Genomic DNA, 70,786 nt, shown 5'->3' on the forward strand with positions numbered 1-70,786 from the left:
TGAGCAGCTTGCACGGCCTGGTAGACACGGCACCCGGAGTCAAGGCAGAAAACAGGTAACAAAGTACAGATGAACAGCTTGGTCGGCCTGGTAGACACGCCCGCCGGGTTGAAGGCAGAAGACAGGTAACAAAGAAGAGGTGAGAAGCTTGATTAGCCTGGTAGACACGCCCCCCGGGGTGAAGTCACACGACAGGAAACAAAGAACAGGAGAACCATTTGCTCGGCCTGGTAGACATTCCCCCCAAGGTAAAAAAAGATCACAGGGAACAAAGAATAGGTGAGCAGCTTGCTCAGCCTGGTAGACACACCTCCCAGGTTGAGAAAAGAAGACAGGGAACAAAGAACAGGTGAAAAGCTTGCTTAGCCTGGTAGACACGCACCGCAGGGTGAAGGCAGAAGGCAAGCAAAAAAGAACAAGTGAGAAGCTTGCTCGATCTGGTGGTCATGCCCCACGGGGTAAAGTCAGAAGACAGGTAACAAAGAACAGGTGAGCAGCTTACTCTGCATGGTAGACACACCTCCCGTGGTGAAGTAACAAGACAGGTAACAAAAAAGAGGTGAGCAACTTGCTCGACCTGGTAGACACACCCACCATGGTAAAGCTACAAGACAGGTAACAAAGAACAAGTGAGCAGCTTGCTTGGCCTGGGAGACACGCACCACGGGGTCAAGGCAGAAGACAGGGAACAAAATACAGGTGAACAGCTTTCTCGGCCTGGTAGACATGCCCCCTGGGGTGAAGGTAGAAGGCACGTAACAAAGAACCTATGAGCAGATTGCTCAGCCTGGTGGAGACGACCCGTGCGGTGAAGGCAGAAGACAAGTAACAAAGAACAGGTAAGCACCTTACTCGTCCTGTTAGACACGCCCCCTGGGGTGAAGGCAGAAGGCAGGTAACAAAGAACAGGTGAGAAACTTGCTCCGACTGGTGGACATGCCCCCCGGGGTGAAGGCAGAAGACAGGTAACAAAGAACAGGAGAACCCCTTGCTCGGCCTGGTAGACACGCTCCCCGGTTGAAGGGAGATGACAGGTAACAAAGAACAAGTGAGCAGCTTGCTCGGCCTGGTATACACGCCCCTGGGGGTGAAGAGAGAAGACAGGTAACAAAGAACAGGGGAATAGCTTTCTGGTCATGGTGGACGCGCCACCCGGGGAGAAGGCACAAGACAGGTAACGAAAAACGGGTAAGCAGCTTGCTCGGCCTGGTAGACATGCCCCCCCGGGTGATGGGAAAAGACAGGTAACAAAGAATAGGTGAGCAGCTTGCTCGGCCTGGTAGACATGCCCCCCGGTGTGAAGGCAAAAACAGGTAACAAAGAATAGGTGAGTGGCTTGCTTGTCGTGGTAGACACGCCCCCCGCGGTGAAGTAACAAGACAGGTAAAAAAGAACAGGTGAGCAGCTTCCACGGCGTGGTAGACACGTCCTTAGTGGTAAAGAGAGAAGACATGTAGCAAAGAACAGGAGAACAGCTTCCTCAGTCTGGCAAAGGAGCCGCCGAGGTGAAGGGAGAAGACAGGTAACAAAGAACAGGTTAACACCTTGCTCGGCCTGGTAGACACGCCCCCCAGGGTGAAGGCAGAAGACAGGTAACAAAGAACAGGTGAGCAGCTTGCTCTGCATGGTAGACACGCCTCATGTGGTGAAGTAACAAGGCAGGTTATAAAAAAGAGGTGAGAAACTTGCTCGGCCTGGTAGACACACCCACCGGGGTGAAGCTACAAGACAGGTAACAAAGAACAGGTGAGCAGCTTACACGGCCTAAGAGACATGCCCACTGGGGTGAAGGCTAAAGACAGGTAACAAAGAATAGGTGAGTGGCTTGCTTGGCCTGGTAGACACGTGCCCGGATGAAGGGAGAAGGCAGGTAACAAAGAACAGGTGAGCAGTTGCTTGGCCTTGTAGACACGCCACCGGGGTGAAGGCAGAAGACAGGGAACAAAGAACAGGTGAGCAGCTTGCTCGTGCTGTTAGACACGCTCCCCAGAAAGAAGGCATAAGACAGGTAACAAAGAGCAGAAGAACCGCATGCTCGGCTTGGCAGAAAGACCGCCGGTGTGAAGGGAGAAGACAGCTAATAAAGAACAGGTGAACAGCTTGGTTGGCTTGGTGGATGCGCCCCCCGGGTGTAGGCACAAGACAGGACACAAAGAACAATAAAACTGCTTGCTCGGCCTCGTGGACACGCACCCCAGCATGAAAAAAGAAGACAGGGAACAAAGAATAGGTTAGCAGCTTGCTTAGCCAGGTAGACACGCCCCCCGGGGTGAAGGCAGAAGGCAAGTAACAAAGAACAGGTGAGAACCTTGCTCGACCTGGTGGACATGCCCCACGGGGTGAAGGCAGAAGACAGGTAAAGAACAGGAGAGCCCCTTGCTCGGCCTGGTAGACATGCCCCCCGGGGTGAAGGGAAAAGACAGGTAACAAAGAACAGGTGAGCCGCCTGCTCATTCTGTTAGAAACGTCCCCTGGAAAGAAGGCATAAGACTGGTAACAAAGAGGAGAAGAACCGCTTGCTCGGCCTGACAGACGAGCCGCTGGGGTGAAGGGAGAAGACAGGTAACAAAGAACAGGTGAGGAGTTGCTCGGCCTTGTAGACATGCCCCCCAGGGTGAAAGCAGAAGACAGGGAACAAAGAACAGGTGAGCAGCTTGCTCTGCCTGGTAGACACGTCCCCCGGGGTGAAGGCAGAAGACAGGTAACAAAGAACAGGTGAGCAACTTGCTTCCCCTGTGAGACACGTCCCTCGGGATGAAGGCAGAAGACAGGTAACAAAGAAGAAATTAGCAGCTTGCTTGGCCTGGTACACACGCCCCTGGGGGTGAAGGGAGAAGACAGGGAACAAAGAACAGGTGAGCAGCTTGCTCTGCCTGGTAGACATGCCCTCCGGGGTGAAGGCACAGGACAGGTAACAAAGAACAGGTGAGCAGCTTGCTACCCCTGTGAGACACGTCCCTCGGGATGAAGGCAGAAGACAGGTAACAAAGAAGTGAGCAGCTTGCTTCGCCTCGTAGACATGCCCCACAGGGTGCAGGCCGAAAACAGGTAACAAAAAAGAAGTGAGCAACTTGCTCAGCATGGTAGACACGCCCTCCGGGATGAAGGAACAAGACAGGTAACAAAAAAGTGGTGAGCAACTTGCTCAGCTTTTTAGACACGGCCCCCGGGGTGAAGGTACAGGACAGGTAAGAAAGAACAGGTGAACACCTTGCACGCCCTGTTAGACAGGTCTCCCGTGGTGAAGGCATAAGACAGGTATCAAAGAACAGCTGAGCAGCTTCCACAGCCTGGTAGACACGTCCTTAGTGGTAAAGACAGAAGACGGGTAGCAAAGAACAGGAGAACCACCTCAGCCTGGCAAAGGAGCCGCCGTGTGGAAGGGAGAAGACAGGTAACAAAGAACAGGTGAACACCTTCGTCGGCCTTGTAGACACGCCTCCCGGGGTGAAGGCGGAAGACAGGTAACAAAGAACAGGTGAGCAGCTTGCTTCCCCTGTGAGACACGTCCCTCGGGGTGAAGGCATAAGACAGGTAACAAAGAACAGTAGAACCCCTTTCTGGGCCTGGTAGACACGCACCCTGGTTGAAGGGAGAAGACAGGTAACAAAGAACAAGTGAGCAGCTTGCTTGGCCTGGTATACACGCCCCTGGGAGTGAAGGGAGAAGACAGGTAACAAAGAACAGGTGAGCAGCACGCTCTGCCTGTTACACACGCCCCTGGGAAAGAAGGCATAAGACTGGTAACAAAGAGCAGAAAAACCACTTGCTCGGCCTGTCTGTCGGGCCGCCAGGGTGAAGGGAGACGACAGATAACAAAGAACAGGTGAACAGCTTGCTCGGCTTGGTGGACGTACCCTCAGGGTGAAGGCAGAAGACAGGTAACAAAGAACAGGTGAGCAGCTTGCTCGGCCTCCTTGACATGCCCCATAGGGTGCAGGCCAAAGACAGGTAACAAAAAAGAAGTGGGAAACTTGCTCTGCCTGGTAGACACGCCCCCCGGGGTGATAGCAGAAGGCAGGTAACAAAGAACCTGTGAGCAGCTTGCTAGGTGTGGTAGACACGCCCCCCGGGGGGAAGGAACAAGACAGGTAACAAAAAAGAGGTGAGCAACTTGCTCGGCCTTGTAGACATGGCCCCCGGAGTGAAGATACAGCACAGGTAAAAAAGAACAGGTGAGCACCTTGCACACCCTGGTAGACATGCCCCGCAAAGTGAAGGCAGAAGGCAGGTAACAAAGAACAGGTGAGTAGCTTGCTCTGCCAGGTAGACACTCCCACCGGGGTGAAGGCAGAAGACCAGGAACAAAGAACAGGTGAGCAGTTGCTCAGCCTTTTAGACATGCCCCCCGGGGTGAAAGCAGAAGACAGGGAACAAAGAACATGTGAGCATCTTGCTCGGCCTGGTAGACATGCCCCCAGGGGTGAAGTCACAGGACAGGTAAGTAAGTATAGGTGAGCAGCTTGCTCGGCCTAGTAGACACGCCCCCCTGGATGAAGGCACAAGACAGGTAACGAATAACAGGTGAGCAGCTTGCTTCCCCTGTGAGACACGTCCCTCGGGGTGAAGGCATAAGACAAGTAACAAAGAACAGAAGAACCCCTTTCTGGGACTGGTAGACATGCTCCCCGGTTGAAGGGAGAAAACAGGTAACAAAGAACAAGTGAGCAGTTTGCTTGGCCTGGTATACACGCCCCTGGGGGTGAAGGGAGAAGACAGGTAACAAAGAACAATTGAGCAACTGGCTCAGCCTGGTAGACATGCCCCCCGGGGTGAAGGCACAGGACAGGTAAGGAAGAACAGGTGAACAGCTTGCTCGGCTTGGAAGACACGCCCCCCAGCGTGATGGCCGAAGACAAGTAACAAAGAACAGATAAGCAGCTTCGTCGGCCTGGTAGACACGACCCCTGGTTGAAGGCAGAAAACAGGTAACAAAAACAGGTGAGCAGCTTCCATGGTCTGGTAGACACGCCCCCCCAGGGTGATGGCCTAAGACAGGAAACAAAGAACAAGAGAACCGCTTTCTCGGCATGGCCGATAGGCCACCGGGGTTAAGGGAGAAGACAGGTAACAAACGACAGGTGAGCAGCTTGCTTGACCTGGTAGACACGCACCCCGGGGTGAAGTCAGAAGACAGGAAACAAAGAATAAGAGAACCGCTTGCTCGGCCTGGTAGACACGCCCCCCAGGGTGAAAAAAGAAGACAGGGAACAAAGAATAGGTGAGCAGCTTGCTCAGCCTGGTAGACACGCCCCCTCGGGGTGAAGGCAGAAGGCAAGTAACAAAGAACAGGTGAGAAGCTGGCTAGACCTGGTGGACAGCCCACACGTGGTGAAGGCAGAAGACAGGTAACAAAGAACAGGTGAGCCGCCTGCTCTTCCTGTTAGAAACGCCCTCTGGAAAGAAGGCATAAGACTGGTAACAAAGAGCAGAAGAACCGCTTGCTCGGCCTGACAGACGGGCCGCTGGGGTGAAGGGAGAAAACAGGTAACAAAGAACAGGTGAGGAGTTCCTCGGCCTTGTAGACACGCCCCCCCGGGTGAAAGCAGAAGACAGGGAACAAAGAACAGGTGAGCAACTTGCTCTGCCAGGTAGACACTCCCACTGGGGTGAAGGCAGAAGACCGGGCACAAAGAACAGGTGGGCAGTTGCTCGGCCTTTTAGACACGCCCCGCGGGGTGAAGGCATAAGACAGGTAACAAAGAACAGAAGAACCCCTTTCTGGGCCTGATAGACACGCTCCCTGGTAACAAAGACAGGTAACAAAGAACAAGTGAGCAGCTTGCTTGGCCTGGTATACACGCCCCTGGGGGTGAAGGGAGAAGAAAGGTAACAAAGAACAATTGAGCAATTGGCTCAGCCTGGTATACATGCCCCCAGGGTGAAGGCACAGGATAGGTAAGGAAGAACAGGTGAACATCTTGCTCGGCTTGGAAGACACGCGCCCCGGCGTGATGGCGGAAGACAAGTAACAAAGAACAGATAAGCAGCTTCGTCGGCCTGGTAGACACGACCCCTGGATGAAGGCAGAAGACAGGTAACAAAAACAGGTGAGCAGCTTCCACGGCCTGGTAGACACGCCCCCCGGGGTGATGGCCTAAGACAGGAAACAAAGAACAGGAGAACTGCTTTCTCGGCATGGCCGATAGGCCACCGTGGTTAAGGGAGAAGACAGGTAACAAAGAACAGGTGAGCAGCTTGCTCTGCCTCGTAGACACGCCCCCCGGGTTGAAGGCAGAAGACAGGGATTAAAGAACATGTGAGCATCTTGCTCGGCCTGGTAGACATGCCCCCCGGGTGAAGGCACAAGACAGGTAATGAATAACAGGTGAGCAGCTTGCTCGGCCTGGTAGACACGCCCCTCGGGGTCAAGGAAGAAGACAGGTAACAAAGAACAAGTGAGCAGCTTGCTCGTCCTGTGAGACACGCCCCCCGGAAAGAAGGCATAAGAGAGGTACAAAGAGTAGAAGAATCGCTTGCTCCGACTGGCAGAAGGGCCTCCGTGGTGAAGGGAGAAGATAGTTAACAAAGAACACGTGAACAACTTGCTGGGCCTGGTTGACGCGCCACCCGTGGTGGAGGCACAAGACAGGTAACGAAGAACAGGTGAGCAGCTTGCTCAGCCTGGTAGACATGCCCCCCGGGTGATGGGAAAAGACAGGTAACAAAGAACAAGTGAGCAACTTGCTTGGCCTGGTAGACACGCCCCCCAGAGTCAAGGCAGAAGACAGGTATCAAAGAACAGGTGAACAGCTTTCTCGGCTTGGTAGGCATGCCCCCGTGGTGATGGCCGAAGACAGGTAACAAACAACAGGTGAGCAGCTTGCACGGCCTGGTAGACACGCCTCCCACTGTGAAGGCAGAAGACAGGAAGCAAAGAACAGGAGAACCGCTTTTTCGGCCTGGCCAATAGGTCACCGGGGTTAAGGGAGAAGACAGGTAACAAACAACAGGTGAGCAGCTTGCTTGGTCTTGTAGACACGCCCCCCCGGGTTGAAATCACAAGACAGGAAACAAAGAACAAGAGAACTGCTTGCTCGGCCTGGTAGACACGACCCCCAAGGTGAAAAAAGAACACAGGGAACAAAGAATAGGTGAGCAGTTTGCTCAGACTTGTAGACACGCCCCCCAGGGTAAAAGAAGAAGACAGGGAGCAAGGAATAGGTGAGCAGGTTGCTCAGCCTGTTAGACACACCCCCTGGGGTGAAGGCAGAAGGCAAGTAACAAAGAACAGGTGAGAAGCTTGCTCGACCTGGTGGACATGCCCCACGGGGTGAAGGCAGAAGACAGGTAACAAAAAACAGGTGAGCAGCTTGCTGACTTGTTAGACAGGTCCCCCGGGGTGAAGGCAGAAGACAGGTAACAAAGAACAGAAGAACCCCTTGCTCGGCCTGGTAGACACGCTCCCCGGTTGAAGGGAGAAGACAGGTAACAAAGAAAAGGTGGATACCTTGCTTGGCCTGGTAGACACGCCCCCCGGGATGAAGGCAGAAGACAGGTAACAAAGAACAGGTGAAAGTTGCTCAGCTTTGTAGACATGCCCCCAGGGTGAAGGCAGAAGACAGGTAACAAAACAGGTGAGCAGCTTACTCTGCATGGTAGACACGCCTTCCGTGGTGAAGGAACAAGGCAGGTAAGAAAAAAGAGGTGAGCAACTTGCTCGACCTGGTAGACACACCCACCATGGTAAAGCTACAAGACAGGTAACAAAGAACAGGTGAGCAGCTTGCTCGACCTGGGAGTCATGCCCCCCTGCGTGAAGGCCAAAGACAGGTTATAAAGAATAGGTGAGCGGCTTCCTTGGCCTGGTAGACACGTGCCCGGGTTAAGGGAGAAGGCAGGTAACAAAGAACAGGTTAGCATCTTGCTCGACCTGGTGGACATGCCCCACGGGGTGAAGGCAGAAGACAGGTAACAAGGAACAGGTAAGCAGCTTGCTTGTCCTGTTAGATAGGTCCCCCGGGGTGAAGTCATAAGATAGGTAACAAAGAACAGAAGAACCCCTTGCTCAGCCTGGTAGACATGCTCCCCCATTGAAGGGAGAAAACAGGTAACAAACAACAGGTTAGCAGCTTGCTCGGCCTGGTAGACACGCCCCCCGGCTTGAAGTCACAAGACAGGAAACAAAGAACAAGAGAACTGCTTGCTTGGCCTGGTAGACACGCCCCCCAGGGTGAAAAAAGAAGACAGGTAACAAAGAATAGGTTAGCAGCTTTCTGGGCCTCGTCGACACGCCCCCCCTGAGGTGAAGGCAGAAGACAGGTAACAAAGAACAGAAGAATCGCTTGCTACGCCTGGCAGAGGGGCCCCTCGATTGAAGGGAGAAGACAGGTAACAAACAACAGGTGAGCAACTTGCTGGGCCTGGTAAACATGCCCCCAGGGGTGAAGGCAGAAGAAAGGAAATAAAGAACAGGTGAACAGCTTGCTCGGCCTGGTAAACACATCCCCCGGATTGAAGGCAGAAGACAGGTAACAAAGAACAGGTGGGCAGCTTGCTCATTCTGTTAGACACGCCCCCCGGAAAAAAGGCATAAGACAGGTAACAAAAAATAGAAGAACCGCTGTGCCATTGTTGTTCTGCTTCATTGTATGCTTCAATGAACTTTCGAATTTGTACAATAGACAAAAGAGCAAAAACTGGTTTCAGGAACGCTAGATTCTTTTATGTAGCCTGCTACACGTGACACACTAAAGGAAATATATGTGACTTCACCGTTCACATTTGTTTCCTATTTTTTTTCTTTGTACCTCACTGTGAAACTCAGAAAATACCATGTTTTCAAAGAGGCCTAGGCTATAAATTCTATTTGGTAAAGAATCATTCTTTGAAACAGGAGAGAACATGAACATTTCAGTTCAGAGATTGCATTCTTCATTTCTTCCTGGTTCTTGTTGATAGTTCCTATGTCTTTTTTTATGCTCGTGTAGTTCTCTGCAAGTTCCCTGTAATTTTCTTGGAGCTGTTGTTAACTTCCTTGGAGGTTGTCATCGTTATTTTTGAAGTTTTCGAGCATATTGAGCTTCTTCACCACCATAGTTTTGAATTCCATGTCTGACATTTGGGCTATGTCTATACCATCTACCTCTCTTTCTGGGAATTCCTCTTTTCTTTTCATTGAAAGGTTGTTTGTGCGTCTTACCATGTTGGATTCTTCTTGTTTGTTTTTGTTATTTGGATTTGTCTGCTTTGCCTTCCCACCCTTGTGGTACGAGATTTTTTATGGTAGATCTGGGGGTTTCAGTGTTGCAGTCTCTTTGATGTCCTGAGTCTGATGTTCTTGGGGCATCTTTTATATCGTTTGTTTATGCTGACTGGTTATATTTCAGATGCTTTTTGTTAGGATCTTTGTTCTGGCTAGTTGATTGAGAGTCACTCTATCCACTTTATCTTGAATTCTTTTGTGGAGATGTCAGTTCAGCCTTTGTGGGTTGTCTTGCTTTTCTGTATCCACAGCTGGTCTAATGAGGTGGGTCAGAGATTCCTGTTCCTTGCAGCAGTGGGACCCCGCACTGCACGTTTCTTTGGTGTCTGTTGGAGCTACCCAAGGTGTCTTTGCAGGCACACCTGTGAGTGGGTAAGGTGGCCCGAGAGCCAACCTCAGGCTTGTGGCGAAGAGCTCCGGGAGTTTCCCGAGGTGGCCAGGGAGTTATCTTCAGGTCTGCCGCACTGTGCTCCAGGTGCCTGCCAGTGCTGGGCCCCGGACTCTGCTGTATAGTGGAAGTGAGCGATTGGTGCCTATTGATGTCAGCAAGGTATTTTGGCACTTGTGCACCCCGGCTTGCCCAAGGCAGCCGGGGATCTAGCCTCAGCGCAGTGCTCCGAGTGAGTGTCTGTGAGTCGCTGCTGCCTGCTGTTCCGGAGGCACTGCTGCCCACCTTTCCCGCACCCGCCTGGGCCAGTATGCACAGAGCCCCAGAGAATGCTCTGCGTTTTGACCTGGCACTCCGGCCTGGCTCTCACTGGAGCTGGCCAGGGGCAACTGCGCACAGTCTTCTGTGTATCCAGAGGTCCCTCCCTGCGCCCCTTTGGGCACTGATCATATGTCTGTTGGGGTGTGTCCGAGGGGCCCCTGCACTCTCGGCCCTGCGCACCTGGGCCAGTGAATGATGGCACTTCTCTATGTGCCCCCGCGACCCAAGGGGAGGGTTGAGGAGTGAGCATGCGCACCTCTGCACCTGCGCTCCCCAAGAATGTACTTTCACCCCCAAACTTTCCCCCCCTCTCCGTAGTTCACAAGAGAAAAATATAAAGAAAAAAATTACGATTTCACTTGCTCAGCAGCACTCTGTTTCCCGTCTTTCAGCGCCTATGCCACCTGGCCGAGTCCTGTCTCTGCCAGCCGGTAGAGATCCCCTTTCCTCCTGACTTCCCTCTGGGGAAGCCTGTGGTCACCAAAAAGCCTTTGTGTCCTTTCAGCCGTGGCTCCGGCAGCCACCCCAGTCAGTAATCCCATTTTGTCCCTTTTTCTTCTTTCACTATCTTCACTAAACAGGTTGTTCCCAGATAATTTTTCTCTAATCCAGCAGTGCCAAGGCTCAACTCCTGCCAGTGACCAGCTGCTCACTGAGATGTTCTGTCTGCAATTAGTCCAAACTACAGACCGGTCTCGGGAGCCTCAGAGTGCAGCCTCCCCTCACTCCTCCACCATCTTCCTGGACCTCAGTCTGTGTTTTAACAGAATATGCATTTAGCCTGTGTTCTAACAGAATATGGACTCAGTCTATGGTAAAACAATAAGCACTCAGCCTGTGTTCGAACAGGATACTCACTCAGCCTGAGTTCTAACAGAATATGGACTCAGTCCGTGTTAAAAAATAAACACTAGCCTGTGTTCTTACAGAATACTCACCCAGCCTGTGTTCTAACAGAATATGGACTCAGTCTATGTTTAAAGAATACCCACTCAGCCTATGTTCTAACAGAATATGGACTCAGTCTATGTTTAAAAAATACCCACTCAGCCTGTGTTCTAACAGAATACTCTCTCATCCTGTGTTCTAACACAATATGATGTCAGTCTATGTTTAAAGAATAGCCACTCAGCCTGTGTTCTAACAGAATACTTACTCAGCTTGTGTACTAACAGAATATGGACTCAGTCAATGTTAAAAAATAAACACTAGCCTGTGTTCTCTCAGAATAATCACCCAGCCTGTGTTCTAACGGAATATGGACTCAGTCTATGTCTAAAGAATACCCACTCAGCCTGTGTTCTAACAGAACTTAGTGAGTCAAGTGCAGTGTTGGTCATCCCAGGGTTCTGTTTACACTGTGAGGACTCTGTGCCATTCCCGTACCCAGTATCTGGCAACCAGGCTCCATCGTCCAGTTCCAATCACGGAATCTGGCTGCAGGTCGGTGTTCCGTCTTCAGGGTCTGGGGCCTGGAGTCGAATCCATATCCAGCTGTGTGTCTGGGATCCAGAATCTCTTTGGGTGTTCTAGTTCTCTGGTCAGCCAGTTGAATACTCTATATGGAGGAACAGAGAGAGCTATCTCTCTGGAACATCGTTGTCTCAGTTTATCTAGGGGAACAAGTGTGGCAGCTCTTCTGTGTTGAATCACCAAGTAAATTGATTTAAAAAGCACCTAAAAAGTCAAAGTGTTTAGACAGTTTTGCTGCCCAATAACCATGGTAGAAATGTGGGGCAGTTAGTTTTTCATCTGATGGTTAGGGAATCCATGTGGCTATTATATTAATAGTGATTGTATATACACAATTTTTAAAGGCACCAGAGAGGAATTACTTAGAATGGATGTTTATGACCTATATTAAACCAACATATAGCAAAACTGAAGCTGTAAACCCTTTGATGGGTCAACAGGTCTCATCTAAGAAGCCCTGAGAGCGGATATGGATACCAGTCTAGCACAGATACCAGTGTATTCTACTCCGCATCTTGCCTCTGACCCTGCCTCTCAATATCTGGGTCTATTTCCTGAGCCATGGCAGCCTGACCTGGTGTTTCACAGAAGGATATTGACTCCTACAGAACTGTTAAGCAGCAGGAAAAGAAAGTCAAGTGAGATACAAGTAGTGCCCTGTGGTTATAAGGAGACATCACCAAAACAGTTACCGAATCAATCGTGATGATGCCAAAGAGGGCAACTATAATAGTAGTGGTGATTAATATAACCATTACTGGGTGAAGACAGCATGTTTGTACCTCACTTTTGTCTATGCTGTTGCCATCCTTTGTGCTCTAGTCACTGACATGGTACCCGCACAGAGATAACTTTTGCTTTGGTCTCAGTTTGCTATTTAGTATGTTAAAACACATTCAATGTCATTCAGGTAGAGGGTGGGAAGACACCCATCTAATGATAGTGATAACCTTCTCTGAGATTGCCAAAGTTCTCAGAAACAATTTCTTAACAGGAACGGTCAGGCTACATGAAATTGAATCACAGAGGGCCCAGGAGATTTTGACTGCTTAGCATTCCTCCTTGTCTCTGAAGGCTGTTAGAATTCTTCCACTGGACTGTCTCCATCGCCTCTGGAAGTTTCTCCACGGCTACTGTCATCAGATGGGGAGGGGAAGTCTCCTTTGTGTGGACCTTCCTTGAGAGCTGCAGATCATTCAGTAGCTGCAGGTTCTACATGACACTACCCTCCAGTTGTGGTGATAGCCCAAAATATCCCCAGCTGTGGTCCTTCGTTTGGCCTAGTCAAGGATCGGATAAGGGTGTGTGGTATGTGTGGTGGTGGTGGGGTAACCAAATTTTGTTGTTTACTTGATTTTTCATGTTGGAAAGAATAGGTGAGACCTGGGACTTCTAGTCGTCTTATTTCAGTGATGGATTATAGGGATTTGTGACCATTTTCACACTTTTCCTTAAAACAGATGTTTAGCTAGCCCTGGCCGGTGTGGCTCCATGGGTTATAAGCACCAGCCTGTGAACTGAAGGGTCACCAGTTCGATTGCTAGTCAGGGCACATATGCAGGTTGTGGTCAAGGTCCTCAGTTGAGGGTATGCAAGAGGCAAGTGCACATCAATGCTTTTCTCCCTCCCTTCCACTTTCTGTAAAAATAAATGAACAAAATGTTTAAAAAGGAAGGTGAGGTAATAAAAACGGATACCTCAAATTCTACCACTGAAGATTAACATATATGGGAAGATAAAAACAGTTACTGTGGCATATCATTACCTGGGTTAAATCCTGGCTTGTGTATTTCTTAGTTGGTCATGGTGGACATATTAATGGACTTTGTGCTGCAGTATGTCAGCACAAGCACAAAATCAAACCTGCTTCCCAGGGTTGATTTGATGGGTAAGAAAGGAATTCAGGAGAAAGAATGATGCCCGGAATCAATGAACATGTGTGTGCGTGCGCATGTGAGTGTGTGCACATGCAGGCGTGTGTGCATGTGCATATGTATAGACATGTGGTTTACATTTCTTAAGAGCCAGACTTGAGTCAGGTAGTATTATGGGCTGCCAGAGCCGGCCCACTTTTGTGAGCCAGCACTGTCCCCACTGAGAGGGGACAGGAGCCGTAGCTCGCCAAGGACAGCTCTGACGCCAGCCGTGTTTGTTACTGTGCTCACCATGCCGTCTGCCTCTTTAGATCGCTGGTGGCCTAAAAGGAGAAACAACTGTCGTAGAGCCTTCCCATAAGTCAGTGGAAGAGAGTTGGTCAGAACTAGTAGAAATGTGTTCTAGTTCAGTGATTCTCAGGCTTGACTGAGGATGGGCTAGTCCCAAACATACATTTCCAGTATTGATTGTCTTGGTCTTTGATGGTCTTAAGTGGGCCTAGCATTCTGCATTTTCAATCTGGCTCCCCAGGTTAGTCTGAAGTAGATGTGTAACCTGAGAAATATTGATGAAAGTGCTGTAACTTTCAGATCAGAGATGAGGAAGCCTGAGATCCACAGCCACCCCCAAACTTGGGGGGAGTCAGGGTGCTGCTTGGAGCCAGGCAGCCCAGTTACTTCCTAAAGGTGTGAAGAACAAAGAAAAGTGACACTCAAATGGATAAGAAATGATTAGCATGAAAAGAGAAATGTGATAAGTAGGTTAAGAAAACTTTCAAGAGGGGCTAGAGACACAGATGTTCAGAGTTAAGGAACATTTATCATCTGAGAAACAGTTAATCCAGAGTGCAAAGGGCATGATATTTATAACCTGGGAGCGGGAACGAGGCTGGAGACTCAAACAATGAGAACATTTGTCATCTGAGAAACAATCAGTTAACTGAGTGGGAGGGGCACCCATCATGGAAGATGTATCACCTGGGAACTATGCATGGTCAGCGAGTTAAGGAAACTTACGCTTGAGCTCATTGGCGCCCTTAGTTGATTTAGTCAGTTGTGTTAGATTGTAACTCCTGGAGTATGTAGTAGGGAGAAATGGAGAGGAAGGGGAAGGGGAGGAAAAGGGTAGGAAAGACGGGGGTTACTCATGTTAGGATAAAAGCAGCTTGCTGTATGTTTTTTCATCTTCTGAAAGCAGACCCTTTTGTGTGTGTTGCTGTGCTGGTGGCACAGTTGTGTTGGTTGTAGGCATTTGGCCTTCTTTGCCAGGAACATTTGAAGAATGGGTCTGTCAGACTATCATGAGGTGGTCAGTGGGATAATAGTCATGTGTGCATAGTAAACATCTTTCCAAAGGGCCAGAGTGGGTCATTTTTTCCTATGGGCACAGGCTACCCCATGTTTTTTGGTGGATTTTAATCTGTTTGTTTTGGCTGCTGCAGGTAGTATGTAATTCCAAAGTAAGAAATGTTGTATGTTTAGAAATCTGTCTGGGATATAATTTTCCTTCTCTCGCTCACAGGGAAACATAGCAGTAAGGACCTTCTGTGGGACCCTTTGAAAGTTCAATGTTGCTTCCCATCCATCTAAGAGGTCTCATCCCAGCAAGGGTAGGTGGCATCATAGAACAACTGGGAAAGAAGGCCTAAAAATTTGGATTTCAAATCACTGATATGTATAAAGGAGTGCCAGGTTTTCCTTCTACCCCCATCCCATTGTTACTGTATAAACCCAGGTTTCAGTGTCTGATTTGGGAGAGAGTGAAACATCAGTGAGTCTATGAAGTGTGCATGGGGAGCTCTTTAGTGAGCGGGAGAGCCACATCAAGGGTGGCCACACAAAAGGCAGTGAGAGTGAGGAAGGCTGAAGGTTGGGGTGGGAAGCTTATGCTAGGGTGTTCAGGGGGCCCCACAGCCAGAGGCGAAGTGTGTCACAAGGGCCAAGAGGCCATAGAGCGAGTCCGTAGTGTGGAGTACACACAGAGTTTGTAGGGTGGAGGGTGAAAAAGTTCCATTTTGATGGATGGTTCAAGGTGTGGCCAGTGAGTCTTAGGGGGTGGGGGCTGTGAATGCCCAATGTTAGGTGGGGGGGGGGTCCATCTGCCTGAATCTTCCTGTTGCTGAAGGCTCTATCTGTTTGTCTTGTTGTCAGTGAAGGGAAGCATTGAATTTTAGGGGGGGTGGTAAGTGATCAGAAGTTGTTCATGGGCCTTTCTTTTCCCTTTGGGCAATGTGGAACCTCTCCTAGTCTTGAGGCATTGGGATGAAAGTTGCTTTTCAAAGGGTTTCCTTGCCAGGGAGTGTAAAAGGTATGTAGAATCTTAAGGGCTGTCTTCCTTGAGTGTTAACATGGTGTTTCATAGCAGTGCTGTGACCCACGGCCCAGCCAGGACCGCTGAGGTATTGGGTGAGACACACCTCCCTTTGCTTTCAGCCTTCTGCCCAAATGTTTTAGTGTAATTGCTGTGGCGAAGGCCCCACTTTTGTCTCCCTTCTGGTAGTCATTTGGCTGTTGGCTGTCTGAGTATCCCTTGAGTCAGAGGAGAGAGGACCAGTGTGAGAGTGGAGGATGGAGTAGGTGGCCCCAGTGTGAGCAGGAAAGTTAGTTTTCTCAGCTGCCATGTGCAGAGTCAGCTGGGGTTCTTTGTAGTTGTGTCAAAGTGGTTTGATGTCTGGGGTCTGGTTGTCATTTTTGAAGGTTTTCGTAGGTTTCTGGAGTGGAATGGGTGATCAAGTGTTGCCTTAATAACACTGGCCTCTCTGGAAAGAGTGGGTGCCTATTAGTGAAACCCAAAAAGGCTTCTCTTGTCTGTTGTGGAAGAGGATGGGGTTCTCTTGGCTTCCTTTTTTTATCAGGTCTGCTTTGGTAAAGTGTAATGTATTCTCTATGCAGGGCCTAATTCTGGGCAGGAAGCACTGTGTCCAGGCAAATGTATTTCCATGTCCTGTTGATGTATTACAGTTTAAATTTTGTTTATGCTCTGGGGTCATGTTAGACATGGGGTTTGTCTCATCAGGGTCTGTAGTATGTAGTCGATCCGCTTGTTTGTGGTCCCTGTCCTTCCCTAATTGTTCCATTTTCTTCTTTAGACCAGCATGCGATCAGAGGAGTAGAAAGGTGTCTGTAGGCCATATCCCAGGCAAGGGTTAAGATATGGAAGTCATTTAGGAAGTGGGAGGGATCCTCAGGGAAGCCTGTCAACCTCTCCTCATGTCATGGCAGGTCAGGTATCAAGAAAGGTGCATGCCCCTGAGAGGGGCCTCTCATGCCTGCTACTGCTCTCATGGGTTGGAGGCCAGATAGGGATGGGGAGGTAGTCCTGTCTACTCCTGTTGCAGAGCCCCTGGACTGCTCCAATTGAAAACAAACCCACGGGCTCTTTAGTTAGGGGTCCGATTGCCCGCCGCCAGAATTACAACTCTTAATACTTCAGTTGAGTGAAAAGAAAACTGTTTATTTAACAGTTACACATATCCTTGCCTCCCCCCTACCAAACCTAGCCAGTTTTAGGAAGGTCAGAAACACTGTTTCCCTACTTCCCAAACACAGTTCAGCTCTACCAGCAGCTGCCAATCATTCAATCTGATTGGGGAGGTCCTTTCTGTGCTGTGGTGCCCTTCAGCTCTCGATACAAAACCGCCGGGATTCTCAGCATCCTTGCAAACTGTCTTCTTTCTGTAAACCGCGTGGACCTCCTCTCCTTCTCCAGAGCACCCCTGCAAACACCTGCAGCGAGAGAGACAGCCCCAGAGCGCGCCCCCTAAAGTGTTCGCAGCTGCCTATATATCCCTGACTGCATCCTCTGATGCAGTGGGTGTTGCCAACAGCTCTGACCATTCACAGAACCACAGGGAGGCTCTGTGTGCTTTCCATACCGTCCCCTGGTTCAAGACTCCTCCCATCCACCTGAGGCCTTGGAAGCATCCAAGAAATTTTACATAATGAAAGACACTAGCCACCAGCCTCAGGCACGTGGAGGCATTCTGAAAGCTGCTTCCTGCTCCCCATCCCCCAGCCGCAAACTCCGGGGATTTTTAGACTCCGCTGTTTCTGTAACACTCCCAGTATTCCCTGCTGGGCTGGGTTGTTCCATTTGCCACTTTGGGCATGTGGTACAACTGGGTGGAGGAGAAGTCATAGTTGTATATTTAGGGTTTGGGGACTTGGGGTTCTGGGGTCCAACAGTCTCCCCTGGAAAGATAGGGGAGGAAACTTAAGTTGCCTACTTTTAGGAGATGGGTGTGGAAGTCAGAAGGGTGTCCATTGGAATGTCACTGCTAGGCCCTAAAGTAGAGATATCCTTTGACAGAGAGGAAAGAGATGTAGCTTTTAAGAAGGTCTGGCCGTTCTTCTGGCCTGTAGTAGAATAGATGGCATTGGTGTAGGTTGTCATCATCCCTATTCCCATGGTCAGGGCATGTCCCCTTGTCCCCTAACATGTATGGAGGCCCAGCTGTACTGTGCTGCAGAAGAAAATGAGCCTCTTTTTTGTGAGACTTTTGAGTGTCAAAGTTGTCCTAGTTGATGAGGAGGAATCCGGCTGTGACAGAGTGGGGTTGGGTTGGGAATGGAGGGCATATCTCCTTCTTGGCATGTGTCATACTGAGAAAAGAAAAGGAAAGAGAAGGGGAGGGGCTGGCTAGGGGAGGGGAGGGGAGGGAAGGGAACACAAGATGAGCTGAGAGGAGACACGACAATATGAGAGTAGATGAGCTAAGATGAGCCCAAAGACAAAGAGAAGGGTGAGTTTTGGGCTCTGAGAGGAGTCTCTCATCTTTGCTTTAGGCATTGTCTAGTGGGATGGAGGATGTCAGCTGGTTTCTCCACCACACAGGTATTGGATGTCTCTGGGGACACAAGAGAGAATGAAGAGTTGTTGCTTGTACTGTTCAAAAGTGCCCCAATGGATCACCCTAGGAGCTTGCCATGGGTTCATGGGGAACCCACTGCCTCTGCCTTGAAAAGCAGTGCATGTCCTTGGTGACGTGATGCACTGGTCAGCCTGCATGGAGTCCTTGTATCCTTTCTGTCTGTCAGTGAGCAGGGACAGCTTGGATTAAGGCGGGGCCTTTCCATAGGTCTCAGTGCTTTCCTCTGTGTGGCTCCTTGCCTGGAAGCAGTGGGAGAGAGAGGGAGAGGGGCTGTGGCATCAGTCAGATGGACTATGTTCTGCACGGACTGTAGGCTGATATCCTGCTGTCCAACGGAACAGGAGAGATCTGTAATGTGGTGAACTTTCCGCCCCCTCGAAGTCTGTGGGCTGCTCGAGTTATGCTTTTGGGGGTGTATTGTGGGAAAATGGAGGATGTTCCTAAAGAGAAGAGATAGAGGCGTCTGTGTAAGAGAATCCGTGGGGAGAGGTGGGCCGGGAAGTGGGCCACTCTGCTGTGGAAAGGTCGCCCCCACTCTGTCACGTGCTGTCTGCGGGCACGGGCTGGAGAGAAACGGTGAGAGGACAGGCAGGTTCAGGCGGTCGGTGAGACATGGGTGCAGTTTTACTGTGACCCTGTATGCTGTGTCGTGGAGGGAGACATTGTGCTTTTTGTGGTGAGTTTTAGGAGAGAGGCCATTGGCTTACCATTTCTAGGACCTAGGAGTATGTAGGTCTAGAAGTGGCATCCTTTTGTAAGAAGAAAGATAAGCGGTGAGGTTTAAACAGGTAGAAAATACTCTGCAGCAAAGGGGAAATGTCATTAGAGGGCCTCCGAGCCAGAGTTGACAGTATTAGCCTATTTGCAAATCAGGAAAGGGGCATTCCACAGCTCAGTACAAATGGATTCTGAGGACAAAGGTATCTGAGATGAAAGTGGGGTGGGGTGGGGTAGTCATCACCAAAGTCTGGGAAATGGGAAAATGTAGCCAGACAGCCCAGCAAACAAGAGAGAGATGTCAAGGAACAACTGGAGGCAGACCTGTAACCAGAACACCTTGAGTTCACTTTCACCTTCAGTTAATTGAGTTAATCACGTTTGATTGTAACTCTGGAGTATTGAGCATGGAAAAATGGAGAAGGAGAAGGAGAGGGAGAGGGGCAGCATGGGGCCTTTAGATGTGTAGTGGGTAAAAACAGCCAACTCAGTTGTTTGGGTGCGCACCTTGATTTTGCTTCTGGGCTGTTCCCAGAGCTGCAAATCTGTGAGTAAATAACTGCCTCGGTCAGTGCTCAAGTCCTGTGCCCTGGTTTGTACTATGAGCCGTTTCTCCCACTGTTAAAGACACACAGTAGCAGAGTCATACATGAAGGTTTTATGAGAACAGTAATTGGGCTGTTGCTAATTTTGTAGAATTTCCTTTCTTGACAAGTCTGTCTAGGGAATTTAAACTATAGTAAGGAAGCCTGAGTAGCCTGAAATGTGTTTTCTGTAGGAAGAGAAAGGTGAATGAATCCTAGAGATATTTAAATGGCCCTTTGAAAGCTACTACAGGAAAGTGTGAAGTGTTAGACATTTAGAACCCTGTAAGTTTTGTTAATGAAGGAACAGATGTTATGAAGTCAGGTTACACTAATGAAAGTGACAATGAAAAGTCTGTGACATCCACAAAGCTTAGTAAAGCCTTGGTTTTCAGTAGAGGCATGAGATTTTGAAGCTCAAAGTATGTAAGTAAGAGCATGATATGTCATTGTTTTGCCAGAGCTGTGGCCATTTGGCAATGACAGCAAAAGCTGTGGTGTTCCCCATCCTTCTGGTAGTATATGCATTCCCTTTTTCTTGTTTTTTAGTTTATTCTGAAAGAAAAGTGTCTTTGATGTATCAAGGGAGGTGTGGGATAGTTCTCTGTTATTGTTTCTAGTGAATGTGGATGCAGTGAGGCTCAGTTCCATCATTCCTAGCTGGGAATAAAGCATAGGGTCATTGGGGTTGTGGATGGTGTCACCTACTCTCAGGGGATCATGTGGACACTTTGTTGGAACATGAACACAGCTACACCAACATTTCAAGTCACCTTCTCTGAAGGACCCAGAAATGGAATAAACTGACCAGTAAGGTATAATTTTCCTAGGAAGATTTTATTTGTTTAGAAGTGGGGAGGGAACTGTTCACACCTCAGACTGCTACACACCACCCACCGTGGACCTGGTGGCCATGTGGTCACATGACCCTATGGTGAGTCTTGCAGGCTGGTACTGTCTAAGTAGCCATTGTTGCAATGGCAGGTTTTGTGTTCCTTCAAAACTGAAAGGTATTCTAGGCTTTAGGCATCTTTCCCAATTTAGGGACTGAAGTTAGGAATTGCGTATCAGGATGTCTATTAGCATGCATGCAAAACTTGATCTGTGAATGGGAGAACGAAGGGTAGAGTGGGCAAAGTTTGGGGTTGTAAGCTCACCATACGTAGGCAAGATTTCCAATGGCCTTCCATGCCATGGAGGCCAAGAGCGCCAGTCCTTTGTTTTGAGGAGTGACAGAGTTGGCAGGATAGGGGTGAGGGAGTTTCCCTTGTATGGAGAGGGAAGGTTGTCTGTTGTAGGAGCTTGTGCACGGCCCCGAGAAGTGTGAATAGGCTCATTCCTCTAAGGCCTTACAGGACGTTTTGCATATTTGGGGCCTTGGAATGTAGATACGGCCTGAGACGCTCTCCTTCTCAGGTAGTGGAAAGGGTGCTTAGAACTCCCAAGAATTTTTCTGTTCCCACGCTAACAATGTCTTTTGTTGGAGTTGGAACACCAAGCAATAGGAGGTGAGAGGGCCCAGGAGGGAGGGATGAGGGGGTGAGGCATAAATCTTTGTTACAGAAACAGGGGTGTCCAAAAACAAAGCCCAAAGTTTGCGGCTGGGGATGGGGAAAAGGAAGCCGCTTTTAAGACACCTTTGCATGCCTGGGGGTAGTTGCTAGTGTCTTTGTTATGCAAAATGGCTTTGATACTTCCAAGGCCCAAGAAGATGGGAGGGGTCTTGAACTGTGGGGTGGTATGGAAGGAGCCTCCAGAGCCTCTGTAGGGTTCTCTGACTGGTCAGAACTGGGTGCAACACCCACTGCCTCAGAGGACGCAGTCAGGGATATATAGCAGCTGCGGACATTTTAGCTCGGTCTCTGGCTCTGTGGCTCTCTCTGTCTCTCTCTCTCTCTGTGTCTCTCTCTCTGTCTCTCTGTCTCTCTCTCCCTCTCTCCCTCTCTTGTGCTTGCTTGCTCTCTCTCTCTCTCTCTCCCTCTGTGTGGTTTTGAGGAGGGGCTCTCCAGATTGCTCTCTCTCCTGTGCTCCCTCCATGCGGCTTGGTGAAGGGGCCTTCTCCATGCGGTTTTGAGAAGCTAGCTTCTCTACACATTTTTATGAGGGCTCTCCAGGCTGCTTTAAGAGGCTCTCCCCATGCGGTTCTGAGGAGAGGAGATCCATGCGGTTTGCAGGAAAAAGGCAGTTTACAAGGAGGCTGAGAATCCACATGGTTCTGCATCAAAAGCTGGAGGGCACCATGGCACAGAAAGGACCTCCCCAATCATAATTGAGTAATTTGCAGCTACTAGTAAAGCTGAAGTGTGGCTAGGAAGTAGGGAAACAGTGTTTCCGACTTCTGTAAGGCTGGTCTGGTTTGCTAGGGGGAGGCAGAACTACGTGTTTGTGGGTATCTTAAAGAACATAAGAATCAACAGCAGAAATCTGCAAATAATCTAAATCTACTGTTAAATAAGTTCTTTTTCTTTTCACTAAACTCTGTTACTGAGAGTTGTAATGATGGCGGCGGGCAATCGGGCCCCTAACTAAACAGCCTGTGGGTTCTGTTTAAATTAGAGCAGGCCAGAGGTTCTGTTACACTTTGGTTTCATAGTGGTGGTCTACAGAAATGCTCAGAGCCTGCGGGTTGGGGGAGGGGGAAAGGGAACAGCTTTTAAGAAGCTTTTTCAGATTCCTTTGCATGACAATGGCTAGTAGCTATTTTCTGAGTTATGGCAATTGCTTGTGTTCTCCCGAGGCTCCAAGGAGATGGGAGGGGTTTTGACCATGGGATGCTGCAGAAAGAACATAGAGCCTTTGCAAGGTTCTGTGAATGCTCAGACCTCATTACTACGCCCACTGCCTTACAGGGCACAGTCAGGCCTAAAAAAATACTCGGCAACCATGTTAGAGAGGAGAGGAGATCCCTGTGGTTTGCAAGGCGGGCAGAGAACTCCATGCTGCCTTGAAAGGGCCAAGCACGTGTGTTTCTGTGATCGTTGTATGGAGGAAGATGACGTTGTACCCCAGACCCTGACCGAGAAGGGGTGGGGAACTTTGGGGCTGGGTTTTGGCTTCTAGCTTTGCTGAGGAGCAAGGGTGTGCCGGGTCCCGTGGGAGAACAGAGCTCTGAGCTGAAGTGCTCACTGCCCCCCACCCCAGGTGGGAATGCTGTAAGTAAAGGCCTGTTTTCCTCAACAGCAGTTGGGTTTCACAGCAAGGCCCCACGGGAAAGAATCTGCTTCTGCTCTGTAACCATTTCGGCGAGGCCAAATTGGGCTCATGGAGCCTGTGGTCAGGTTCGCTCTGCAACAGTTTCATTATAGTAAACTTCTGTAAGATGTTTGCAGGTCATGCTTTGTTTAGGAAATCCACATGTGTTAGTACTATCTCCCCATGGTAAAGGAAGCTCTTTTTTGAGTGGATAAGTCACAGGTGCTTGTCACCTGTAGGACAGAGGAAAGCCTGTGGCTTTGTGTTTGCCAGACAGCGGACAGAGTTCTGCTGTGCTTGCTGTTTGCAGTCATTGTTGTGCAGGTGGGGAAGTGTCTGCGTCGCGGTGCTGCTGAACTGTTCTGTCAGAACTGTGGGGTTTGTTCCCCGTGTCTCTTTCTGTCCTTTCCTTCTTCCGTCACTGCCTCCTTGTCTGCCTGTTTCCCCCTGTGCTTGCAGCCCACGTGGAATTCCTGTTTAATAGTTGTCACCTCATGTTGAAGTGTATGGCCCTGGTCTGTGATGTAGTGTGTGGTGACCGCTGTCGTGCAGTTGTCCAGTTTTTTGTTAGACTTTTTGGTCTGCGTAGTGGCTGAAGGTATGTGCACATTGAAGAACTAAGTCCTGTATCTCTGAGGAGTGGCTGTATGGGTGGGAGTCTCATCCCCCCAGAAAGTGTGGGTGGGTGGGGTCCTGGGGAGCCTGCTGTGTAATGAGGTCGCTGTCTGTTCTAGGGCGTGTCTCTTGCCGTTGGACTGCAGGACGGGAAAAGGATCCTCTGAAGGCTTGTGGGAACCAGGCCAGTGCCACAGCTCTTCATCGGCTTGGGAGTGGACATCTGGATGCCATCCGAAGGCCTCAGGGCTCCTGGTCACCGCAGAGATCATCTGGCTGCTGCCTGTGTGTCGCACTGAGCGGTGTGGAGCAGGGCAGCTGTGACAGAGAAAAGCCCTACATGTTGCTCCAAGCTCATCCCAAAAAGAGGACTGTGGTTGGGACAGCAGTGTGAGGGGGGGGCACTTGCAGAGTGACAGAAGCTCTGGCTCTCCCACACTCCCTCTGTTGTAATCCTTGGGTTCCTGGAATGGCATCTGGTGCCCATTGCTGGTGGCCTCAGGTGGACAGGTTGCTCAGCCCAACCCTGACCCACTCACCCTGTGTGGCAAGAATTGTGGTGACTTGGGGCAAGACGGCCCTCACCCAAGGGCTCCTGGAGAGGTGGAGTGAGGGGCCTGGTGTGCTTGCCTCCTCATTGGGGTTCCTTTGAGTCCAGTGGTGGGTCACATGTCTTTTCTGTCCTCCCTGATGGGTCCCTGGGGTCCAGCCTCAATCTCTCCTGCCCTATGGAGCTTCTCGAAGGCCAAGTCTGCCCCGTGGTTGTTTGTGGTCAGGTGAAGGAGTCCCGGGTCATTCTTTGGAGGCGACTGGAAGTTTTTGCCTGCATTAGAGAAGCGCAGTTTGCGGAGGGAGAGGAGAGTGAACTGAATGGGATGCGTTAGAGACCCTGATCCCTACAGGGGCCTGAAGGAGGCCATGTGACTTCTTGCTGGCAGTACAGCATCTCAGACCCGAGGCTACAGGAGTGGGTATAGATGGAAGAGGCCTCTGGCCTGTGGGCCCGGCTGCATTGCCATTGCTGGTCGCCCAGGAGGAAGCAGAAAGATGGCCTATTTGGGGAGCTCATGGCCTCCTTGTGGGTCGGGTCAGCCCTTGCCTGCTCTTCAAGACGCCTTCTTCCCCCACCACCTTGCAGTCGGTCCCTTTATTGGCCCGTGGTCCTCACGGGGTGAGGGTGTTGTGGCTGTGGGGAAGGGGCCAGGAGCTTGCCTTTGGCTCAGCGTGGGCTGCCCGGGGCTTGGCTGTATCCCTTCTAGTGGCAGACGGTGGCTGGGAAAGGCAGGAAGACTCCTGAGGAGGCCTGTCCCGGCTACAAGGCCTGCTCAGGACACAGGGAGGTGGCCTTAGAAAGCAGCGGGCAGAGTCGAATGCCTGTGTCCTTTTCCTGGTCCTGCCAAAGGAAGTTGGGTGTGACTGAAGAGGAACGTTGCTGGGGGCCTTGGATAGTGATGTTTCATTTCCTACCCTCAGTAAAGTCTGAGCCGGGGGAAGAGGGCACCTTGTACCCAGAGGCAGCTGAAGGGGAGCTGAGCACTGGCCTATGGTGCTGTCCGTGATGGTGCTGGGTTCTCTGGACAGGCTCTGGGTGGAAGTGGGCACCTGGATGGAGGGACGTGAGCTGGGGCCACCTGGTGATCATGTCTGTGGACCTGGAAGCCTCTGTGTTGCTGATGATGTGCCCCCAGCACCCCTCTGGCGCTGCTCCTCTGACAGAGAGACTTGGCCAATGTGGGTCCTGGGGTCCCACTCTGTCTGCCCTGGCTCCTCGGCGCTGCATGACTCAGTGCCAGTAGGGCTCTTTCCTCGTCTGGTGTGGAGGTGGGGGAGGAGAGCTGAGGAGAGGAGCCGTCCCCACTGTTCTTACATCTGAGGGCAGGCCAACCTCACAGGACAGTCCTGTGAGGTTGGTGTCTACTTCAGCCCCTGTCCAAGGTGGCCCTGTCCCTGATGCCACAATGGTTGGCGGTGCTGCCTGCGGCATCGGCAGCTGTTAGAGGGGGATGTGGATGCTGATGAGGAGGCCGGACTCCACAGTCCCCAGATTCTGCTAGACGTTTGAGTATGAGAGGGTCTGCTTGCTCTCCCAGTTGCCACGGGGTGGTGGGGGGGATGAGCTTTGTCATAGAATGGACGCGAGGCACGTATAGTATGGGCCCTCCCTGGTGGGGGCGTCTCTACCCACAGATCTTGTGTGGGTGCCTGTTGCCCTGTGTGGTGCTACTGGATGTCTGCTAAACGTTTGGTCCTTTTATCCCAAAGTGCGAGCCTTGGCTTTTGCGATGTTTCTCCAAAAATGAGTTTTTTCCTGTTTACTCGTGTTTATGTGTGAGTGAGGTGGTTTCTTCTCATGGCATTTTCCTTGGTGTAAAGGAATAGCTTTACCTTTCTATGGGAACAGTGAGCCTGATGGCGTGCTGTGGGTTTTTTTCACTGTACCTATCATGTGGAAGGCGTGTGTGTATGTGTGTCCTTTCTGCCCGTCCGTCCATCCCTCCCTCCCTGTGCCTGGCTGGAGATGTGTCCTATCTTATTGCCGAGTGAGCCGCTGCCCCCCCACCACTGTGGGCACAGCAACGCCCACCTGGAGGCCCTCACGGCCCTCAGCATCCTGCCCCCATCTCCGGGGCAGAGCCATCCATATATACAGCACTGACTACACTATCATCTGGGGTTTCCTCTCCCCTGCTGTGCCCATCAACGTGGGGTCCCTGCAATCCCAATGGCACAGACCACCGCCCCCTCTGGTTCTGTATACTTTTCCACATGCCAGCCACTGTCCCCATGTTTAGCCGCCCCTTGTCTCTAATTTCTGCCCCCCCCCCCAGAAAAGCAGGAGTGGGATTCTCTGTCCCCTCTATGGGCTGATGTATCTGTAGGCGGTGGACGTGGGGCCAGTATAGGGTTCCTCAGGAGTGTCAGCTGGGTAGTGTCGGTGCTGGGAAAGTGTCAAGAGACGGCAGTGGGGCAGGGGCCTGTTGGACGGCGCCGAACTTATAGAACTTGGGTGGGGGGGGCCTGTTGTCTGCGCAGTGGGGGGGCCGGAGACACCGAGAGGGGGAGAAGGAGGGTGCCAGCCGTGAGCGATGCTGCCCTGCTCGAAAAGCCCTTGTTGCCTTTCCTCCAGTCAGTAAGGACTGAGAGCTGGGAAGCCGGCTCATCCTCCTTGGGGGCAGGAGCAGCAGAAGGAGGGCGGGGCGCTGGTAGGCGGTGCCCGTGCTTGGGATCGTGGGGCCTTGTGGAAGAGTCGGGGAGGAGGTGAGCCTGGGGATCTGGGGGGTCCCCGCACCCCGCACTCCCTATGAAGTGTCCCCACCACCATCAGGGGCTGCTCCGTCCTCAGAGACTCGTCCGTCCTTTTCCAGTCCTGAGGCCGGAGACCTGCTACCTCCACCCCACCCCCTACCCCGTCACTCCCTTGATGCCTCATGACTCAGCGGCAGCGGGGCCCCAGGGTGCAGCCTCTTCAAGAGGCTGGCTCTTTGCCCTGTGGTGGGGGGGAGGGAGGAGAGCCCTAGCGGCGAGCTGTCCATGCTTCCTTTGCCTCTGGCAGCGGAGTCTTTGAGGTGTCGTGTGTGAAGTGGGCACCTACTTAAGAAGCGCGTGTCCTGGGTGTGTACAGAGCCTCGAGGCTACAACCGTACCCCCACCCGTGGAATAGGCAGCCATGTGTGGGTTCCCTGTTCTGGGAAAGTGGGGGTGCTGATGAGGGAGTTGGTCGCCGCAGTTGTACCCAGACTCGTGGAGAGGTCAGAGCACAAGAGTGCCGCCACCCCATGACCCTGCCCCGCTTGCTGGCCGGGTTGCGTGACCGCGGGTGCGGGTGTGTGTGTGTGTGTGCGCGCGCGGGTGTGTATGTGTGTGTGTGTGGGGGGGCTTCCCACGGCTGCAGTTGTGCGTGCCTGCCTGCAGACCTCATGCGACTGCCTGCCATCCTGGGGCTTCTGCCTGATCCCTGCTAAGCACCTGCTGCTTTGCCGAGTGGTGGCCTCAGACAGGTCTCCGTTCCTCATGTCTTTTGTTGTGTGAACGTGCTCTTAATATTTCCGTATGTGTCTTATCCTACATGAAGTTTCCGGGTGAGCAGTGAGCTCCAGGGGGGCATGTGTGCTTCTTCCAAGAATGTGTGTGTCTTGTGATGTGGCAGACGTCCGTGGCTGTCCCTGAAGATGTGCCCTGTCACTGCTCATTGAGTGCCCCCTGTGCTCACTGAGGGTCTCCCACCGCACTTTTGGAAGAAACCCTGGCGCGTCCAGCACCGCTCTCAGCCTTTCCCCTGGGCACCCGCCCCGTGGAGCCGCTATTGACTCTGTGGCGCCGCGCTCCTGGGGTCTCGTTGCCTGTGCGCGCGTTCAGCGCCGGCTGCCCGCTGGCGGTCCCGATGCCACCCCTACCCCCCACCCCGTGCGGCCCCAGAGGCCATCTGACCTCCTAGCTGAGACTGCCCATCCTGCTACCCCGCTTCTCTGTTCTTCTCGGACCCTCCCCCCGTGACCACAGAGCTGGGATGTCCCGCGGGTGTGTGGCTCAGCAGGGGTGTCAGCTGGAAGTGTGTGGGTCCTCAAAGGTCTCAGGGATGACAGGGTCGCCGTTTGTTGTCGAGCTTTGATGATTTGGAGTGAGGAGGGGCTGCTATGTGAGCAGTGGGGGAGTGGATGGTCCTGCGAGGGACTATGGAGCGCGGCAGTGTTGAGCGACGACACCCCGGGAGGGGTGCGCTGCTGAAGGGGGTGCATGGGCGCGGATGCAAAGGTGGGGCTGGGACCCTGAGGGCGCTGTGCGGGGAGGTGGGCGCTGGCAGGGGAGGGTGTTGCCGAAATCATCGCGGGAGGTTTTAGAAGCACGGCTTCCGATGCTTCCGAGGTGGGAGGGAGAGGTGGGAGGGAGAGGTGGGCCCCCCCGCAGGCTCGGTGGTGTTGGCTGAGGTTTAGGAGGGTGTGTGTTCAAGGGAGGCCTAGCTTTACCTGCCCGCGCCCCTACACCCACCCCGTTCAGGAAGTGGACGACAGTGGGGAGGCTGGCTACCCGGGAGTGTGATGTAGGAGCTAGGGGACTCTGGTTCTCGGTGGAGTTTTATGGTGCTGTCACCCAGGCCCCAAAGTGGGGGGCTCCTGGTGTCTGTGCAATGGGCTTGCCCCCGCTCTGGGACTGTCTGTGCACCGCAGGGCCTGGGAATGAGCCCAGTCTTCTCCAAAGCTTTCCCATGTTTAGTTGTTGGGGGGGGGGGGGGCAGGCAGCAATTAGGCCTCAGAGTTATCACCTGTGCAGTGATTGTTCCCTAGCCTGTCTGATGTTTCGGCCCAGTTACCGAGTCCCGTGCCCTAAACTCCCGTGTTGGCAGGGGAGGAGGTGTTTTGCAGGTCTGTGCTCCCGTAGCTAGGTCGTCAGTTATCCTGATGGTGCCCCCCCACCGCACGCCCAGTGCAGGGGGAGCGATGGGGGTGAGATTGTGGGGGCAGTGCCCCATTTCCCACGGGCGGCCAGCATCAGTCCTGCTCTATTTGGAGTGAAAGGTAGCAGTTCTTGCAAGCTGTGTCCTTTGGTTTTCAAAGTTGTGAGGGAGGGCACCCCCTCTAGACCTGAAGCAGCCTGTAGGTAGTGTGTGGAAGGAGGTTCCGTGTGCTCGTGGGTGAAGAGTGTGGAGGGTGGGGTGCTACAACATGGGAGAGGCTTCCTCCAACCCAGGATATGTGGGTGGGAGCTGTGGGGAGCAGTCCTCTATGACTGGCCAATGTGGGTACATGGATGTCTGCTTTCCATCAGCGATCTGGTTCCTTTGACCTTCCTGCTGTGAAACTGCAGGGGTTCAGAAAGGGGGGGTGGTGGCAGGGTTGGGTGGGCCTCTGTATCTGGGGTGGGACTTGAGGGCAGATGTGGTCTTACATGTCTGCAGCTGTGGTGTCGATGCTTGTGTCTTTCATTAAACCTGTGTATCTGTGGTGATGCTTCCTGTCATTTTTGGGAATTGAGCTTCTGAGGACGAGTCCTGTATGGGGCATATCCTCAGTCCCCGCCCCTAAGTTTTATGCTTAGCCCATGTAATGAGCTGTTGTAGGGAGGTGGATGAAGATCTCCAGATTTCCCATAGTTTTTTTCTGTTGGAGGTGTCCACCCTCCCACTGTCCATCAGATCCTGGGGACCCTAAGGGAATGGTTGTGTGGAGCAGATGGTGGCCTTAAAGCATGGGTAATGACCTTGTGTGGCCTAGGTCAGGATGCCATTTGTAGCCAGTGGCATGCTTGCTTTGTGAGGGCTGCCAGTGTTGGGCAGAGGCCCAACCTTGTTGTGGTCTCTGTGACAGGTCTGGTGAGGGTCAGAAGTCACTTCAAATGCCATAACCATTGCAGGGCAAGGGCAGGGACTGTCTCTTCCATGTACTCTGTTAGAAGGAGGTTGGTTCTCTGGAGGAAGGGAAGAGTGTCTTGTCCCGCCTGTGGAAAGCCTTCTTCTTTGCCTAGCCGACTCACTTTGGGCTCAGGGGCATTCCCTTGGCTTCCCTCCCTGGGGAGCATATAGCACTTTCCGTCTAAGCTGTGGTGGTAGGGAATAGAGGAGGCCCATCTTAGGGTGGTGCCCACACCGTGTCCCATACTTTACCGATGTCACCAGTGAGTCTGGCTTCACTGTTGCGTCTCAGGAGGCAGAGATGCAGGTCAGCTTCTTACAGGGGGTTCCCATGTGGCCTTGGGTTGTGGCATTGCATGGTTACACTCCTGGGGAGCAGAAGGAGGAGCATCAGAGTTGAGTTACACAGCAGCCTGTTAGTGGGAGATGGTGGCTGCTCAGGAAGATGTGTGGTCGCTCGGCATTTGCCGGTACGAGGCTGCTCTGTCACGATAGGGCACGTTGGCCTCGCTTTGACATGAAGGTTTTTTGGGGATGTGAGGAGCCCCACAACAACTACTGACCCCGAACACACTTTGAGGGGAGGTCCATGCAGTGTCCTGCCATTACTCACTGAGCATGGTGAGTTTCCTTAGTGCACTGCTTTCCTCCTGACTGTTGACTGCCATTGTCTTTAAAGGGACTGAAATAAGTCTCATTGTACTTATTCTCCCCTTCTTTAGGAAAGAGTGGCTGAGTGTTCTAGGAAGTCTGTAGGTCAGGTCTGTTCTGCGGAACCTCACAGAGGGAGTCTCTGTATGGGCTCTTGAGTCTCCCTTCCCCCAGTGCCCAGGGCACTTATCAGGCATCTGGCCTTGCTCCTCGTGTCTGCTTTTCTTAAGTCTCCAGGTCTGCTGTTGTGCTTTCAGGGTTCTCCTTGCTGAGCATTAATTAGGGAAGGTGCCCCGATGTCCTTCCCTGCAGAGATGGCTGCGGGCAGCTCAGCCAGCCATAGATTTGGACCCGTGTTCTTGTGCCCCATCCCCAACCTCCAAAGTTGAACTCAGTCGCTCAGGGCTCTTGGAAAGCACCTGGGGCCCAGGCATGCCTCCGTCAGGCATGATGTTCCAATGTCAGTCTGTGTTCCCAAGTCCCCGAGGCATGGCTGGGTCGTGCCATCTCATTTCCAGAGATGTGGATTCCTTGCTCAGTCCCTCAGAAGTCCATGTTCCCGAGGGGTCAGGTAGTGAGAAATGGGGATGGGGGAAGGGTGAGCCTTTTTTTGCCCTCAGTGCTTGACATGGGAGGTTTTCAGTCCCTGGGGAAACCCCTGTTCTGCATACAGAGTACAGACAGAGCGCTGTTTGTACACACAGACAAAGCTAGGTGTTCTGCTGCCACCATGCCCACCAGTCTCCCACAGACACGTGTCCCTGTAGTCCCAGGTGTCCGGCTCGGAACCCATACTGCCTTGCGCTGTCTACCAGGTGCATTGCTGGCCCAGTAACGCATGACCCATGCAAGGTCTCACTGGTCTCACACAGATGCACAGATACTTAACAGCACAGCAGAACAGAGGCAAGGAGGAATTGGAAGAGAACAGTTCAGAGCAGATTACATTGTCATGTGATGGAAACAGAGGCAGGCAAGGTTTCCTGTTCTCAAGCACAACACAGTTTCACGGCCCTTCCACGTAGCTGCCCTTCCACAATGTTGCCTGCTCCCCTGCAGCTATGACACAGTTCCTGTCCTTGCTGTTTTTTATGTGCTCTGAGTAATGGTGGTCAGAGTTGGTCTTTAACAGTTCAGTGTCCCTAGCTGCCCAGCAATGGGCAGAAACTCCTAGAAACAGTGTCATGTTAAGCTGTGGTTCTGTGTCCTTCCCTGGAGGAGGGATTGCGAAGACACTTCCAGAGTCTAGGCACAACCTTCCCCAATATATCCATGAGTCTCCTGGTGGCCGTGTCCCCCTGGTCCAATGTCCCATATCTTCCATGTCTTGGGCTTTGTGCCCATCAGGTTAGAAGAGAAGGCCTTGTTGATGGCGCAGCGGAGCGATTGTTCTGTTGTTCACCTACCTTCTGTTCAGGGGCTCTAGTCTCCCAGGTCTCTGCACCTCAGAAAGAGTGCACGGGCTTGTCCTCTGTGTCGCTGGTCTGGGCCTGCCATGAGGGAAATGTTGAGCGGAGACTGCCAGCCCTGCCCGTTTCTCACCTCGTGCTTCCGTGCTACAAGGGAATCTGACCCAGAGATGTGGAGGTTCTCCCATCCATGCGCTATGTGTAAAGGGTTCCCCTGTGGCCTGCTTTTGGTTGCCAGCAAGATTTGCTCTGAGTTCCGTGCGGTGTGTGAGGTCCGATAGCATCCTCTCCATGGACACACACAGTTGCTTCCTCGGCTGTGCTCATAGCCAGCCGTGTCTCTTATGCAGGTAGCAGGGCATTGGGGAGGGCCCAGGGATCTACCCCCTTGGGGCCATGCATGCCAAGAAGTGGGGGTGGCTGCTTGCACCATTTTTGTAGGGTCCTCCCTATGGGAGCAGTGGTTTCTGCCCCCCTACCAGAAAGCGGGGCGGATCCGCTCCTCCTACTGCGTGGGAGGAGCCCCACCTTCAGAGGTACTTCAGAAACGGGGTGGTGGTCAGGTAGTCCCTCCCTCCCTTCCTCCTTCCCTCCCTCCGTCCCCCCCCCCCTACCAACGGGGCGGTGCAACAGTGGCCCTTTCACTTACCCCAGAGGGTCCAGCATGGGAGCCATTCTCACCCAAGGAGTGAGGGCTTGACATCATGGATGCCGATTCCGCTTCCCCGTCCCTGCTATGCCCCCGGGGGTTGTCGCAGTTCTGTGTTCCATCTCCTCTGTTTCCCTCCCGTCCTGTGCTTTCCAGTCAGAGACAGGATTTGGGGCCGGCCTCTCTCTCTCTCTCTGCCTCGAAGAGATTGTCCGTCTCTGGCTAGGACCTATGGAGCCGCTCCAGCAGCGCATCCAGGGATGGGAGAACTTCCCATCTACACAGCTGCAGGCAACATCGTTTCCCTCTCGCAGGGATCCAGGGACTTGGAGAGACATTCTCAGGCCGCCGTTCCTTACAGCCCTGACACATGCAGATCAAACGGCATCCGAGGGGAGTATCCACGCATCTGTATGTGTAGGGTGGCAGCATCACACATACCCACTCCCCCAAAATATGGCCTTGCTCCCTGGAGGGGCCTGCCCGGCCCCACACTCGGGGATCCAGAGTTGCAGGCCCACAGCCTCAGCCAGTCCTCCACGACCCGCGGCCCGCTGTGTGCAGCGGTCTTACCGGGCTCAGTCCTCCTGGTCACCAGTGTCTCCATGGAAGCTGCCTGAAAAGCAGCGGTCTTAAGTCCCGAGTTCGGGGAAAGGGCACAGAATGGTTCCCCTATTGGCATTAGGAATTCAGAGTTCCTAGGAGGCTCCTGCCCTTTCATCTAACTTCTTAGAAAAGACCTGCAGGTGTCCAGTCCCACTAACTGTGCGAGCCCAGCCCTGCCTGTTTCCCGAATCCCGTAATCGTCACCGTCCCTGTGAGGAGTAGGCTCCGGGGGTCCGCGTTCCAGGTCTGAGCTCTGCGTCCAGGATTCATCCTGGCACCTGTCCCTGTGCACGTTGGGCAGGTGCTGCCTGCGTCTCCGCGTTCTCCCCGCTGTGCCTCCAGAGCTGCAGATATCTGCCGAAAGAGCCAGGCTCAGGGCCCGCCATGGGGGCCCCTCCGCCGTCTGAGAAAGCGCGAGGCACTGCCGAAATGGCTGCCGCCCTGCGTTTACATAGCGGCCGCGCACCGTCACCTGATGGGTGTGGCACCCAGTCACGGTGGCGTGGGAAAGCTCGCGCGATCTCCCTGAGGCTCCCGCCCTTCGTCCCTCTGCAGTACGCGGTCATCCCGTGGCCCCGAGCCCTCTGACGCCAACGTGTGGCCAAGGACCTCTGATACTTCCACTGGCCCGACCATCATCAGGAGGCACTTAGTAGCTGCAGGGCTATGGATTTGCGAAGTACTCCCATCTCCTTGCCATTCCCCGTCTCCTTCCCCCAAGCCGTGGGCCTCAGGAAGTAGGGCGATGGCCGCCCCGCAGTATTCCCGCCCTGTGCTTGACTGAAGTCCCTTTTGGGGATGGCTGTGGCCCAGCCAGCGAACAGGTGGATGGCGAGTGCTTCGTTTGCCTGTACAGCCTTTCCTCAGTTCTTCATGCTAGGCGGTGCTGTTCGCGGGGGGTGGGGGGTGGGGGACAGGGGAGTCGGCGAGGCCACGTGGGCTGGAGGGATCGATGCGAGTGGCCAGAGGGTGCGCGAGCCAAAGGGCCTGCATCGCGGCGGACCTGGTGTCGTCCTGCGGTTCTGCATCGTCCAACGCTTAGGATCATGCTGTTGGCTATGCTTCTTAATTCTAGGGTGAGTGCTCTGGGCAGTGTGCCCCAATTTTTCTCAGGGTGTGGGCTCTCCAGTCATGGCTCCACTGCCTCAGGGTTAGTCAGGGGACCCGTGGCTCCATCTTTCGTTCCGTGTTTCCGGCTGGGATGGAGTTCAGCGGGCCCGGGGGGAGGGGATGCAGGGCCCAGTCCTTCCACGGGGTGTGCGCTGCCCACAGCCTTCCTGGCAGTTCATCCATGACCCCGTAACGCGTGGTGCCCCCACGTGCCCATGTCAGGGGGTGTGTTGTCTTCCGTTATCCTAGGACAGCTCTGTCCTGTTGTTCAGCCCTTTGCCTGGCCGTCCTTCCACCAGGATGGTTTGGTGACTTGGCCAGTCTATGGGTGTCCCGTCCCACAATCGTGAGTATGCAGGGAGGTGGAGGGTGCGTCTGTCCTTTGAGGGCCACCAGAGGTCTACTTGCTGAGGCTGTGGGTTTCCTGGCCTGTAATTTGTGGTGTTAGGGATGGCATTGGTGGGGATTTGGCACAGGTCCCCCGGGGTCTGTCTGTGCTTGTCTGCAAGGCCTTGAGGAACTGAGGATGTTTGAGACTTCTGGTCAGCATGTCCCATGGAGCTGCTGCTACGCTTTTTGCTGTGAAAGACTGTGTCTCCAGGAGCAATGGGATTGGTGCCCAGATGCCAGTGGCAGTGATGGCGCTGTTCTGGAGAAGCAGAGATCTGTGGCTCTTTTCACTGGGTATCATGGTTTCCTAGAGGGTGCAGATCATGGTGAGAAGTTTTGGTCATCTGCTCTGTGTCCACAGGGATTAGAGGTGGTGAGAGTGCAGAGCCCCCGAGTTCCTCTGGTGGGGCCCCTCTGCTCAGTTTCAGGGCCCAGAGTGGAGGGGTTTGGGCTCCATATTCTCTCCCACAAGACCCCTAACTGCACTCACCGAATGCAGAAAGTCCTGAGGGTGTAGGATCCTCTGTGTTGGCCAGGCGGTGTCCCACTATGCGCTCAGGACCACATAGGCAGGGAGTGCTGCTCTTGTGTGTCCTGCAGCGCGCCTGCAGGGAGTTTCTCCCATGCCCTCGGCAGTGCTGTCCAGGATGTGGTTGCTGTCCTTTTCTGCCTCTCTGTGCATTCCTGCTCCCACTGTGATGTCTTCGTGGGGTTTCTGCGGTGTGAGTGACTTCAGGGTCCTGTTTCCTGAGAGCGGGAACGCTGCTTCCCGTGATGGCAGTCTTCTGCCTGTCTCTGGGAGCCTTCCCATAGATCGTGGTGGCGAATGTCACAGATATGTCCTGAGAAGCATGTTGTAGTTGTGGGCCGCTGCCGCCATCTTGTGGCGATTCTGGTAATAGCACCTTAATGTTGGTCAGCGGGAGGTCTTGCGGTGTTTGCTTGGCAGTCAGTGGCTATTAGTTTTGATGTGTTGGTCCTGCGTGTTCTTGCCTCCGGACGGACTTCCTGGAGGTGGTCCATCGTTTTAGAGGCAGGTGGGCTCTGTCCCTGATGAGATGAGGCAGGGGTGCTGTGGCATTCATGGTCATGCCGTTTTGTCTGTGTCTCTGTGTCTCCTGCATGCAGTGTGTGATGCCTTAGCATGTCTCTGGTGTGCAGTGGGCTGTTTCATGGCTGTACATGTCTATGTCTTAGAAGCCACTTTCAAAGACAGCAGACATAAGGAAGCGGGGTTCTGTGAAGACATAGAGACGCTGTCTGTGAGTCCTCAGTCTCTGAGTGTGCACAGTGATGGCATCCTTGTTAGCCATTTCCCTGAATTCTGGATGGATGTTGTTCTTGAACATGCGAGTTTCCTGATTGTGCCATAGTGCCCTGACTTTTCTGGGCCAGGAATGCACAGTGTGCCTAGGGTTCAGTTTTCACAGTAGGTGTCTTCCTCCTGGGTGTGATTGGGAGCGATGAAAAGAGGTGTCTGGTCTAGGGGCCTGCTCTGTTTTCCTGCTGTGTGACTTAGCCTGTGAGGTCAGCAGATATTCTGTCTCCTGGCTGCTGTCCCCTGAGCCTTGTCATCTGAGGAGGCTGCAGCCTATTATGTGAAGGGTGGCCCATAGCCCCTGTTCTTTCCCTTTGACTATGTTCCTGCTGTGGTAAGGCAGGTGATCTTTCAGGTCCAGGATTCAAGGTGCGGCCCTGCTGGTATTCTGATGGGCTGTTCCTGATGTAGGGCATGGTTTTCCGTTTCCAGCAGCACTGACCTTTCTGCTCTGTGCCCTCACTCCCCTGGGTGGTTAGCCTTAGCAGCTCTGGTGCTCATTGGCCTCCAGATTGGTGTTCTCCCCATGCAGTTGATGCCTGCCCCTCACCGGCCCTCATGGCCTTCTGTGATGTCCTGTTGGGCTTGGGCATCTCCTACAGCTTGAGGATCTCCGGTTCTGTGGGTTTGTCCCCTGTGACACCGCTCTTGTCACTGCTGTGTGTGGCTGCTTTGTCTGCCAGAGCTTGTGTGTTTCTTCATGTATGTTATTGGCTTGGTTCTGGAGAGAGTCGTGGAGGGTAAAAAAGGGGCAGGCACATCCATTTCTAGTTCCCTGTCATGTACCCTGTATTGGCCATAGGTGCTGCATCCAGCCTCAGCATGCGTCCTGGCCTGGAATCGTGCTGGTGCCTGTGTGGCTTGCAGGATGGGTCTGGTTCCACTGATAGTTGCCAGTCTGGCCTGGGCTTGCAAGGTGACGAGGTGCTGTCAATCCCTTTCCCGCGGAGCGCCCATGTTCCTTAGGAGTTCTGGCAATGTCTACGTGCTGCCGTCTTGTGGCCATTTCTGGGAACTGCATGTCCTCGCAGGGAGCTGGGCTGATGTGTTATCTGTGCTGACTGGCTTTAGAGCGTTCCGTCATTCAGATGCCAGCTGATTTTGAAGGTCTCTCGCAAGTGCATGTTGTAAGTGACAGGGAAACTGAATTTCTGCTCTTCCTCTGTTGCTGGCTTGGCTCTGATGGACCGTGCCAGTGCCAAGCGCTATCTGTGTGACTGGCTTGGAAGCTGTCATGGAAGTAGCTTCCCTGTTCCCTCTGTGCTTGCGCAAATGCTGCTGAGGTTTCCTCTGGTCGGAGGTTTTGGTACTGTGGGATTGTGTGGTCGGGCACTCGACATGGTTTCAGTCTCTGCTGAAAATGACAGCCGTGCCCTCTGCCGCAATTCCTGTGTCTTGTTTCTTTACTCTTGTTCAGTTCCGCAGATGGAGGGGCTGAAGGTGAGGGAGATGGAGAGGGAGGGCAAAAGATCTTCCCTACTAAGTGACTTATGCTTTGACTATTAAATGTGCTCTTGATAGGAATAGAGCAGATGTCCCATCCCTGGGACTGGCACTTGTTCCCCGCTGCTACAGCGGCCAGAACTGATCTTGTGTTGTTCCTTTCTGGTAGGATGAGATTGGCCCTTTCGCAAAGCCGATTGCGCTGATAGCTTCCAAGTGCGGACTGCTGCTGCCATCTTGTGGGCACTTCGGGGGATTGCATCTCAGGGGCAGAGAACGGGAAAGCTTGCTAGCTGCTGCTCCTTCTTGGCTTCAGTGCTGGGGAGGGCTTCCTGCTGTCCCTTAGTTGTGCCTTTCGATCCTACATTTATTCCCAAGTTGAGCAGTTGGACAGACATTTTGGCTATTTCAGCTCATGAGGCTGCAGTGCTGCGTGCCTCCATTTCTTGACATCCTGTGTACTTTGGGTTGGTGCTTACAAGGAAAGCTGGGTATGGCGCTCCGCGTCCTGTTCTATGCAGGGTTGCTCTCTTCGTTTTTTTGGGAACAGGCCTTATGGGCAGCGGCATGGAGAGGAAAATGAAAGGTGTCTCTGTTAGTTCATCTTCTCTGTACAGCTTTCCTTTCTTCCTTTTGACAGAGACCGGATGGGATGGGAAAGGGGAGGGGGACAGTCCCTGATAGCGCTTCTCTTCTGTGTACCGGCCAATGGGGGACTGTGCTGCCACACTGCTCGTTGCCCTTTTGGGGAACAGGATCACAGGCTCTGCGGTTCACTGCCTGTGGCTGGCTCCATAGATCTGCCCCTGCCTGGGCTGCCCCTGCCCCGTCCAGGACTGCTGCCTATTGCCCCAAGGACGCTCGTTCCTGAGCTGCGTTGCGTGCATCGGTTCTGCTCCACTAAGGATGTGTGGCATTTCAGTTCCCCTTGCACCATTTGTTACGGTGTCACACGCCATGATTTCTGCCTCCTTGTATAAGGGTGCAGGAGTGTTTAGGCTTCCTTGGGGCTTGGTTATGAGACGGCTGTGAAAGGACACCTGAGGATGCAGACGGCAAAGCCTGGGAGATGGGGGTGAGCGCTGGGGTGCCCCATTGCTGCAGAAATTAGATAGGTCTGGCTTTCAGCCGAAGTGGTGCACACAGTCCTCTTACCCCCCAGGGCTGGTTCCTGTGGCCTCCAGTGTTCCCGTTTGGGTGCATCATGGGGGAGGTATTTCAGTATCTGTCATGGGTGGAGATTCTGTCTGCCAGTGTCCCCTTGCTGGTGGATCCCAGGGCAAGATGACAGGGGAAGCTTTTCTGTGGTCTGTGTCACTGGAGGTAGCTGGCAAGGGTCCAGGGATACTTGAGGAGCAGAGGAGACCCCTGTATGCTTTGGTGTACTCGGACACTAGGGAAAGAGTGAGCTCTTCCTCTGAGTCCCCTGCAGTGACCCTGTCTGTTATGCTGTCCCAGATCTGTGCCTGCCCCAGTGTGGCCAGGAGGATCAAGTCGTGACCGTTTGGCAGCCAGGCTTGCAAACGAAGAGGTCTGATGCCTGTGGTGCTGGTGATGGTGCCTGTGAGGGGTACGGTGGCCTCCCCTGTTCCTGTGGCTCTGCTGTTGTCCTCTGTGGAGAGGGCTTTTGTTTCTGCTTCTGGAATGTGTGAGCGCAGACCTGAGCGGCGGTGAGATCTCTGACTGTAGTTTCACTGGACAATGTGTAGGCGTGAGGGGGCTACTCCACAAAGCCATGGAGAATTCCACTTCCCTCGCCACGCTGCAGGATGCCATGTAGGCACTTGACCTCATGCCAGGGTGGCAGGTGAGGCTGATGCCGACTGCAGCAGCCAGGCTCTGAGAATTGCCTGATGGGTGTCACAGCTTTGTGGCATTTCTCCTGGGTTTGCCTGCTGGACCTGGTGACACACTGTGCAGCTGCCAGATGATGCAGGGATTTGGGGTGTCTGTACAGCCTTGTTGGCATGCCTTTCAGAGCCGCCATGTGTGTCTCTGCTGTTCTGTCAGTGTCAGCTGCAGTGGCCCGAAAACCTTCCCTGTACATGACTTTCTTCCCCCTTTGCTTCGGTCCCTTTGACTTGCCATATTTGGCCACAGCATGAAAACCAGTTAGTGCTCCGTAGTAGCCTCTGGTGCCCTCTCTGCATCATGGCCATGCCATGTCTTTACTGAGTCCTGGCTTCCTTGATGTCTTCCTGTGAAAAATGTCCTTGCCCCTGTGATAAGGAATGGGCCAACATTTCTCAGCTCCTGCTGCTGCTTTGCTGTTGTGGACTTTCTTTTCCTGTGTCCTCTGCTTGAAATAGCCTGCAGTGTGGATCTTGAGAGCATCTCACAGTGGCTGTGTTGGGGGTGTGTGGTCCCTGGAGGCACCAGGGTGCTGGATTCCATGTTCCGAGATGAACATTTCTCTTCTTGTTCCTGTTTCAGCTCCTGTGATGGCCCTGGGTAGCTTTCGGCCTGCATGCACTGTGTGCTGAGATTCGAGACATGCTCCTATAATTGCAGGGTTTGGCTTGGCCCTGGTCCTAAACCTTCTCCTTGACTGTTACTGTCTGTGGCTGAGTTTCCTGATGGCACGTTGCTTAGGGTGAGGGGAAAGGAGGTCTTCCTGCATAGCCCCAACTGAGTGTCAGCCGTTGGCACAGGCTGTCCACTCCCCAGATTCACTTAAAACACCTGGGGAGTTGGAGATGGTGTCTGTGGCTGCTGTTTCCCTCGTGCACTATGAGTTACTTTGCTGCTCTGCTCTGTCGTTCCCTGTGATTTTATGAGGGGCCCTACAGAACTGTCATGTCTTTACAGCTGTGCGTACATGTTGGTAGTAGAGGTCACGGCTACCTAGAAAGTCATCCCACACTGTTGGCCAAGAGAAGGGCATGGGCCCAGCCTCCTGTGATTTCTGTGTTCTCTCCAGGCCTTCAGGTGTCTTACTACTACCCTGCAGTTACACGCGCCCTCTCTCACCATACTTTTGCAGGGCAGTGTGTAACAGCTGATGGGCTTGAGTAGGTTTCCTGTTATGTGACTGCTTGCTGTGCTGGCGATGCAAGCTTACTTTGTCTTGCCTGATTTGTTTCATGGGCTGCAATTCTGGGATTTCAAGTCTAGGTTGATGCAATGTGTGCATGCTATCCAGTGATCAGGCCTCTGTCCATAAATCTGACCTCACTGGTCTCTGCCATGTGCTACGAAAGTTCTGATTGGAACTGACCACCTTGCACCTGGCCTAATTTCCATTGTTCTCTGGCATGCAGCGTGTGAGCCCTGGTATTGATTTGTTAGGGTCATTTGGAGGGGACTGCCATCTCTGGCCCTGTATGACGGCCTTGCCGTGCATCCGTCTCCCCAACTTCTGAGCGAGGGAGTGGGAGGGGGAACCCCAGCCCGAGACGTTCCTGTGCACAGCCCCCTGTCCTGCGTGTCCCTGATGTGGATCCCAGCAGTATCCACCAAGTCTTCCTTCTCTGGGGCTTCGACAGCTGCCGCTTTGATTGTCAAGGTGGTGCTTGCTCCCGTGCTGAGTGCTCCCCTGGGGTCAACGAGGAAGGTTTCTGAGCCCTGCTACTCATCTTGCTCATAGGTCTGCTCTACGCCATGAGTTCCAGTGCTGTTCCCTTCCCTTCTGTCATTTGTCAGGCTTCTGTCATTCTGAAAGCTGTGTCTCTCTTTGAGTGTTGAACACCTGAGGATAGAGCAAAGTGGGTGTAAGGCTTTCTTCTCACTCAGTTTTGGCGACTTACATCTTCAATGTCCTGGAAGCAGGGGATGAGAGTTTCTTGCTTTCATAGCAGCTAGGCCAGTTGAGGCTCAGTTTCAGGCGCATTGGCAAATGGGTCACTTGGGTTGAAGTAGCCCCAAAGTCTCCTTGGTTTTGCCTACCCTTTGGAATGCCTCCCGGATTTGTTTTGTTAGTTCCTGTTATAGAGGACAGGATGAGGCAGAAAACAGGGGTGGTGCACACCTGTCAAGATATCTGTCTGCGTCTGCGTGACGGTACTGGGTCGGTACACTGGGATTGGTGCTCTATGAGTCGTATGTGTCCTGTTTGTTACTCTGCCCTGTCTAGCAGCACTTTTCCTATGAGCTACGTTTTCCAGGGCTGGCTGTGTGGGTTGCCATGTGCTCCTCACTTGCTGTCTGGCTCAGACTGTTATATGAAATGGCTCCGGGCTGTCCATTTCGCTTGCTGTGTCGGGTCTGGATTCGGTTCCCAGCTGTTGGTACTGGTGACCAGGACAGTGGGTTAGCTTTTTGACCTTCCATTCATAGCATTCTATTATTCACAGGCTGGGGCTTCCCAGAAGTGAACAAGAGCTGCGACCTGAACCGTCGCCTAGGAGGCATTATCAGTTGCCCCGTCTCTGTTTGGTTGCTTTTCTCTGCCTGATATCAGGAGAGGAAAACTTTCTCTGTTCCAAGTGCATGTGCAGCTGAAAGCTTGCCTTGCCTCTCCGTGTGAGGTCCCAACTGCCACTCTGCTTGCTCTTGTCATGATGGTCATGTCTGCTCTGCTGGTGTTTTGCTGTGTTCAGCACTGCCTTGGTGACCTGCTTGGAACAAAACGGTGCACGTCAGTCTGCTTCTCCTGGGCACTTGCTTTCTTTCCTGCCTCTGTCAAGAGATAGGGCAGGAGGCAAAAAGGAAGGGGGACAATGGGCAGCAAACAAGTTGCCTGCTGTGCACCGCCACGGTGGGAATATTAACAAAGTACAAGTAGGTACTGCCCTGGCTGGTTTAGCTCAGTGGATTGAGCGTCGGCCTGCGAGCTAAGTGTTGCTGGTTCGATCTTCCAGTCAGGGTACATCAGAGAAGGAAAACTCTGACTCCAAAAAACCTCCGCTGCCTTGCGGCATACCTCTTCTGGGGAAAGGCTAAGGGAGTAAACCCCGACAGAAAATCCGGAGCCGAAGTCCCTAAGGCGGTTTGACGTTGTAGTCAACACCGGCAACTCCTGCGGCGCACCTGAAGCCAAGCTGTATCGACTCCGTCTTTCCCTTGGACCCTTCAGCTGCGAAGAGAGGGAGGGTCTGCTGCATGGGCAACAGCAGACCCTCCATATCACTCTGCCCAGGCTCTGTAGCTTCAGCTCCACTGGAGAGGACACTCCAGCGTCATCGCAAGATGTCGATTCAACACGGGAGGAGACAGATGCCGTGTCACTCCCGAGTCGGACTGCACAGCCATTCTCGGCGGTGCAGATAGACACTTAAGAAGCTACACCATCGTCTCTCGAGACGGACGGCTGCCGCCGCCGACGACAAGTAGGTACCATTGTCCGGAATCGAACAGTGGACTTTCTGGTTCACAAGCAAGTGCTTAGACAACTGAGCTGTCTTCATGTAGCCTGGCTGCAGGGCTTCATGAGGTCCTTTTAGGCTGCAGACGTGCATCTCGATGCTCTGCCATGAGCCCCAGCTGCGTGTCAGTGATGCCGTCTTGCAGACACTTTCTGGAACTTCATCTGCAGGGAGGTCAGCAGGAAGCCTGGTTAGCTCTGCTTGCTTTGCTGTGTTTCCCGTGTTTTCTCTCTGTTATTTTCTGACCTGCTCCTTCCTTTCTGCTCTGCTGCGAGTGCATTTACTTTCTTGTAAGTGCTTTTTCATGAGAAGGAAGAGGGGTTATGGCTCGCCACACTGCTGGGATTCAGCTCCCATCCGTGATGAACATGGTTCCTGTGATTTCTGTGATTTCTGACGTGTCATGCAGGTTACAGTCCAGTTTCCCATGGGTTTGTGTCATGGTGCCTTCAGTTTTCCTGTTTGGTGACAGTCTGTGATTCTCTGGATTTGTTTTCATGCTTTCCACATAGGTTCTGCTCTTTCTGGCAATTATTGTCATTTATGCACTTGGCTTCTCTTCTGAACAGGTCTGTTTTCATTGCTAAGTAGTGGACATGGCTGGAGGGGAAACCACAGGGGAGTGGGGCAGCCATTCCCTTGAGGTCTCTTCACGTGCAGTGACAAAGGGTGCCTCCTGGCTGTGCCTGACGTGTGACCTCCCCTGTGATGCACGTTGCTTGTGGCTGCTTCATGTTCTTTGGCCAGAAAAAGATTTGTCATTGCAGCACCTGTTCAGTGTTTGGGTTCAAAGACTGTGCGTGTCCTGACTACTGCAGAGGGTCGGTTTCCTGGACATGTCCAGGGAGATGAACATTTGCTTGTGGCTGCTTCTTGATCCCCTGCAGGGTATCTCTTCCACTGGCTCTGTCTCTGCCCTCGCTGGGAATCCGGACAGGCACTTTTTGTTCCGCTGCTGCCCGCCGTGTGCACTGGGCCAGAACGCCCTGGGCGGCCCCTGTTCCTTTCTCTTTTGACCTCAGTTGCCTCCTGCCTCAGGCACTGGCCTGTGTGGCTTCTCTCTGTGTGTTTCTGCTGAGGCGTCCTGGGTCACTTTGGTCCTCGGTTGTCAGTGTGGGCCATGAGAAAACCTGCATCGCTGTCCTGTCTTCCATTCAGAACATTCTGCCACTCCCTTCCTTGCCTTCTTTGGACCTCCAGTAGAAACTGCAGTGCTCCTTCCATTGGACAGGACTTTCAGGCCTCTCACAGTGTGTTTCCTGTCAGGGGCAGCGACAGCAGAAGTGACCAAGGGAAGGGTGCCTTGTTTGGCTGGGATCAGGTATTTGCTAGGTTTTCTCAGGTTGTGCACTGTTGCTGATGGTTGGGGTCCTGTGAGGGTATCGTCTCCCTGAGTATGTCTGTGACATGTAGCCTATGGGTGCTGAAGGATGGGGCTATGGGGGCTGGAAAGAAAGGGGGAGGAGGGAACTGCCTGACTATGACATTCCAGAAAAAGCTACTTGTAGGATATGTGAGAGCACTCCACATAGAGCTTTCTCTGCATTTTCTAATCCCTTCTGTTCTTTGCAAGTTTCACTGGCTACTTTTACTTCATGGATGCTGATGTTGCTCGCTCATATAATGGAGTTTCTTCAATAAACTTACTGGATCCTTGCCTGTGTCACTGTGTCTCCATCAGAGCGCTGTCAGCCACATGGCACTCCCTTTTCCTGAATCCTGTTTCTGTGCTCTCCTCTTAGTCTCCCTGTCACCCCCCTGTAAGATCCCTGAGGTTTCCACAGGGACCTGCACGGGTTGCAGCACTTTGTTCTTCCAGACCTGTCATGAGGTCTGGAAAGGACCTTCTTCTTTGGGGAAAGCTGCTACTTTGAATGATGCTCAGGGTCTCTCAGTGGAGAAGCAAGGTGTGGACAGCAGGTGCTGTGTGCTTCTGTTCCTCTGTGCTGTGCGGTTTTCCATTCCCTTTACAGTGGGGAGGCCAGGACGCTTGCTGTGGTTCTCCTCTGGATTCTTACTATGCCCTATGATTACAGGACCTTGAATGTGAGGTGGAAAAAAGGATGAGGATAACTGCTGACAGGTTTCCTCTTGAGCAGCCCAGAGCATGACACCTGTGTCAAAAAATTCAATGGAGACCAGCTGTGATTCAAACCCGAGGCTTCCTGTTTCCTAAGCAGGCACTCAATCCACTTGGCTGTGCTCACCTGTACTGTTTCATTTCCTTTTCTAGGTACTGTACAGTGATGCGTGGAGCGTGCTTTCCCCTGCACAGAAACACTGGGCCAACTCTGTGCTGCTGTGTTGTGGACACGTCAAGGAACTACATGCCTGTGCAGGTAAACATGAGAAGTGCTTTGCTGTTCCTGCTGTGCCTTCTTCTCCTTTGGGTGACTCTGTCATGACAGCTGCTGTGTGTTGCCTTGGCTCCCGGCAACTGCATTTCAGAGGTCATGGGGAAGAGGGCTGCCTGTTCTGCCCCTCCCTGCACTGTCTCTGCTACTCGTCATGAACGCGCTGGGTGTGATTTCTTTGTGCTTTGTGGGCTGTGGCATTGTTCACAGAGGGTCGGTGACACAGACACTTCTTTATTTTGGCTCCTGAGGGCCTGGTACTCCATGTTTCCAGGTCCCTGTGCTCTGCATTGTGTCCGCTGCTGCTGAGCATGACTGCCCTGTGTGTGTTCCACCTCACATCTGCACTGCTGTCCTTCATGACCTTTCCCGTCCGTGCTGGGTGCAGGGACAAACACTGTGACAGCCATCAACGTGTGTTTCTGTGTCCTACGATGTTGAAAGGAGCCTAGTGCGGTGACCCATGCATGTGTCCTCTCCAGGCAGACCTCTTCTCTGTGGGGACTTTGCCTTCTCTTACCTGACAGGGCTCCGTTAGTCCAAGAACATACTGTGCCCTGTGTTCTTAGCCTGTGCATAGCTTGAATCTTCTACAGGAACACTCCAGTTCCGCCACTGTTGTGAGATCCACTGCGTGACTGCAAGGATGTTGGCGACTGAGGGTATAATGCAATGGTGGTCCAGGTTGCTGGCCCACCACAGGGACTTCACCGCTGGCCATTTGGCCTGTGGAATAGCCATCTCTCCACTGAGCTGCAGTGGGCTGTGCATCTCCTGGAGCTTCCTGTTGGGGACTCTTAGCCCTCTCTCTCTGGCACTAGGGAATGAGGGCTACCCCCTGTCTGTTTCTGCTGCTGCCGGTTGGGTGTCTTCGGTGCGTGATTGTCCATGCAAATACCCATTACGGCAGCTTACCTGTCGAGGCCTGCCTTCAGAGCAGTGTGCTCTCTGCCATTTAGCTTCCTGCAGGTGATGAGGTAGGCGTCTGCTTTGCTTGCAGCCCAGAGGACTTTGCACTCCCACACTCTCCATTTCCTGAGTGTCCTTGGCTATGGCAGCTCAATACGGTTCTTTGCCTTGCTGTAAGCCACTGTGCTGCCTGGGACTTGTCGCTCCACGGGAAGGACACACTATTCCTTGGCTTCCTTGGGTCATGACGCTCTGGGAATGTATGACTCTGTCTCGCGTTCTCGCTAACAGGTTGGCTCCGCTTTCACTAGGACTGTTCTGCATGTCCCTTGGCTCTCGGTCCTGATGGCTTCTCTTTCTTGACTTACGGAGAGGTGTGGAGGGTGCGAAAAGCGATAGGTGACAACCCCCAAATGGCCATCTCTGCTGTGCTCCCAAAAGGCAACAATGGGCAACTGCAGACGGCTGTGCTCTAACCAAGACCTGAAATGAGGCCTTCAGGGTTCCTGGGCAAGTGCTTCGTCCACTCAGCCACCATGGCCTCAGCTGAGCTCACAGCTCACACAGATGCTCTTTAGTGCCCACTGCACAGCCACTTCGTCAGTGGCCTCCACGGGCATCCCATCGGGAACACTTGATGTTGGTGCAAGCTGACAAACTCATCGTCCCGCAGGTGCTTGGCACCTCACCGTCTGCTCCCAATTCTCTGTCTCTTGCCTATTCGCAATTCATGTCTCTCTGCTGTGGACCTCTGACCAGCAGGGTCCAGGGACATGCCGAGGATATGAGGAAGTGCTCACGGATTGCAAGACTCCTGCAGAGAGGAGGGGACTAGGCTGGCCAGTTTCTACCGGAGAAAGTGCAGTGTGCCCCAGCCTGAGTAGGCGTCTCCTGATTTCTTTTGTGTATTGCCTCCCAGACAGTTCTGATTCATTGTGCCGGTCATTGCTTTCTATGATTTCTACTTTCCTGTCACGGGAAACACTGTCACACGTGCATGCACGAGAAGGAGAACTCATGTAGCCACATTCTGTTCCTACAGATTGTATCAGATTAGGCTGTAGGACAGAGCTTCAAGTTTGTGCGCTGCACTCATGCTGCTTTCCCCCAAGGCTGAGGGGGTCCTTCACCAGAACACAAGCTGTTCTGCAACTTCACATTCACAGACCCGTTTCTGCACAGGGAATAGGCCCGCTCCCAGCGGTTCCCAAAATCCTACGATGAGCCACATCAGAGTCTACCTGGCGTCCTGGCTCACCATTTCCTACGGCAAGGACTGAGCCTTTGAAGGACTGCTTTCCTGATGTGCGCCTCTTCTGGAATTCCAACTTCCTGAAGGTAGAGTGAATATTGCTATCATGTAGCATTGCTGTTTACGTTTACGGTTACCGGTGAGGGTTCGGGAGTTCCTGTTCCTGCTGCCGCGTGCCTCTGCACTTGCAGTGCAGTGCTGACTGATACGGGTGGGTGCCTGTCTGGTTGTGATTGCTTCCTCTCATGGTCTTGTCTGCCTGCCTATCAAACGTATCATTGCATCCAGGTGGTGATTTCCCGATTCCATGACTTTGGTCAGTCTAAAGGTCACCAGTGCTGTATTGCCTTGCCAGCTCGTCACAGATAACAGTTCCTCAGGCCGTGGCTACCAACTTACCATGCTTTGGCCAATACGTTGTAAACTCTAGGAACTGTGGTTTATAAAGTCCAGGCAACCTGGTAATACAGTCCCTGTAGTTCCATGCATTTCTGTTGGGCACCACGTGACCTCGCTGTGACTGCCCGGTTGCCATCTTGTCTCCGAGGCACTGGGTATTGCTGAATAGGTTTCCTGGTTACGTTCGCCGTGTCACCAATTAGCAGTTCTGTAGCTGCTAACATGACACTGGTTCTCAGGGAACCAGGTACTGGTCACCAAATACCCTGCTCCAGGTCACAAGATTACATTGCTTGTGACACCTGGCAATCTGGAATTGGCCGCCAGGTCACCATGTCTTTGTTATTACATCTCTGGGCATTGGTTCAGAGATGGGCCATTTCTAGTTTAAAGGTCACGTGTGACTTGTTCCCTGCTGATCTGCTGCTGGTTCATGACACACTGGTAATGCTTTCCAGCTTACCACTACTTGCCTAGCAGGTCAAGGCTTTCGACTCACTGGTTACCATGACGTGGTTACCGCGCTGCTCCATTATGAGACCCCGGAATCCTTGCAGTGGTTGTTAGAGAACCTGGAACTACTTATCACGTATTCTGTTCCCCATGACGTTGTATGCAGATTACGGTTAGCAGGCTACTTCATAAGCACTCTGAGGTTACTGTGTAACAGAAACTAGATCTACCTGTATTAGGTACTGGTGTTAGCTTTTGGTACCGATGTTTAGCCAATTACCTCTGGACTGGTCCTGGGATACCTGCTGCTGGTTTTCTGGTTACTTGATACTGTTCGGGTCAATAGTTGTTCTGTTTCTTCTTGCCAGATATCAGTTCTCAGGTTGTCAGGTATCTGTTCCCAGTTAGTGTGGTACTGCAAGACTGGTTACAGTGACAAGATTTCCCCATCGCATTGATGTGCTGTTGCACTCGTTGATAGTGGGGGCCTGGACTGCCACTTCCCTGTCTTGTGCCATGAGGCTAAGACACTGCCTTTCTCCGCTTCTCTGTCTGATACTTCCATTGTCTGCCTCTCTTCCCTGTGTTTCACGCATGTCGCTGCCCTTTGTCACTACACAGTGAACGGCTGTTCCTGATTTCAAAAGACTTCGGTGGTGATGAAAGATGAGAGGACATGCCAGCAACAGCCTTCCTTTCATTCTGTTTCTTATCTTCACACTGAGGCAAAAAGAGCATTTAGGGCAAGCCCCATACTCAAACACCAGGCTCTCGGGTTACCAGGTGACCACTTTTTCTACTGAGCCAAACCTGCGTGGCCTGCTGCTGCATGCACCATGGGAAATCTTCAGTGCTCATCAGGGCTGCTGCCCACTACTGCACACTGTCTGTCTCAGTGCTGCCGTCTGGTAGACAACTGTGGTAACTATAGGTAATTCCTTGTCAGCCTGTATCCTGGCTCTGGTCACCAGGAAGCCTGGTATTGGTAATAAGGTAACCACCACAGAACCAGCTGATTTCCTGCTGGATTCCCCATTACCTGTTGAGTTTCACTGCACAGGCCATAAACTGCCATTTCCCTTGCTTGTGTCCCTACTCTCCTGCTTTCTGCTCCTACTGTCTACATTTGGTTCTCCCTTCTTGCACATGTCAGACCACTTATGAAACAGATGATGCACAGTACTCCAGATTTAATTAATTTTGGAGTGATGACATGTGTGGGTAAGGAATTCTGACAGGCCAGGGTTTTAGGGTCAGGGTCAGGGTCAGGGTTTAGGGTTTAGGGTCAGGGTCAGGGACAGGGTCAGGGTTAGGGTTGGGGTTAGGGTTCGGGTTAGGGTTTAAGGTTAGGGTTAGGGTAAGGGTTAGAGTTAGGGTTAGGGTTTAAGGTTAGGGTTTTAGGGTTAGGGTTAGGGTTAGGGTTAGGGCTAGGGTTAGGGTTTTATGGTTAGGGTTAGGGTTAGGGTTAATGTTAGGGATTACGGTTAGGGTTAGGGTTAGGGTTAGGGTTAGGGTTAGGGTTTTCAAGCCCTGGCCTTATATGTGAGTCATCAGGCATCAGCTTTTTTTGTTTGTTTGTTTATTTGTTTTTGTTTTTGTTTTTTTCAGAGACGGGAAGGGAGGAAGAGATGGAGATAGTCATCGTTGTGTGGTTGCCTCTCACTCGTGCCCCCAGTTGGGAACTGGTGCAGCCACTGTGGAAAACAGTATGAAATTCTTTCAGAAATCTAAAAATGGAACTGCCTTTCAACTAGGAATTCCATACTAGAATTATATCTAAAAATCCCAAAACCCCAATTCAAAAGAACCTATGCACCCCTGTGTTCATAGCAGCACTATTTACAATAGCCAAGTGCTGGAAACAACCTAAGTCCCTATCTGTAGATGAGTGGATCAAAAAACTGTGGTACATTTACACAATGGAGTACTGTGTAGCAGAAAGAAAAAAGAAACTTCTATCATTTGCAACAACATGATGGAACTAGAGAGAATTATGCTTAGCGAAATAAGCCAGTCAATGGGAAAAAAATACCTTATGCTATCACCTATTACAACAAGGGGGGAGGTGGGAGAGAGAGAAGGGGGTAAAAAGGGGAAGGGTCTTGTCAAAGAACATGTATAAATGACCCACGAACATGGACAACTGGGTGGGGACTGACTGTGGGAGAAGGGGTGGGGAGGGTGACAGGAAGCAAGAGGGAAAAAAATTGGGACAACCGTAGTGGAAAAACAAACAAAAATTTTTAGTTGGGGAAAAAAGAAAATATAAAGAATGGAAATTCAATTTTAATGAATATTAGAATGACAAGGATTTTCCTTCAAACTGTATATATTTCTCCGTATCTGATCCCTCCAGAATTTGGCATTCTGAAGAAGTAAGTAATGACATAAGGTTCTTTCCATAAAACTAATAAGACCAGTTGTTAATAGGGGTTTTTTTGACCAAGACTTTGACTGGAATGTCATGCCTAAAGGAGACATGCTTGGGCTTTGGTTGTTACCAAAAAGCCCTGAGGAACTAGGATTGACTTTCAAAGGTAATAAAAGCCCATGAGAAAAAAGGTCTGATACCTTGGTTGGTTGTGTTGTTCATGGCAATCTTTCCATGGAAGGAATGAAGGTTGTTTTCCTGAAAGATGGATAGAGGGGACCTTAAGGCACAATGGAAAACCTGAAGGACTTGGAAAAGACAGGTGTTTACACACAAGGCTCAATGACAGGTATGTGGCTCTGCTTCTGTGCCCTAAAAAGCAGACTGAAGGCCACCCTAAATGTTCCTTGTGTAAGTTCCAGCAAAACAGAACTAAAGATCATAATTGATCATTTGTTGCTCTTGTTGTGTTTATGCAAATGAACAGGATAAATTAAAAATGGACTTAATGTAGTCCCTTTAATGACAAGGAGGGTAATCTTAGGGAGAAAATTCGTGATTCAAGGAAAATCACAATGCTCAATGGCACACTCTAAAGTAATGCATGGCAATAAGATGATGAGGGGACCAAGATGGCCGCGGAGTAGGAACAGTGTTCTCAGCTCGCTCCTGTTAAGGAGACAATCCAGGAGGAACAAACTCGGGGAGGAATGACTGAGTGAGTGGGAATATCTGATAACGTGAACGGGGAGGAGATCATGGGAGCAGCGTGGAGGGGGGTGGAGGGGTTTATCACAAACTGCAGGCTGAGTCATTCTGAGACTCCGTGCGTTTGCAGTATCAAGCCGGAGAGCTCACTAGCTGGGAGTGAATTCTTGTAGGGAGCTAGGGAGAGGATTTGGCCAAAAAAGCCAGAGGAGGGAGAGAACAGTGAACAACCAGGACTGGGAAAAACTGTGTGACCTGTGTCTAGAGAGAAACATCCTCAGCTGCAACCTCCGACGGAAAGCTCGGCATCCCGGGCGCGCCCAGCACTTGCGCTAGGGCCCTACAGAACAAAGGAGCAGTTTTGGGGCTAGGAGACGGGCTGCACAGAAAAGCTGCTACAGAACTCCGGACCGGGGGAGAACTGTGTTCTTGAAATCAGTGTTTGCTCTTTAGTCGCGCTAGAATCCCACAGAACAAAAGGCAGGTTTGGGGCTAAGAGAGAAATAGGACGTGCAGGGTGTGTAAGTAGGGAAGAGAGCGGAGGCGGAGGTTCTGGAGGGGAGACGGTTTTAGGGCAAGGAGAAGGGGCCGCAGGGAAGGACTGCTGCGAAGCTCCAGACCGGCAGAGAGCTCCGGGGAAGGAGAGTGCTGCGCTGACCGACCACACTAGAGTCCCACAGAACAAAGGGACGGTGCTGTAGCGGGAAGAAAGATAGAGCATGCAGGCCGATAGACAGGGAGGCCAGCGGAAGCGGTAGCTCGGAATAGAGAAAGTTTTGGGGCAAGGAGAAGAGCACAGGCAGGAAAGCCACTGCAGAGCTCCAGACTAGGGGAGAGGCCCTGGGCAGGAGAGTGCCACTGGGCCCGGCACTTTGACCGACTGTGCCAGAGTCCTGCAGAACAAAAGGACGATCTTGAGACAGGGAGAGAGGTAGGGTGCGCAGGCATATAGACAGGGAAGAGAGCAGAAGCTGTAGCCTGGGAATAGAGACAGGACTGGAGGCAGGGCGGGGATTGCTGGCAGGCACAGGCTGGACCAACAGAGGGAAGGAGTAGCTGGACAAGCCTGAGGAGGGCTGAGGCTGCCTCAGGAGGGAACAACTAAAGGCAGCTCACAGCAGAGCGGTGGTAGGCCCACGAAAAAAAGACTAGCAACCCCAGAATCAAGCAGAACCCTCCCACAGCCAGCCAACTAACCAGAAAAGATTTGAAACTCGTGGAATTTTGAATAGGAGCAGACTCAGGAAGGAAGCAAGGAAAAACCAAAAAACAAACAAACCAAAAATACCCAGAGACTGTGCATAAAAGTTGAATTGAGTTAAAATCCTCATTCTTTTATCTCTCACTCTAACTACCCCTACCATCAGTCCCTTCTTATTCTCGCTCCTTTTCTCCCCTCCCCTTCCCTCCCTTCTCTCCCCTTAGCATTCTCCCCTGCATCCTATTCTCAGTTAATTTTATAATTTTAAGTTCTCTCCCTTTCTCACCCTCTCCTTTCTCTGCACTACGCACCTTCAACTTTATTAAATTTCTTTATTTTGTCCCCCTTCAGTCTACATTCATTTTTCTTTCATCTCTTGTCCTTATTTTCCTTCTCTCCCTATACATAATCTCTCTCTCTCCCTATTACACTTTATGTTCTAATCTCTTAATATTCAAATTATAATTCTAATCTATCCCCCTCTCCCTTTACTCTCCCATTCTTACCCCTTCTCTTTTTCTACCCCATCCCCCCACTTCTTTCCCTACCTCTTGTATTTCTCTCCTTCATCCTATCTTTTGCCAACTCTTCAATTTCAATCCTCCCCTCCCTAATATCTCCTCTTCCTCCTGATTTCCTTCCCTCCTCTGAGCTCTTTTCCTCCCAAATCCTCTTGCTTTCCTATCTCCTATTCCTCTCTCTCTATATTCACCTTTTCTCTCTATCTTGCAACTTTATATCATGTTTTAATCTCCTAATCTTTTTTATAACATATAATTTAAAAAAGAATTTTAATCCAGTCCCCTCTCTTCTACCTCCCCTTCTTCTTTTGTTCTCTCTCCTACCCTTCTCTTCTCTACTTTCTCTCTCTCTTTCCTCTCTCCCTTCCTGTCTTGCTATTTTCTACTCTGTATTTTTATCCTTAAAAAATTCTCTCTCAATCTATTTCCTACCTTCTAACCTCCCCAGCCCTCTCTTTCAATTTCTGGCTGTCTGTCTACCTGGATGTCTGTTGTGTCTACCCTACCTCCCACGCTAATCATATAGTATATACCGATTATATAATCCTAATACTATACACTTCAACTTTCACACTCCACACTGAAACCCTCCCCTCCTTTTCAAACAGACAGTGTAAGTGTTAATTGCTCTCTTACATAACCTTGATCCCAATTGCTAATATTAATACTCTATCAACTTCCAGCTCAAAAATTACCCTTCCTTCATTTAAAACAACTCCTTTCTGTTTCTCCTACGAAATAAGAGTCCCAGTATCTCCACAAGTATATTAACACGGGCTCATTTGCAGCCTATAGTGGGATTGTATTTGGGGGAGACATTGGAGGGTGTGGGTTTCTTGCCTGGGTTGTGTAATTATGTTTTAGCAGCACCTTCACAAAAGATCTCAAGACAAGGTGGGCAGAGTGACTCTCAATCAACTAACCAGAGAAAAAGATCCACGAAAAAGTAGCTGAAATACGACCAGACAGATTAAAGAAATATCATCAAGGACAATACAGACGGAGATCTAGGAGGGCGGAGGAGTAAGTGGAAGCTACACTAACCCCCTCCCAGGACCAGCCAGTGCTGACTCAGCCCCAGTACAGCAGACAGACCATCCCCCTCCAAGTGGTGTCATACTAAGGGGAAATAAAAGCCCTACCTACAGGAATTAAGTTGCCACACCCACGGTCCTTAAGCCTGACGGCTGATCACAGATTGAGTATAGTAACAACTAAAGAAGAGAGACAAAGGCAGTAGATCCCTGGAAGTCTCCAACAGGCTGTCTAGGGCCAGTCTGGTACATGATCTGACGCTACCAGAGGCAGATCCAGGAAGAACTGATCATTCCAAGAAGCACCAACAAACAAAAGGAATCACAAAAATGGGGAGACAGAGAAACAACCCCCCATCAAAAGGAAAGGTAGAATCCCCAGAAAGAGTGCTAAATGAAATAGAGGGGAGCAAAATATCAGATACAGAATTTAAAACATGGATTATGGAGAAGCTAAATGAGCTCAGCGGAAACTAAAAAGAACTCCAGAAAAACTACAGTGAACTCAAGAAGAACTATAAGGAACTTACTGAGAATTATACCAGCATCAAAAAGGACATGGAAGCTATCAATAAGAGCCAGGAGGAAATGAAGAATACAATCTCTGAATTGAAGAACACAGTAGAAGGAATTAAAAGCAGGCTAGAGGAAGCAGAAGATCGGATCAGCGAGCTGGAGGACAACGTACACAAAAATTCCCAGACAATGCAACAAAATGAAAAAAGACTGAACAAGACTGAAGAGGTTCTAAGACAGCTGCAGGAAAACATGAAACGTAACAATATCCGTATCATTGGAATTCCAGAAGGAGAAGAAGAAGAGCAAGGGATAGAAAACCTCTTTGAAAAACTAATGACAGAAAACTTCCCTCACATGAGGAGAGAAAGAGTCACGCAAATCCAGGAGGCACAGAGGGTCCCAATGAAGATGAACCCCAACAGGCCCACTTCAAGACACATCATAATTAAAATGGCAACATCCAAAGACAAAGAGAGAATCCTAAAAGCAGCAAGAGGGAAACAACTAATAACATACAAGGGAGCTCCAATAAGGCTATCCTCAGATTTCTCAGCAGAAACACTACAAGCCAGAAGGGAATGGCAAAAAATATTCCAAGCAATGAAAAACAAAGGCCTACAACCAAGAATACTCTACCCAGCAAGGCTCTCATTCAAAATGGAAGGCGAAATAAGGAGTTTCTCAGACAAAGGAAGACTAAAAGAATACATCTCCACCAAACCAGCAATGCAAGAGATGCTAAAGGGTCTGCTCTAAGAAGATAAAGAAACAGAGAGAAACAGAGAAGAACATGAGTACAAAGGGGGAAAATGACAATGAATAAGTACTTATCAGTAATAACCTTAAACGTAAATGGATTAAACGCTCCAATTAAAAGACATAGGGTAGCTGAATGGATTAGAAAGAATGACCCACATATATGCTGTCTACAAGAGACCCACCTTAGAACAAAAGATCTACACAGACTGAAAGTAAAGGGATAGAAAAATGTATTCCAAGCAAATGGACATGAAAAAAAAGCCGGGGTAGCAATACTTATATCAGACAAAACAGATTTCACAGCAAAGTCCATAAAAAGAGACAAAGAAGGGCATTTCATAATACTTAAGGGAAAAATCCATCAAGAAGATATAACCCTTATAAATATATATGCACCCAACTTAGGAGCACCCAAATATATAAGGAAAATTTTGAAAGACTCCAAGAAAGATATAGGCAGCAACACACTCATCATAGGGGACTTTAACACCCCATTGTCAACAATGGACAGATCTTCAAAGCAAAGAAACACCAAAGATATTGAGGCACTGAACAACACTTTAGATCAAATGGACTTAGTCGATATATATAGAAGTTTACACCCCAAAGAAGCAAAATATACATATTTCTCAAGTGCACATGGAACATTTTCAAAGATAGACCACATGGTAGGACACAAAACAAGCCTCAATAAATTCAAGAAAATTGAAATTATATCAAGCATCTTCTCAGATCACAATGCCTTAAAATTGGAAATCAACCTCAAGGAAAAAACTCAAAAAAATTCAAACTCATGGAGAATGAATAACATGCTATTAAATAATGAATGGGGTAACAATGACATCAAGGAAGAAATCAAAAAGTTCCTGGAAACCAATGATAATGAACACACAACAACCCAAAACCTATGGGATACAGCGAAAGCAGTCTTAAGAGGAAAGTTCATAGCAATACAAGCCTACCTAAAAAAGCTAGAAGAATCTCAAATAAAAAATTTAACCCTACAGCTACAAGAACTAGAGGAAGAACAACAAGCAAAACCCAGATCAAGTAGAAGGAAGGAAATCATCAAGATCAGAGCAGAATTAAATGACATAGAGTCTAAAGTAACAATTCAAAAGATCAACAAAAGTAGGAGCTGGTTCTTTGAAAAGATAAACAAAATTGACAAGCCTTTAGCCAGGCTCATCAAGAAAAAAAGAGAGAGAACCCAAATAAATAAAATCAGAAATGAAAGAGGAGAAATCACAACTGATACCACAGAAATACAAAGAATTATAAGAAATTATTACGAACAACTGTATGGCAAGAAATTTGACAACCTAGAGGAAATGGACAGATATCTGGAAAACTATAGTCTGCCTAAACTGAATCAAGAAGAAGCAGAAAGTCTGAATAGACCAATAACAGCTAGTGAAATTGAAGCAGTAATCAAAAAACTCCCAGCACACAAAAGCCCAGGACCAGATGGCTTCAGAAGTGAATTCTACAAAACATTTAGGAAAGAACTAACTCCTATCCTCCTCAGACTATTCCAAAAGATACAAGAAGAGGGAAGACTCCCAAACTCGTTCTATGAAGCCAGTATAACCCTAATTCCAAAACCAGGTCAAGACACAACAAAGAAAGAAAACTACAGACCAATATCGCTGATGAACATAGATGCTAAAATCCTCAACAAAATATTGGCAAACCGGATCCAGCAACACATTAGAAAGATCATACACCACGATCAAGTAGGATTCATCCCAGGGATGCAAGGATGGTTCAATATTCGCAAGTCAATAAACGTGATACACCACATAAACAAAATGAAAGACAAAAACCACATGATCATATCAATAGATGCGGAAAAAGCACTTGATAAAGTACAACACCCATTTATGATAAAAACTCTCAGCAAAATGGGAATAGAGGGAGCATACCTCAACATAATAAAGGCCATATATGAGAAACCTGAAGCCAACATCATACTCAATGGGCAAAAACTGAGAGCATTCCCCCTGAGATCAGGTACAAGACAAGGATGTCCGCTCTCTCCACTCCTATTCAACATAGTCTTGGAAGTTCTAGCCACAGCAATCAGACAAGAAAGAGAAATAAAAGGCATCCAAATTGGAAAAGAGGAAGTAAAACTGTCATTATTTGCAGATGACATGATAGTGTACATAGAAAATTCTTTAGACTCCACAAAAAAACTACTCAATCTAATAAGTGAATTCGGCAAAATAGCAGGATACAAAGTCAATATTAAGAAATCGAAGGCATTTTTATACACCAACAATAAAAACTCAGAGATAGAAACTGAAAGAAAAATCCCATTTACCATAGCAACAAGAAAAATAAAATACCTAGGAATAAACTTAACCAAAGAGGTAAAAGACCTGTACACAGAAAACTACATAACACTGAAGAAAGAAATTAAAGAAGATACAAATAAATGGAAGCGTATACCATGCTCATGGATGGGAAGAATCAACATCATTAAAATGTCCATTCTACCCAAAGCAATTTATAGATTCAATGCAATCCCTATTAAAATACCAGCAACATATTTCACAGACCTAGAACAAATACTTCAAAAATTTATGTGGAACCAAAAAAGAGCCCGAATAGCCACATCAATTTTAAGGCAGAACACAGTAGGAGGAATCACAATACCCGATATCAAACTATACTACAAGGCCACGGTAATCAAAACAGCCTGGTACTGGCATAAAAACAGACATATAGATCAATGGAACAGAATAGAGAGCCCAGAAATAAGCCCAGGTTCATATGGTCAACTAATATTTGACAAAGGGGGAAAGAACATCAAATGGAGTGAAAAGAGCCTCTTCAACAAATGGTGTTGGGAGAACTGGACAGGGACATGCAAAAAAATGAAACTAGACCACCAGCTCACACCATACACCAGAATAAACTCAAAATGGATCAAAGACTTAAATGTAAGCCGTGACACCATAAAAGTCCTAGAGGAAAAAATAGGCAGGAAAATTTCAGATATCCCACGTAGCAACATTTTCACTGATATATCTCCTAAGGCAAGGGAAATAAAGGAAAGAATAAACAAATGGGACTACATCAAACTAAAAAGTTTCTGCTCAGCTAAAGAAAACATCAGCAAGATGCAAAGGAAACCAACCATATGGGAAAATATATTCACCAATGACATCTCAGACAAGGGATTGATCTCCAAAATATATAAAGAACTTATACGACTCAACACCAAGAAGACAGACAACCCAATTAAAAAATGGGCCAAGGACCTGAACAAACACTTCTCCAAAGAAGACATACAGAGGGCCCATAGACATATGAAAGTATGCTCAACATCACTAGCCATCAGAGAGATGCAAATTAAAACCACAATGAGATACCACCTCACACCAGTCAAAATGGCAATCATCAACAAATCAACAAACAACTTGTGCTGGAGAGGATGCGGAGAAAAGGGAACCCTGGTGCATTGCTGGTGGGAATGCAGATTGGTGCAGCCACTGTGGAAAACAGTTTGGAATTTTCTTAAAAAACTAAAAATGGAACTGCCTTTTGAACCAGCAATTCCATTGCTAGGATTATATCCAAAAAATCCCGAAACACCAATTCAAAAGAACCTATGCACCCCTATGTTCATAGCAGCACTATTTACAATAGCCAAGTGCTGGAAACAACCTAAATGCCCATCTGTAGATGAGTGGATCAAAAAACTGTGGTACATTTACACAATGGAATTCTATGTAGCAGAAAGAAAGAAGGAACTTCTACCATTTGCAACAACATGGATGGAACTAGAGAAAATTATGCTTAGTGAAATAAGCCAGGCAACAAAAGAAAAATACCTTATGCTGTCACCTATTACAGGAAACTAATGAACAACACAAACAAATGAGCAAAATTGAACCAGTGGTATGTAAACAAGAAGTAGACTAACAGTAACAAGGGGGGCGGGGGGGGAGGAAAAGAAAGGTGTAAGGGGATGGGTCAAGTTAAAAAATATATATATATATGAATGACCCACAGGCAGGTGCAACTGAGTGGGGACTAAATGTGGGGGAGGGGAGGGACAGGGTGCAGGGAAACAAGAGGGCTAAAAAAGTGAGACAACTGTAATGGAAAAACAAACAAAAATTTTTTAGTGGGGGAAAAATGAAAATATGAAGAATGGAAATGCCAGTTCAGTGAATATTAGGACAAAGATTTTCCTTCATGTTGTATATTTTTCGCCCTATTTGATCCCTCCAGAGTTTGGCATTCTAAACAAGTAAGTAATGACATAAGTTCCTTTGCATAGAACTAATAAGACCAGTTGTCAACAGAGGTTCTTTTTTTTTTCTTTTTATCTTTTTTTTTTTTTTTTTTTGACCAAGTCTTTGACTGGAATGTCAAGCCTAAAGGAAACATACTTGGGCTCAGATTGTTACCAGAAAGCCCTGAGGAACTGGGAATGACTTTCAAAGGTAATAAAAGCCCGTGAGATAAAAGGCCTGGTACCATGGTTGGTTGTGCGGTCCACAGCAATCTTTCCAGGGAAGGAACGAAGGTTGTTTTCCTGAAAGATGGCTAGAAGGGACCTTAAGGCACAAGGAAAGACCAGAAAGACTTGGAAAAAACAGGTGTGTACAGGCAAGGATGAATGCCAGATATGTGGCACAGCTTCTGTGCCCTGAAGAACAGACTGAAGGTCACCCCAAATATTCCTTGGGTAAGATCCAGCAAAGCAGAACTAAAGATCATAAGTGATCATTTGCTGCTCTTGTTATGTTTATGCAAACGAACAGGATAAATTAAAAATGGACTTAATGTAGTCCCTTTAAAGACAAGGAGGGTAACCTTAGGGAGAAAAATTATTATTCAAGGAAAATCACAATGATCAGTAGTAGAGTATAAAACAGGGCAACTAACCGTCTTAAAAGTTTCTTCTCCAGATTTAGAGACTTGTTTGCGGGTTATGTTGCATAAATTAACACGTGTTTTTTGTTTTCAAAGGACTTAAGCCAATGATCGCATTACCTGAGTGATTATCTGTGCGCATAAGCCTCACTTAATCCTCTCTGCAGCGCTGCCTCCTGAGACTCAACGGTTTGGCTGAACTAAATGGCTGGGTTGGGGAAGAATGGAGTGGTCTGTGGGCTTCACTTTAAAACGGGTTTCTCTTTTCTGTCCTAATGGCTTGGACAGAAAAGACCCAGAGGTCTGAGAGGGGGAAAAACCTAAACTATTTACCTCAGCCCAAACTAAGTATAATGTGCAAAAGGGTTTTGGACAGGTGAGATGTGCCTACCACACCTTCTTACAAAGAAGCTTTTTTTTTTTTTTTTTCCCTAATATGGAACATTGAAAAATTAATCCCTGCCTTTTGTCATCTAGTAGTTATGGATTGAATGATGTCTCTTAACCCTTTTCGCCAAATATGTTGCCCCCAGAACACAACAAGGACACCAGCCTGTTAAACCAAGCACGCCGTTGACCGGAGACAGCCAACTGACCTGGAGTCTGCACGATCCTTCCCCATGTGGGAAGGCCACCCTCCCCTCCACACCCCCACTCTTATTAGGGTTTTCTGGACCCAAGGGTAGGTAGGACGACGACCAAGTCCAGCTTGAAGCAGCTAGAGGAGCTTGAGACCTTCACCCATTGTCCTTTACAAGATTACAAAGGGTCCTAATATTTGAGAGGGGGGGGATAGTTAATTTTTACGAACCAGGGGTATGGACTTGGGGAGGATTGCTGGGGGAGGGGGGTGCTGGGTGGAGGGGAACAAGGGGGAGAAAATTGGAACTGTTGTAACAATATAATCAATAAAAAACATTAAAAAAAATAAAGTAATGCATGGCAGACTCTAAAGTAATGCAGCTAACCATCTTTAAAGTTTCTTTTCATTTAAAGTTTGTTTTCATATGAAAGTTAAACTATATCTGTGGTTTTATCAAAGATGTTTAATTACAGGCAAGAGAATGTCACATGCCTTGCAACTGGATGTCTTTCCAATAAGACAGTCTTATAGATTTAGAGACTTCCTTGTGGGTTATGTTGCATAAATTAACATGTGTTTTCTGCTTTCAAATGGTATAAGCCCATGATCTCATTCCCTGAGTGATTATCTGTGCATAGACCTCACTTAATCCTGTCTGCATCGCTGCCTCCTGAGACTCAATGGTTTGGCTGAACTAAATGGTTGGGTTGGTGAAAAATGGGGTGGTCTGTGGGCTTCACTTTAAAACTGGTTTCTTTTTTTCTATCCTGATGGCTTGGACAGAAAGGGCCCAGAGGTCTGAGAGGGGGAAAACCTAAAATATTTCCCTCAGCCCAAACTAAGTATAATGGGCAAAAAGGTTTTGGTGAGACATGCCTGGCACACCTTCCTCCAAAGAAGCCCTTTTTTCCCCTAATGTGGGACATTGAAAAATTAATCCCTGCCTTTTGTCATCTAGTGGTTATGGATTGAATAATGTCTTTTAACCCTTTTTGCCAAATCTGTTGCCCTCAGAACACAACAAGGACACCAGCCTGTTGAACCAAGCACGCCGTTGACCGGAGGCAGCCAACTGACCTGGAGTCTGCACGATCTTTCCCCATGTGGGAAGGCCACCCTCCCCTCCACACCCCCACTCTTATTAGGGTTTTCTGGACCCAAGGGTAGGTAGGACGACGACCATGTCCAGCTTGAAGCAGCTAGAGGAGCTTGAGACCTTCGCCCATTGTCCTTTACAAGATTACAAAGGGTCCTAATATTTGAGAGGGGGGGGATAGTTAATTTTTATGAACCAGGGGTATGGACTTGGGGGGGACTGCTGGGGGAGAGGGGTGCTGGGTGGAGGGGAACAAGGGGGAGAAAATTGGAACTGTTGTAACAATATAATCAATAAAAAACATTAAAAAAATTAACTAATTAATTAATTTTTTTTTAAAGAATAATATAGGAAAGGGTGAAGCTAGAGAACTTGTATGTACGACCCGTGGGCATGGAATGGAGGGGTGCTGGGCAGAGGGGAGCAAAGGGGAAAAATTGGAAATATTATAACAATATAATCAATGAAACATACTAAAAAAAAAAAAAAAGAATTGTCTCCGCACCCACTTACTCAATAAAGAATATCTTTGTGTTGCTGTAAGGGGACTTTGAAATTGTAATTCAGATTCAAACCCCTTGATCTTACAATTTGTAGATTAGTCAAGTGTACCTGATCTGATTACATAAACCCTTTAAAAGATGGAAGGTGCAGCAGAAGTGAAGTCAGAGAGATTAGTATTACAAGGAGTACTCAAAGCATTCTTGCTGGTTTAAAAATGGAGGGGACAATCCAGGTGTCCTCTAGGAACAGACCATGACCCTGACAGCAGCAAGGAAATGAGGATATCATTTGTACAAAAACAAAAAGAAACCCACATTTCTGTCACCAACCTGCTTCACCTTGGAAATGAAGTCTTCCCTCAGCTCTCCAGATAAGTGCTCAGCCTGGCTAACATCTTGATTCCAGCTTTGTGGTACCTGAACAGAGACCAGAAGAGCCTACCTGGACTTTCCTATAGAAATGGACCATAGGTCTTGCTTTAAGCTGCTAATTTTGTGGTAATTTGTTATGTAGTAATAAACAATACAATTTTATCTCATGTTCATGCATAATTCTAGATAATTTGTGTGTAATCAAGTAACTATTTATATAGGTGTTAGTAGATAGAAGCTAAAACCATTGTTACATCTGCAAAAATAGGACATCTACTTTCATGTCTCAATTAAACTCTAATAAAAATTTCTCTGTTTATAAAAGGTATAACTTCATTTTATTTTATTTTATTTTAAATGTGTTTTATTGATTATAGTGTTACATTTTTCCCAATTTCCCTTCCCTCTGCTCCCCTCCACCCGGTGGCCTTCTTCCCTCCCCTTGTCCCCCCCTTTTAGTCCATGTCCATTGGTTGTGCATATAGTTCTTCTCAACCTCTCTCTGTCTATTCCATTCCCTCCTACTATGCTTCTTAATTCCTATACCATCTCCCTCCCTCTTCCCCTTCCCCCTCCCTGCTGACCTCCCCACCAATATGCTCCCCGTACCTATAGTTCTTTTTCCACTCTCGTTGTCTATTTAGTTTGCCTTTGTTTCAATTCCCTAGCTTCTGTTGTTGTTTCTTGTGATGCAGTTTTCATTTCAGTGTTCATAGTTTTGATTCTCCTTTTTCTACACCAGTCCCTTTAACATCTCATATAACAGTGGTTTGGATCTAATGAACTTTTTTAGTTTTATTTTGTCCTGGAAACACTTTCTCTGCCCTTCTATTCTGAATGACAGTTTCGCTGGATAGAGTATTCGTGGTTGTAGGTTTTGGATTTTCATTACTTTGAATATTTCTTGCCAGTCCCTTCTTGCCTACAGGGTCTCCCTTGAGAAGTCAGCTGATAGTCTAATTGGGACCCCCTTGTACATGATTCTTTTCTTCTCTCTTGGCTGCTTTTAAGATTCTCTCTTTATCTTTAACTTTTGAAATTTTGATTATAATGTGTCTTGGAGTGGTTCTCCCTGGGTCCAGTTTTTCTGAAACTCTCTGTGCTTCCTGGACCTGTACATCTATTTCCTTCACCAAGTTTGGGAAGTTCTGCTTTATTATATTTTCACTTAATTTTTCAGTTTCTAGTTCTTCTTCTTCACCCTCTGGCAATCCGATAATCCATATGTTGGGCCTCTTATAGCTGTCCCAGAGGTTTCTGATCCTCTTATCATTTTCCTTGCTTACTGTTTCCTTTCTCTGCACTGGTTGACTGTTTGTTCCTTCTCTATGTTCTGGTTTGTTGATGTGAACTCTGGATTTTATTTCCTCACCATCTGTCTCGTATGTGGTTTTGTTCCTTTCAGTATGAGTGTTTTTCAATTCTTTCTTATCTTTTTCCAGATCTTTTGTTAATTCTGTAAGCCACCTGATAACAATGGCCCTGAACTGAGCCTCTGATAAGTTTCTTATTTGTTCATCTGTCAGGTTCTTCATCTGTTGCCTGGTGAGCTGTGCCACCGGGATTTCTATAGTTGTCTGCCTCATTTTGACAGATGCGTTTTGTTTTCTTGGGCTGGCTATAGGGGGCAGTGCCTGTGTACTCATCACAACCCAGCAACCGGTGGCGATGCGCAACCTTTTTCGCCACGCTCTGGCCCTTTGTTGTCACTCCCCAGTGACTGGCAGCACTCCAGTAACCTTTCTCGCCGTGCTGTGGCGCTTTGTCGTCACTGCCCAGCGACCGGCGCCGATCCGCAACCTTTCTCACTGACGCTTTGTTGTCACTGCCTAGCGACCAGTGGCGATCCGCAACCTATTTCACAGCGCTGTGGCGCTTTGTGTGGGGGCGGGGGTCCAAGATGGATTCCCACAGTTATTCCGCTAGTTGACCGGGATCCATCCTCCCGCCCCCTGGGCCTCACTGTTCGGGGCAATGTGGTGGCTGCTTCTCCCAGCGTTGGGGTCGCGAGCCGCCGGGGTTTGACTGCAGCCGGGATTGTCCTCTTTGCTGCTGGGATTGTTCTCCCTGCCGCTGTCTCTGGTGCGACCGCAAACAGCACCACCCACTTTCGCTCTTCTTACCTGCCCAAAGAGCGCCGCTGGTTTATAACTTTGTATGTTGGGCTTCTGTGTTGTTTCATTTTCTGGAATTTCTAGTTACCTTTTGTTTTGAAGTAGTTGTATTCCTCTCTAGTTGTAGAGGGAGACTGAGCGTGTCCGTCTAAGCCTCCATCTTGGCCAGAAATCCCAGGTATAACTTCATTTTAATTTAACAAATGTTTTCGAGTCACTCAGCTGTTCTGAAAGACTGCCTCCCCCACATTATTACCAGATCTTTTGGTCTGACCATGTCTCTATTTTTAAACATTCTTTTTTCTTTTTCAAGACTGCTAGGAACTTACATCTTTTAGAAACTGTCAAGCATTAAACATTTTTCTGGGACCAAAACTGAAGGGAATTATTCAGGCTGTTGCAATAGAAACAATGTCCCAGAGAGTGTCAGCCAGATATGATGAGTAAAATGGGATTTAAAAGGGAAAAAATAAAAGGGGTGAAGCATGACCTCTGAGTTTAGTGGGCCTTGGTGTGGGAGACATTGAATTTTTGTGAAAAACTTATATCCTGATGAATGAAGTAGTTAACTCAAAGAATGGATTTAAAGAGAGATTATTTTTTTTGGTACCAGCAAATGAAAGAAACAGTGTAAGCTTAAAGAAATTTTACAGGTTGCCACAAAATAAATTATGGCATTCCATTTATTGGTTTTGTGAATTGCCAGGAAAAAATCATATTACTGTTGAAAAATCATCTTAAGTTTTTATAAAACACAGCTTCTAATGATATCAGGGCCAAAAAACCTCTTCCACAAAATACTGCTATTTGCAGCTATGTGGGTTCTTGGTTCAGCAACCTCAGTTCTTGAGTTTAGCTAAGAGAGAATTCAGAGCTAAGAACTGTAGTGCAAGAGAAAGTTTATTCAGCAATCAAAGCAAAAGTATACCCAAGAGAATCAAGCAGGTGGTTCAAAGAGCTGCCTTGATCTTTGTAAAGAAAGTCACAGAGGCAGGAGAAGCAAGCCAGCTGGGCTACATGGACTCAGAAAACAAATTATAGAGGCACAAAGAGAGCCCTTATAGTTTAGGAGAAAGAAAGTAAAGGATACATGCCTAATGAAAAAAGAGCGGGAAAGGCATGGGCAAGAGAGAGGAGAAAGAGAGGAGAGGGGAGAATGGAAAAGAGGGAGAGAGGGGAGAGATGAGAGAGAGGGGGTGAGAGGGGTGGGAGGGAAGGGAAAGGGGAGAGTGGGGAGAGGGGATATACACTAAGTCCTTTGTCTTAAGGGTTTTTACCTGTTTTCTAAAGGTGACTTTTTAGGGGAGATCTATCTCAGGGAAGTATCTTAATAGAATATTTATCAACTTTCTGGGTGTGTGCCTTCAGGGTTGTGATTTCTGCTAATTGGTCAGCATCAAGGCAAGGGGTAATTAGTCATCACATCCTATCCTAATGTCAGGCACTTCACTTATGGGCCTGGAGCTGAAAATCTGAGGCCTAGATGTTATCTCTAGTTTGACCAAAACTCTGTCTTTGTGATCAACAGACCCAAGGCATTGTTTCTAAGATTATTTGATACTGATCAGTTCTCTTTATTCTGACGGCTTCATGGTTAATGGAGTAATCATGCAAGGAAAAAAGAGGCAAGTGAGTCAGGGTGCTGGATGAGGCCAGTTTGGGTCAGCTGTCTTGGTTTTTCCATTCCGCTTTCATTCTTTTCCTTGATTCTTACTCTCCTGTCTTGCTGCTACTCCAAATAACCCCCATCTTTGGCCATAATTCAGTTTTTTTCCCTGGAGAGGCACCCATTTAAATTGAGTTTCTAAAAGATGCAAATCTGTAGATGCTTAGTCAAATGAACATTCTATAATCCTAAATTCTTATGCAATATCTTAATGTGGTAAACATGGCTGAGCCATAAACCAAATTGAGTTTTCTCAACTTTTTTCCATGAAAGCCAGTGTAATTATGCCTCTTTACCCTCTTTTCCCTGGCCATATCTAGAATCCTCTCATTTCTTCCAACCCAAAGCTCTATCCAGAGGAAAAGAAAAAAGGTGAGACACAATCTTCCTTGTCACTGTAAAAGTTTTCTTCAAGTACTGTCAACTTCACATCTGCTAAATTTATGAATTATTCTTGTCTTCAGGTCAAGATTTTATAAGATACTTGGCACAGAATAGAAATACAATATTTTTGGCTGAATATATTTTTCTACCTCTTATTAACTTTGTTCAGGGGATCAAATTCTGCCACCTTGAAGTTGCTTTTTCCAACATTGATTGCAAACCATTTGTTAAAAAACAGGAAACTCAGAAAGAACCTTTGAAACTCCCTCTTTTTTTTTGCTCAAGAGGTTCATACAGAGAAAGCCTCTTCAGGAGGAAGATCTCAGATGCTGCCTTAGCCTAATTTGAATTAAGTGTGGGCTTCAGGCAAGTGTCCCATTGTTTCTGAATCACCCAGCAAGATTTTTTCTGCTATGTGTTCCTGTAAATCAATCACTCTCACTTCTGAATTCAAAGACCCCATTTTCTTCCATTTTTCCTTTGTTCAAAATATCTTATATACTTAATGTTGCCTCACTATCTTTGGCATTTTTATGAATCTATCATGTCTTTGTAAATTCTTCCATGAATATCTTTAAACTTTGATTTTTCTCTTATTAATCTGTGTCTGGTTACTGTCCTAGGCAGAAGAACTTAGAAAGTCAAAGGAAAAGTATTCATTTTTGTTTTAGCTCACACACCTCCTCACTGCATCTAGGATAACAGAGCAGCCACCTTCTGGCAACACAGTAAGCTTTACAAAGGAAAAAGGAATTCTGAAGAAAATTTTGCACTATTTATCTATTAAGTGCTCATACTCAGAAGTGATGTTCATCAATTTTGCTCATAGATCTTTGTCCAGAACTGGTCTTATGGACACACTGAAATACAAGAGGCCAGGAAGTTTAATCAGTACCACACGGAGTGTATCTGGTTAACATCGTATCATATGCTCTGATAAAAACAAGAAATAAGGCCCAATTAGTTTGATGTAGGAATACTATAATCAAAGGAAAGATAAATTTAATCACAGCATATTTTCTGATTCTCATATTGGCATTTCTGCTTTATCCCTCTTGAGTTCATATCTACACTTAGGCCTATGATAGTAACAGCAAGAACTGGAAGTAAAAGTTAATGAATCCTTTACAAAAAAATGTTTCAAGTATAAATAACTTTTACTTCATACTTATTTTAAAAATTTCTCTGAAGTTGAAAGAGGCAATTGTCTCTCTTCCCAACAGAATCCATCACAGTGTTATCATCTCTAGGGATCCATGGACCAAATTTTTATTTTGTTACCCTGAGTTTTTCTTAAAGAAGATACACAGAATTTTAGAAACTTCAAGATCAAAAATATATCTTTCCTTGCCAGTGCAGAAATGTATGGCTAAAACTTTTATTCCAGAAGTGCAATAATGGTTAAAGCATGTGAACTACTTCCTAATGACAGAGACTGCAGTGAGTCTTTGTACCATCGGAAAAGTGGAAAGTTTTATTAGTTTTTATTCAGTAAGTTCTATGCATCTCTATGAGATAAACATAATTGAATCTGTAGAAATTTAATTATATGCAGTTAAAATATATCCCAGAAAATATATTAAAAAAAGAGGTCAGATATAAGGTCTTCTAAAGTTATTAACATATGGTTTTGTTTTTCAAAGAAGAGAAAAGTGGTACCCCTAGGCACATTGGAAAGATTTCCTGCCGAAGGCAATTTCAGAAACTTCTGGAGGCTGAGAAGGAAGTTCAGACACTCTGCAGAAGTAATTGAAAGATATTGTCATTCTTTTCAGGATATTGGGGGAGTAAGAAGCTTTTTCTATTTCCTAAGGTTGGAAAATGGGTAATCCACATATAGGTCATGGCAACTCCATCAACCTGAATATCACATAAATCAGAAGCCAAGTCTATTCACCACCTACTCTCTCCATTTGCCAGTTTTTAATAGAACTTGTCCACTTCAGATTTCATGCACAAGTTCTTATTTTACATCTCCTTTGTATGACACGATGCTTTGGGTGTGATAGACATGTGTTAGCTGTGTTTCTCATGCTAAGCAATTTAGATTTTTTAAATCTTCCCATATATTTACTTACTTGGTTTTCTTGTTGCCCTGTGAGTTTCATATCAGTGAAAATATCTTTTTCATCATCTGATAAAGGAGGACATAGCATTTTCATGAATTGAATATTTAGTTTGCTTCCTTTTTTAATAATTTATTTATTTGTTTGTTTATTTTATTTTTAGAGAGAGGGGAAAGGAGAAAGAGAGGGAGAGAAACATCACTGTGTGGTTGCCTCTCACTTGTGCCCCCAACTGGGGACCTGACGTGCAACCTAGTAATGTGCCCTGACTGGGTATCAAACCAGTGACACTGCTCGCAGGCCGATGCTCAATCCACTGAGCCACAGCAGCCACGACTTCAGTTTGCTTCTTAATTGACAGTGTAACCTTAGGCAATTTATTTAATTTCTCTCAGGCTCACTTGGTTTAATCTCTGAAAGGAGTAATAAGCATATATATCATAAGCTTGTTGGGAACATTGAGTGAAATAATGTATATAAATCACTTAGCACTATTACCAACACATGTAATAATTTAAATAAATGGTAGATTAACTCACACTGGTATAAAATAGGCATCTGAAAAGAAAAAGAAACTATCTTGGACACAAGTTCTTCACAAGCTGTTTATTTTCTTCAAAATTGGTGTGAAGATGTCTCTTCCAAGGCCAACAGAAATGTAAGCATAGTGGTTCAGCAGCAGCTGTTAGATTTTCCTGCAATGAGCTCCAAGTAAGTGAGGATTTTGATTTGTATTTTCTAGCCCAGACTAATTATAGAAGTGAGGACTAAGAGTCTACTCGTGTCTATTTGTAGGAGTAATTATGGCCTTTATCAGCGTTAATGAAGAACCAATGTTACTCTTAGCCTGGGTCTCCTTTTGTAAGTTTGTCACAGTAGAGCATAGAAGAGTCTCTAATAACTTCAAATATAATGAAGTTCAAACACAAAATTATTTGACTGCCATCAAAATAAAAGTCTGAAGTCCATTAGATTATTTTCCTTGATCACATTTCCAATCTACAAAAGCATGTGCTGATCAAGCCTTCCTGAAATCAACATCATTGTTAAACATTCCTCTTCTGCTTATTATTGTATAGCATATGAAATAGAAAACTAACAATGCTGACTACCTTCAGTGTGCATGTATCACAGAATGAGGTATTTTCATACATTTTGTATCAACTGATTGTTGAAACAACCACTCCAGGTGCCTTTTCTTAGACTCATTTTAGAGATGAGAAAATTAAGCCTTTGGAAAGAAAGGGACTTACCTACAATCACACGTAGAGTACAAAAACAGAATCCTGGCCCTGGAAGAAATTCTTGCCTAGAGACAATAAGAAATATTACAGGAGTCTTTAAAAAGAATTAGCTAGTAGAAATAAAAGGCTCGATCTCAAGAAGGTCAAATATCAAGGCCCTCTGTTTACAAACAGAACATTTGAGATCTTACCAATTCTCACTATTTCAACATGTACCTCAGGATACACTCTGCTTTTGAAACATGGGTCCTAGACCAGAAGAAAGGTCAGCCTGGGATCGAGCATTCTTGGCAATGTAATTCTCTCCTGTTTCAGTCATATTCCATGAGGACCTCTACATGTTGTCACTTAAAGAACTTTCTTTCCATTTTCCTCTCCCCTTTGTGTGCCTTGTTCAGAAAGTGGTATTTACCTACTGGACTGCAAATATAACTTTCTTTTAGAAAACTTCCTGAATGAAATGTAGAATCTGCCCTTCTCACCTCATTACTTACAAAATGAAATGCAAGCTGCCTGATTAACATCTAATGTCAACTCCTTTTTATCACTCCTTGATTTCCCTGATAACTGTGATGACATAAATGCTATCTAACTTCCACTCATCCCATGGTTTTTCTGGAAAATAGATTTTCCACAATGTCCCTCTGCTTGGAAGACCCTTCCTTTGTCATCTGGCCATTGCCTCTGCATGTCCATTACTGAACATGTGGATCTGACATTACTGACCCCAGCATGTTCTTCTCTGACTCCATCTTCAGTGGTGAGTTCTTATCTTTTGTGTCTATAAAATACTCAAGGCTTATCATCATCACAGAAATGCTGACAGCAAGTTACAATGATGTAGGTATGTCTCTCTCCCTTACTATATTCAGAATTCCCTGACAATGGGAATTATACCTATCTGTTGTTGTTCCTCTAAC

At 48.8% G+C, this 70,786-nt stretch overlaps 3 long non-coding RNA genes across 3 annotated transcripts; 2 read left to right on the forward strand and 1 right to left on the reverse strand.

Moving 5' to 3' along the window:
• Window positions 1–8,250: 8,250 nt before the first annotated feature.
• Window positions 8,251–26,026, forward strand: LOC150021810 (uncharacterized). The gene is made up of 3 exons (XR_016509069.1): window positions 8,251–8,345; window positions 14,784–14,871; window positions 23,360–26,026. It is a non-coding gene; the product is annotated as an uncharacterized LOC150021810 (long non-coding RNA).
• Window positions 26,027–26,333: 307 nt separating this feature from the next.
• Window positions 26,334–50,789, forward strand: LOC150021811 (uncharacterized). Its single transcript, XR_016509075.1, has 4 exons — window positions 26,334–26,498; window positions 44,699–44,804; window positions 46,911–47,066; window positions 49,441–50,789. It is a non-coding gene; the product is annotated as an uncharacterized LOC150021811 (long non-coding RNA).
• Window positions 31,155–33,378, reverse strand: LOC150021812 (uncharacterized). The gene is made up of 2 exons (XR_016509074.1): window positions 32,296–33,378; window positions 31,155–31,727 (listed from the first exon to the last, which is right to left on the reverse strand). It is a non-coding gene; the product is annotated as an uncharacterized LOC150021812 (long non-coding RNA).
• Window positions 50,790–70,786: the final 19,997 nt, after the last annotated feature.

Source organism: Furipterus horrens, unplaced genomic scaffold, assembly GCF_987537825.1.
Source record: "Furipterus horrens unplaced genomic scaffold, mFurHor1.1.pri manual_scaffold_1, whole genome shotgun sequence".
Classification (NCBI taxonomy): domain Eukaryota; kingdom Metazoa; phylum Chordata; class Mammalia; order Chiroptera; family Furipteridae; genus Furipterus; species Furipterus horrens.